This window comes from Carex rostrata, chromosome 1, assembly GCF_964058835.1.
Source record: "Carex rostrata chromosome 1, lpCarRost1.2, whole genome shotgun sequence".
In the NCBI taxonomy this organism is placed as follows: Eukaryota; Viridiplantae; Streptophyta; class Magnoliopsida; order Poales; family Cyperaceae; genus Carex; species Carex rostrata.
In genome coordinates, this window is record NC_135918.1 from 6,406,165 (window position 1) to 6,478,253 (window position 72,089).

The 72,089-nt window shown below is 35.4% G+C and overlaps 4 protein-coding genes across 9 annotated transcripts; 1 reads left to right on the forward strand and 3 right to left on the reverse strand.

Annotated features, from left to right (window-relative positions):
* The first annotated feature begins 19,439 nt into the window (after nt 1–19,439).
* On the forward strand, nt 19,440–24,131 carry LOC144554552 (signal peptide peptidase-like 2). The gene is made up of 14 exons (XM_078302871.1): nt 19,440–19,731; nt 20,211–20,369; nt 20,445–20,556; nt 20,643–20,759; nt 21,048–21,205; nt 21,475–21,657; nt 21,801–21,835; nt 22,032–22,188; nt 22,490–22,543; nt 22,639–22,731; nt 22,915–23,057; nt 23,300–23,370; nt 23,507–23,590; nt 23,862–24,131. Exons 1-14 carry the CDS (start codon nt 19,477–19,479, stop codon nt 23,957–23,959), a joined length of 1,719 nt encoding a protein of 572 aa, XP_078158997.1. The 5' UTR covers nt 19,440–19,476; the 3' UTR covers nt 23,960–24,131.
* Nucleotides 24,132–26,544: 2,413 nt separating this feature from the next.
* Nucleotides 26,545–28,904, reverse strand: LOC144554498 (large ribosomal subunit protein eL32z). 2 transcript variants are annotated; one of them, XM_078302815.1, is made up of 4 exons: nt 28,771–28,904; nt 28,579–28,683; nt 27,011–27,192; nt 26,545–26,814 (listed from the first exon to the last, which is right to left on the reverse strand). In XM_078302815.1, exons 2-4 carry the CDS (start codon nt 28,666–28,668, stop codon nt 26,685–26,687), a joined length of 402 nt encoding a protein of 133 aa, XP_078158941.1. In that variant the 5' UTR covers nt 28,669–28,683; nt 28,771–28,904; the 3' UTR covers nt 26,545–26,684. The 2 variants fall into 2 exon arrangements, with proteins under 2 accessions (XP_078158941.1, XP_078158945.1); XM_078302819.1 differs by having other exon boundaries at nt 28,579–28,679; nt 28,771–28,874.
* A 942-nt stretch (nt 28,905–29,846) lies between these two features.
* Nucleotides 29,847–38,432, reverse strand: LOC144554510 (uncharacterized). 4 transcript variants are annotated; one of them, XM_078302841.1, is made up of 17 exons: nt 38,151–38,428; nt 36,115–36,314; nt 35,809–35,908; nt 35,602–35,654; nt 34,972–35,163; nt 34,227–34,293; nt 34,017–34,125; nt 33,658–33,726; nt 33,418–33,549; nt 32,988–33,188; nt 32,812–32,867; nt 32,639–32,729; nt 32,448–32,538; nt 32,244–32,363; nt 31,712–32,107; nt 30,322–31,231; nt 29,847–30,282 (listed from the first exon to the last, which is right to left on the reverse strand). In XM_078302841.1, exons 1-17 carry the CDS (start codon nt 38,293–38,295, stop codon nt 30,125–30,127), a joined length of 3,090 nt encoding a protein of 1,029 aa, XP_078158967.1. In that variant the 5' UTR covers nt 38,296–38,428; the 3' UTR covers nt 29,847–30,124. The 4 variants fall into 4 exon arrangements, with proteins under 4 accessions (XP_078158967.1, XP_078158973.1, XP_078158961.1 ...); XM_078302847.1 differs by having other exon boundaries at nt 29,847–31,231; nt 38,151–38,432; XM_078302835.1 differs by having other exon boundaries at nt 29,847–31,231; nt 36,115–36,305.
* Nucleotides 38,433–49,410: 10,978 nt separating this feature from the next.
* Nucleotides 49,411–53,472, reverse strand: LOC144554535 (transcription factor bHLH78-like). Of its 2 annotated transcripts, XM_078302855.1 has the most exons (8): nt 52,724–53,472; nt 51,999–52,238; nt 51,650–51,715; nt 51,377–51,445; nt 51,213–51,284; nt 50,711–50,890; nt 50,109–50,202; nt 49,411–49,745 (listed from the first exon to the last, which is right to left on the reverse strand). In XM_078302855.1, exons 1-8 carry the CDS (start codon nt 53,336–53,338, stop codon nt 49,705–49,707), a joined length of 1,377 nt encoding a protein of 458 aa, XP_078158981.1. In that variant the 5' UTR covers nt 53,339–53,472; the 3' UTR covers nt 49,411–49,704. The 2 variants fall into 2 exon arrangements, with proteins under 2 accessions (XP_078158981.1, XP_078158986.1); XM_078302860.1 differs by lacking the exon at nt 51,650–51,715.
* Between the last annotated feature and the right edge of the window lie 18,617 nt (nt 53,473–72,089).

Consider the following 72,089-nt stretch of genomic DNA (forward strand, 5'->3'; position numbering starts at 1 on the left):
TCAGTTCTGACCTGGAGGACATCCATACAGGCCGTACAGAAGTTCATACGGTCTGTATGATTCAGCATACGGCCCGTATGCACTTCCATACAGGCCGTACGCAGACCAACCAGAGCAAACAGCAAGCTCCCTGGTATGCCGACATCGCGAATTACCTGGTCTCTGGAGATTTGCCTGGCACAATGTCCTACCAGCAGAAGAAGAAACTCAAGTCTGATGCCAAGTACTAATTTTGGGATGAGCCCTACCTCTTCAAGATTGGAATTGATGGCATATACCGACGCTGTGTTCCACACGAGGAAACAAGTTCTATTCTTGCACATTGCCACTCATCCGCTTATGGAGGACACTCTTCATACTCCAAGACTACTGCCAAGGTATTACAATCTGGTTTCTTTTGGCCCTCTCTTTTCAAAGATGCAAGATCTTTTGTTCTAGCTTGTGACAGGTGCCAAAGAACCGGAAACATGACTAGACGAAGTGAAATGCCTCTCAACTTTATCCTAGAGGTAGAGATTTTTGATGTTTGGGGCATTGATTTCATGGGTCCATTCCCTTCCTCTCGAGGGAATGAGTATATTTTGGTGGCAGTAGACTATGTGTCGAAGTGGGTAGAGGCAATGGCATGCCGCAAGGCTGACTCGAATTCTGTGAAAAGGCTTTTCAATGAGATCATTTTCCCTCGTTTCGGGGTACCTCGAGCTGTTATCAGTGACGGAGGCAAGCACTTCGTCAATCGACAATTCAACAGTCTCTTGAGCCGACATGGGGTGACTCATAAGGTATCCACTTCTTACCATCCTCAAACTAATGGCCAAGCCGAGATTTCTAACAGGGAAATCAAGTCGATTTTAGAGAAAACGGTGGCAAGGACAAGGAAGGATTGGGCTTTCAAGCTGCATGATGCACTTTGGGCCTACCGCACTGCATTCAAGACACCAATTGGCATGAGTCCTTACAAGCTGGTGTATGGAAAGTCGTGCCACCTCCCTGTTGAAATTGAGCACAAGGCATTCTGGGCCACAAGAGCAATCAACATGGACCTACTTGCAGCTGGAGAAAAACGTGTCCTCGACTTACATGAGTTGGAGGAAATGAGGCTGCATGCGTATGAGAATGCTAGGTTTTACAAGGAAAAGACGAAGCGATTGCATGACCAACGCATTTCGCCTCGCCAATTCAAAGAGGGAGATCTTGTACTTTTGTTTAATTCTAGATTGAGAATTTTTCCAGGTAAACTCAAGTCAAGGTGGTCCGGCCCATTTCAAGTGAAGAAAGTGTATCCTTTTGGAGCAGTCGATATCTGGAGCACGGAAAGTGGTACCTTCAAGGTGAATGGTCAGCGCCTCAAGCATTACGTTGCTGACCACCTGATGAATGAGCGGAGCGTTCAGTTTCTTTCTGACCCCGCTCCGATTGAAACTTAATTTGCAAGGTGGTCTAGCTAAGGACCTAAAACAAGCGCTTCTTGGGAGGCAACCCAAGCACTTTTTAATTTATTTTTATTTTGTTTAGTCATTTCTTTTATTTTAGCTTCAGTTTTTGCATGTTTAATTTCGTATTAGTTTAATTCTGATTCTTCGATTTTTAGTTATCTTTCAAACCAGATCAGATAGGAGAAAAATACAATTCTGGGCGTTCATACGGCCCGTACCAGTTTTCTTACAGGCCGTAGGGCACCCATTCGGCGCGGACACCCAAGAGTCGCGACTCTCTCTCTTCGCGTCCCTTCAACTCACCTGTCTACCTTTTTATACCCCCCCTCCTGACAGTACCCGACAAACCCTGACCCACCAAACCCCACCTTGTCGTCTTCCTCCTACGGGCCGCACGAGAAGCCGTACCCCTAAACCCTAGCCGCCGCCACCTTCTCCTCCGCTCGCTTCCGCCACTAGCCGCCCGTTCTCGCCACTGTAGAAAGGACCCGCGCTGTTCTCCACGCTGACCCGACCGCCGCCGTCTCTCTCTCGCCATTTTCTCCACCACACTCACCCGCCGGCCGCCTCCCCTCCTTCTTCTCCAAGGTAAGCACCCTTACCTTTCTCATTTTCTATTTTTACTCATTTTCTACCATTTTTCTTTGTTTTTTTCCACCTTCTCCTCCGATCTCTCGGCCACCACTGTCAATCCACCAGTCGAAGCCCAAACCCCAACAAAAACCACCAAGACCCTACGGCCTGTACACCAACCCTTACAACCCGTAGACAATCCCTGCCGAGAACCACAACCAACTCTGCCATAACCTTACAGGCCGTACCCACAACCTTACAGGCCGTACCAGAGGTACCTGACAGCCATGTCTAGTGAACACCGCAGAAAGAGCCGCCAAGACCGCACACCACAACCACCACCCCATCCAGTCCCTGAGCCATATGACTCTGGCTCTGACCAAACCCACTCTGGTGAATACACCGACCGATCCAACCGCTTTGCGGAACGGTATTTTGAGATGCCCACTCGTCGGATGTACGAAAACTTCATCAATCTCCAAAAGAAGAAGTTTGAGAACACAGCAATGGTCGACCTAGGCACACTCCACAGTTTTGGAGTGGAGGATGATTTCGTCCTCCTAACTGCTGGAGTTGGATTTGGCATGGATTTTTGGAACCTTTGCCTCCCAGCCAACGCAATGGACACCAAGGAATTTCTCTCTTCTCTCGAGCTTAAGAGGGACAATCAAGATGTCCCCTTCATCAAATTCCGGCTGTGCAATAGCACTCACCGAGTCTATTTTCCTACTCTTCGAGAGTGGTTCAGTTTCCGACGAGAGCCCACTTCTGACACCCTCAGTTTCCGTGAGGGATGGGATAGGGATACCTTCTGGGGCATGATCACTGGCTGCCCTAGATCGGCCAGTTCAGAATACCGAGCCCGCTTCATCCCTCACCCTGTTCTCCGTATCATCCAGCGCGCCCTCGCTTCTACCATCTTTGCGCGAGGAGAGACTCTGAACCGCGCCAACACTTGTGATCTCATGCTTATGGACACTATGCTCCGTCCAGACACCGAGTCTCCGGACCTAGCCCTTCTCATGGTCCAGCACTGGATCCAGCAGCGCGAAAACAAGAAGAGTGGTGGCAAGATCAAAATAGGGGCCTATGTTGAGCTCATTAAGCGAAAGCTTGGATTAGGAGCAATACCGGGTAGAGAGCCATGCACCGGTCCCACCATTATGGATGCTGACAGCTACCGCCAGGGCCTATTCATCTCTATCTCCCGTGGCCCAGCGGGTCACCAGGACCTATATGATTGGCGCTTTGAGAATGGTGCCTCACGCAGGTTACCATTTGGCCCCTCCATCTCACCACATGACCCATCCACCTGGTTGATCACAGCTCCTCCACCACCGCCCTCTGATGCACCCAGCTCTTCTACCCAGCCACCACCATCACAGTCTGCACCCCCACACCTGGCTGACCCTACTCTTAGGGATATCTACTCCATCATGAGGGACATCAGGGATACTCAGCTGGAGCAGGGCCGTCACATCACAGCTATCCAGCAGCAGACGGACATTCACGGCGAGCGCTTGGATGAGATCAGTGGCCACATGTTTGATTATGCTCAGCGCCTTGGTGACATTGAGGACCAGTTTCGTGACTGGCGCTTCGACCCCTCCTATGACTACTGATCAGGTTTGTTTTCACTACCCCAGCTTTTATCTTTTTATCTTAGTTTACTTGCTTGCATGTCTTGAAGCATTGAGGACAATGCTCAGACTAAGCTTGGGGGGGTGATTAGTTGATTTGTTTAGTTGCATGTAGTTTTGTTCTTTTTGTTTTTGTGTTTGCATGTTTCGAGGATTAATTTGTGTGAATTGCGTGAATTAGGGACCAAATTGAGAAATTTTGATTGAGAGATGGTTGAATTTGTGAAATTGGAAGTAACCACACATTTGGTTGAAAGAACTGTATATGATAGTTTGTTTTGGGACTTTGTAGAGCTGAGAATTGAATTGTACCAAGAAAGCATTTAAAACCGAACTATGCCTTGTAAAAATAGAGAAATGAGATTTGAATACAATAGAAAGGTTGGGATATCCATTGGTATGAGAGAATACCATTGGATATGTGTATTCATGATATGTGCAAACAAATTAATATATATATATATATATAAAAAAAAAAAGAGAAAAAGATGGAGAAAATAAGAGTACTGGCAATAAGTCCATTAAGGGCGCCTTTGAGCTCGTCTCCCAAAAAAATAAAAAATCTTTGCACATGTCAACACATGTAGTCCGCGACTTTCTGACCTAAGCTTGTTCCAAGCTTGGGGGGGGTATCAAAGAAAAACAAATCACTACAAATGAGGGCATAAACTTGGTAGAAAATGAACTATTGATGCGTTTGATTACTTGGTGCTTACAAATAGCAATACATTCTTGAATATGGGGTTTTGATTGATTGAATTGTGGGGTGAATCAAAATGGACCAAAAGAAACCAAATCACTATCCAAAATGACTCTAATAGGTTTCTAACGAACGCAAGACCATGCAAATTTTCCTCTTAGTAGATTAACTTGCATTTAGGTAAGTCCAACAACCAGAATCACACCTAAGTTAGAATTTTTGCTTGAGGACAAGCAAAGTTCAAGCTTGGGGGAATTTGATATCTCCATATTATGTCTAATTTATAGCCCTAATTTATACTTAAACCTGTGTTTTAAAGCCTATAAATGTGGACTTTTTACTTATATTTCGAAGAAATGTGGTACTGCTATGTTTTGTTTGGTATTTTGCAGGAAAAAGGGCGAAAAACTGGATCTGACAATTTTTCATACGGCCTGTATGACATACCCTACGGGCCGTACAGGATCTGCCCAACCACACAGAAGATTCCACAACAGAGGCACATAGTCTCCAAGACAAAACACAGCCCTACGGGCCGTATGGGGTCCCCTACGGGCCGTAGGGTGCTAAATCGGAAAAATCCAGCAGGATCTGAAATCAGCTGAAATCAAGGAGGCCGAAAAGGAAGCCTCTGCACACGCGATCCAGGGCATTAAATGAGATATTTCCTCACCAAAAAAAGGGGGATTCAGGACTGGAACTTGGACAAGCTTTCTTGGAGCAAAAGACAAGAGAGGAGAAGAGGAAGAGAAGTGAAAAACGCGAGTTTGCAACGGATCTTCAGATTTTCCACTGTTTTGTCATGAACTCTTTTACTTTCTGTTATTTGTGTTATCTTATGAACATGAGTAGCTAATTTACTTTGTTTCTAGGGTTAAGATGTAGTTTCTAGTTTGGTTTTGTTTGCATGCTACTTGGATTTTGTGTTGAATGCTTTGTTTTTACTTTGTTGAGTAGTATTTTGATTGCTTTATTTGTGCTTGCTTGAATTGATTAGTCATCCCGTTAGATGAATGCGCACATCTAAGTGTTAGGAGCCAAGTCTATGACATTTAATCCAACCGAATAAAGTATATGAAGTAGGGTGAAACCAAGGAGTACCCGAAAGGTGAAACTTTCCTTGAGGCGAAAGTCCTTGGATACTTTTAGTAAACCAACAAGTAACTTAGATAAATTAGGCCAAAATGCGAAAGTTGAGGTTTAACGCATCTAAGAGGGAAGTATTTGAGTCCGGTAATCGGGTACTAGGCCAAAATGCGAAAGTTGAGGTTAGGTATCTAGATCTGGTCGATAGAAACCCTAAACATTAGTATCAACACAGAAAACAGTAGCTGCAGCATTAACTCGGGGTCCCCTACGGGCCGTATGGATTCCCATACGGGCCGAATGCCTCGGGGCTGAACAGAAATGAAATCTGAACCCTGGAAACGCCTTTTTATCATTTGAAAACAACTTTAATTCTTTTTATTGTCTTTTAAACTTGTCATAAATCAGTAGAATTGTTAGGATTAAATCAAACCAATTTTTCTCACTTCTAGAATCTCAAGTAATTTTAAGACGAGTCCGGTCATTTTCTTCCGTCCCTGTGGATCGATACCTGAGCATACTCATCGATAGGATAGTGCACTTGCTATCTGATTTGACAGAGTGTAACAAAGGTTTAAAAGGTATAGCTTGCTATACTGAAACTTTGTAGCATATATTCTGTGCGAACAAGCATCATCTGTGTAATTGGATGGTCATGATGTGTTGCCAGATGCCACCCATGACTAACAGAAGTTAAAACAGTTTTAACTCTGTTTACCAACATAACACAGATCCTATTGGGTCACACCATATAGGAGCTACTCGGAGAATCTTACTGATTAATTATAAATTGATTATAATTAATATTAAGATGGTTATAATTAATTATACGTGTTATAATTAAATTATAAATGTTATGTAAAAATAACAAGCAAAAACATTGGTTAATTTATAAACGTGTATGACACGTTGTATAAAAGTTAACCGGTTAATTTATAAATGTGCAGGACACATTGTATAAATTATCGAAACAACAAATAACTGCAAGAAAAATATATATAATTATTCAGAATAATTATACGAATATTATTTGTGTTCGGGCCGAGGGCATTCGAGTCTTTTCAGATTCGTCCTTATCCGCATGACACGTCATCGATCCTATCCAGATGACACGTCATCGATACCGAAACAAATAACCGAAAGAAAAATATATATATAATTGTTCAGAATAATTATACGAATATTATTTGTGTTCGGGCCGAGGGCATTCGGGTCTTTTCAGATTCGTGCTTATCCGCATGACACGTCATTGATCCTATCCAGATGACATGTCATCAATCCTATCCACAAGGGCAAAATGGTCATTTCACACCTATGCCACCTTGCATGTGTAGAAGCATGGAGAAGAATGTGGAAGGGTGTGGAAGGGGTATTTTGGTCATTTCACATATAAAAGGATGAGGTGTCAATGGCATATCTTGTAAATAGGCCGAACTTGGAGGGCATTTTGGTCTTTTGCAACCGAATCTAAACACTATAAATAGGGGTGGAGGGGTAGAGAGAGAAAGATATATTCACATATATACATATGCACATTCACATGTATCTTTTCGTGCAGAAACGAATCGGTATTTTCTCTCTTTCTCGGTTTCTCTCCCAAATAGTGTTTCGGTTGAGAAAAGAAAGTTATACGTAGTTGACGTATAATCTTGCGGGTTGTTGTGGAGAATATTTACGGGATCGATGAATAGTGTTTTACCGAATTTAGCGGTATGTCAGTTTTGCATATTGATGAAACTGAGCAACCGAAAATTCGTGTTTACGGGTTTTCGTCTTTTCCCCGTGAATAGTGTTTTTGCAGAATTCCGCGGTTTACGGTATTTCTGGCAGAAGAAATAAACCGCTCTCCGGTTAGTCCTGGTGGATAACCGATAGAGGTATCACACGTGTGATACTCCGAGTCGATTCCTTCCCTGGTGAGGCTCTACTCGCTCGGTCTGCATTCCAACTGTGATTTGGAAACAAGGTATAAATATGTTATATTAATCTATTTAATTTGTAAGTAGATTAAAGTTTTAGAAATCAATCATGGAGTAGATCTGTAAAATGATTAAATTGGGTTTTGATGCCAAAGGAATACTGAAGGTGGACCGCCTTGGAAAGTTTCCTGACATACCCCGTTTAATCCTGAGCTTAAGTTGGCCGTAGAAATTTTTGTTCTACGGTCATTCCGCAACTTAAGCCTAAAAGGGGTTTTGGTTATAGCACACCGCGCAAACCCCAACAGTGGTATCAGAGCACAAGGCTCTCCCGCTGATTGATTTTCTAAAAGTTATAACTTATGCAAATTAGGTGCATATACCGCATATCAGTTTAATTCTTACATTTGCAGCTTAAGTCCAAAACCGATTAGAAATGAGATTTTCTTAGATCGGTTCTACCGACTAAGAAAGTTAAATTAGATTTAATCTTTCTTTATGCTTTCTTATGAAATGTAAACTTTTACATTTCTTGGATCGGTTTTCCGACCGAGAAAGATAAAATAGGATTTTATGCTTTCTTTATGTTTTCGTTTTCAAAACTTTCAACTGCATTTGAGTATATCTAAGAATGTGATGAAGCAATAAAGTACCCAAGTAAGAACTGCTAATCTCCACCCGTAAACGACAAGGTTAATGACAAGAAAAGTCTCGGCTTTTCGTCTAACCCTCGTTTACGTGTCCTGATAGCTGGCCCAAAGGGGACTTTGTCACGTTACCAAATTACTCTATGCTTTTGAAATGGCAGAATTTAGTGTAAGTTTTTCGCCTTTTCGAAAACCTTCGGATAAGTAAAGTTCATCGAAGAATGTGATGAAGCAATAAAGTACCTGAGTAAGAGCTGTCATTTCCACACAAGAAAGAGATGGTTCTGTCTAGGAAAGATTGAGTCTTAGCGGTCCTTGTGACCCCGATCTTTCTTGGGAGCCCCTTTCACGTGTCCTAATGGCTGGCCCAAAAGGAACTTTGTCACGTTACCAAATTGCTTTATGGACCGAAAAGAATATCTGATTTTAAAACATATAAATTGTTTATGTGCTTTAAATGGTATATAAGAACTGAGCATAGCTGCAAAATAAAGAATTAGGAACTGATAAATAATATACCTGACTTGCTCCCGTATATAAGTAAATTAGATTTACTGCTTTGATATGAATTGAATAAATTAGATTTATTGCTTTCAAAGGAACCGTGAAAGAACGTGATGTCAAAGAAAGATTTGTGAAGGAACTCACCGTTGTCTTTCTGGCAGACGACTTTCACGTGTCCAAAGTCAGTTACAAGAACTGACTGCTTAACAAAGCTAAGCATATCAAAGAGGTACTGATAAGAACATAAACTAATGGAGATCACATTTCGTATTCAAGACTTCCTTTCCACGACTGCTTAATGAAGCATATGAAAGAGGTCGTTATAAAGATACGAATAGAATCACATTTAGTCATTCTTACATATGTTGAGAAAAGAAAGTAATGGGGATCACATTCGATATTTTAGACTTCCTTTCCACGACTGCTTAATGAAGCATATGAAAGAGGTCGCTATAAAGATACGAATAGAATCACATTAATCGTTCTTTCTAACATAAGATAAGAAAAGAAATGGAGATCACATTCAGTATTCAAGACTTTCTTTCCATAATTGCTTAATGAAGCATATGAAAGAAGTCGCTATAAAGATACGAATAGAATCACATTAGTCGTTCTTTCTGACATACTCCTTTGGATATTGCTATCACTGTTAAGCATAAACACCAACCCATTAAATATTAAGTAGTATGCCCTTCCCACTCTATCCTCCTCAAACCATTGTTCATTGATTGATGATTAAACTACTCAGTAGACATCGCCTTTTACCTTTGGTGGTCGAGGGTTATGTCCGACATATCAAACCAAATAGAGTGAGGTTACTTACCGATGATTTCCAAAACAGTTTTGGGCTCGGGGCAAAGTCTTCGTTAAATACACGTGATGTTTTAACGAAACTAAGAATCACAAAGAGTTGTGATTAGCATGTTTGCTTACCTAAGATAACTGATAGCCATGATATGCATACACTGCCTTGGTTATTGGTGAAAATATGGATCTTGGTCCTACTGCAAACGGGAATAGAACAAATTTGCAGTGGGAGTTTTATTATTGGAATAAAACATTACATGAACAAAGCTAAAATCTTTACTTTAAACGTTGTAGAAATATGGCTAAATAAACGTCTTTCTCTTTACGCTCCCTACTCGAAAAGGTAGACATACGTGAGAAAAAGGGAATATATCCTAAATACACCGGTCCCTGCTGAAATAGTAGAGAGCAGCTCTGTCAGTACTCACACGCTTCGTATGACAAGCGATGATGAGAAACTGGAAAAGCTTAACTGTTCGTGGAGCCACGAGTTGGCCACAGAAGTTATCCTGAACTCATTTCCTCCCAGCTATTCGGAGTTCATTGTGAACTCCCATAAAGCAAGGGTTGGATAAAAGCTTGCAGGAGCTCGAAGGGATGTTGAGGATCACCAATGGCGACATCGAGAATAGGTCTCATGTCCTCATGATCCAAGAAGGTGGGAGGAAGATCAAGAAAGCAAAAGGGAAAAACGACCATTAAGTACAAAGGCAAAGGGAAGTTGGTTCCAGGAACGAACTCTCCCAAGATAAATGTTTCTGCTAACTCTGACTGCTATTTTAGCAATAGCAAAGGTCACTGGAAGAGAAACTGCCCGGAGTATCTTGGAGATATGAAGTTTGAGAATGTCTCAAAAGTCTCAGTCTCAAGTATTTATGTTATTGAAATTAATGTTGCGACCTCTCTTAATGATTGGGTACTGGATACCGGATCATGTGCTCATATTTGCACGAATATGCACGCACTAAAAGAAAGTTACGCAATAAGGAAGTACAACTCCGAGTTGGAAACGGAGCACAAGTTGCAGCCGTTACAGTCGGTAGAATATAATTGTACTTGCCTAGCGGGTTTATTCTGGAACTAGAAAATGTCTATTTTGTTCCTACCATTTCTAGAAATATCATATCAATCTCGTGTTTAGAGATGAATGGTTTCTCGTTTGTTATAAAGGACAATAGATGTTCTATTTATAAATATGAGACATATTATGGATCATCTTACTTGTTAAATGATCTTTATATGCTAGAAATGGAAAACCACGTGTTTAACATCAATAACAACAGACTCAAAACGTTTCATGAAAGTATTGACTTACATGAGACATAAGTCTGAATCCTTTGACAAGTTCAAGGAATTTAAGACTAAAGTAGAAAATCAACTGAACAAAAGTATTAAGGCATTACGGTAGGACCGTGGAGGCAAATACTTGAGTTATGGTTTTCAAAACGTACTTAAAGGAATGTGAGATAGTCTCGCAACTCACACCTCTAGGAACACCGCAATGTTACAGTGTTGCCAAGAAAATGAAACAAACCATGCTGGACATGATTCGTTCCATGATGAGTAACGCCACCCTTCCCAAAATCATTTTGGGGACACGCACTAGATACTGCCGCACTAACGATAAATATGGTTCCATCCAAGTCAGTTGAAAAGACTCCATACGAGTTATGGTTTGGGAAATCCCAAATATGTCTTATCTTAAAAATGGAGTTGCGAAGTATTTGTCAAACGTCTGACGTCTGACAAACTTGGTCCCAAATCTGACAAGTGCTTTTTCGTAGAGTATCCTAAGGAAACGAAAGGATATTACTTCTATTACCAGTCCGAGAACAAATTAGTTGTTGCTCGTCATGGTATACTTTTGGAGAACAAGTTTCTTGCAAAAGGAAGTAGTGGGAGTAATGTAATACTTGAAGAAATTCAAGATACATCACACAATACAATATCTGAACTAGATCAGATTAACCCACCTCTTGATTTTTTGGCTGATGAGCATCTGGAAGTACCAAGTCCACAAATAGTTGTGGATGAGGTTCTAGTCTCGAGCTCAAGTGCTTCAACGCAAGTTGAAGTAGAACTGGATCCGCAGACAGTTGTGGATCAAGTTCGACAGCCTGAAGAACAAGTGCTACGTAGGTCAATGAGAACAGTCCATGCACCCGAGAGGTACTTGGGACTGCACGAGGTCTCATTTTTGACACTGAAGATCCTCTGACCTATGCGGAAGCAATGGATAGGCCTAACTCTGATAAATGGCTGGAGGCCATAAGATCCGAAATACAGTCCATGTATGACAACACGGTTTGGAACCTAGTTGTACCACTTGATGGGGTGAAGCCCATAGCTAACAAGTGGGTTTTCAAAGGAAAACAGACATGGATGACAATATGACTATTTACAAAGCACGGCTAGTAGCGAAAAGGTTTCAACCAAATTCTGGGAATTGATGAAACTTTTTCACCCGTGGCTATGTTTAAGTCAATTCGGATACTCCTAGCAATTGCCGCATTTCATGATGATGAAATATGGCAAATGGATGTCAAAACCGCATTCTTAAATGGAAATTTAAGAAGAGGATGTGTACATGACACAGCCTACGGGTTTTGAAGATCCAGAGAATGCTGGGAAGGTATGCAAACTTCTTGAATCTATTTATGGATTGAAGCATGCATCACGGAGTTGGAATCTTCGATTTGGCGAAGAAGTCAAAAGCTTGACTTCGTCAGATGCGAAGAAGAATCTTATGTGTACAGAAAAACTAGTGGGAGTGTCATCGCCTTTCTTAAATCTTATATGTAGATAACATACTCTTAATAGGAAACGATATTCCTCTATTGCAATTAGCCAAGTCTTCATTAAAGAAAAGTTTTCTCGATGAAGGACTTGGGCGAGGATGTCTATATACTAGGCATAAAGATCTACTGAGGTAGATCAAAGAGACTTATAGGATTAAGTCAAAGCACGTACATTGACAAAGTGCTGAATCGGTTCAGCATGCAGGATTCTAAGAGAGAATTCCTGCCAATGAATCATGGTGCACTGCTTAGCAAGACTCAGTTTCCTTCGACAACTGATGAGCAAAGCACTATGAGTAGAGTACCATACGCTTCGGCTATTGGCTCTATCATATGCGCCATGTTGTGCACTCGCCCAGATGTCTCGTATGCTTTGAGTATAACGAGTAGATATCAGGCTAATCCAGGCATAAAGCACTGGAATGCTGTAAATAATATCCTTAAGTTCTTGAGGAGAACTAAGGATATGTTTCTCGTCTACAACGTTATCACCTAATACGAGAGATCGTAAACATCATAAGATGCTTATAATTAATTATAAAAGATATAATTAATATAAAGGTGATGTAAAGATAAGTAGAGTTGACACAGTCAGCAACACAGCTGATCCACTCACAAAATCTCTTCCTCAAGCCAAGCACGAGATGCTTAATGCTTCTATGGGTCTGGAACACATAGAAGATTGGCTGTGAGATTTTCTCAGGATCTACGAGATCTTAGAGAATAAAGAGTTTTGTATATAAGTAGGGTCTACGATGATTGACTCCTAGCTTAAGTGGGAGATTGTTAGTTTGTAATAATCTAGAAGTCAATAATACGATAATTTATCATAAAGCTTTGTTCATGAATTGAATGTTTATTTATATAGCATTTTGTTGCCTTGAGTATTATTGAATTTATGGATCATTTCGAGTTCATGACTGAAATTGTGAAACTCCATAATATAGATGATATATACTCTTAAAAGGTCACTGACCAAGGTAATTAGCAGGAACACTAATTACCGCGATAAGGTTAGTATGTGGATTAAAAGATGGTTAAGTTTTACAAACCACCTGACACGAGATGTCATTTTAATCACATAGATACATGTTTTAGAAACATGGTATTTGACAGACCCCGAATGAAACATTAAATAGAATTGTGTTCGTGTCATTTATGTTTTCATTCAGTGTCACGTTCTACAGTATGAGGTATTTATCGTTCCCACTGAGAAATATGTATGTGTGATTGTTATCCACCGCTGTCCGTAAAAAGCAGTCATAACGGTAGCTTTTCCATATGTATAGCTTAGCTGAGGAAGTGATAGTTTACCAAGAATACTATTTGTCCCTCGTATCTCTATACGAGCTATAGCATCACTGGGCCCCTTGATAGAGTAAGATTATCTGCTAGCGGTATAATTACAAGAGTAATTATATTTGATAATCTGCTCAAGATCAAGAAAAGATTAAGTTAGCAAGGATGACACACATCTACCTTGAAACTAATCTGATAGCTATGAGACAGAAGAACAGACACAAGTAAATTGTTTACTGGATCGTGATATTGTACAGTACAGCATCATCTGTGTAATTGGATGGTCATGATGTGTTGCCAGATGCCACCCATGACTAACAAAAGTTAAAACAGTTTTAACTCTGTTTACCAACATAACACAGATCCTATTGGGTCACACCATATAGGAGCTACTCGGAGAATCTTACTGATTAATTATAAATTGATTATAATTAATATTAAGATGGTTATAATTAATTATACGTGTTATAATTAAATTATAAATGTTATGTAAAAATAACAAGCAAAAACATTGGTTAATTTATAAACGTGTATGACACGTTGTATAAAAGTTAACCGGTTAATTTATAAATGTGCAGGACACATTGTATAAATTATCGAAACAACAAATAACTGCAAGAAAAATATATATAATTATTCAGAATAATTATACGAATATTATTTGTGTTCGGGCCGAGGGCATTCGAGTCTTTTCAGATTCGTCCTTATCCGCATGACACGTCATCGATCCTATCCAGATGACACGTCATCGATACCGAAACAAATAACCGAAAGAAAAATATATATATAATTGTTCAGAATAATTATACGAATATTATTTGTGTTCGGGCCGAGGGCATTCGGGTCTTTTCAGATTCGTGCTTATCCGCATGACACGTCATTGATCCTATCCAGATGACATGTCATCAATCCTATCCACAAGGGCAAAATGGTCATTTCACACCTATGCCACCTTGCATGTGTAGAAGCATGGAGAAGAATGTGGAAGGGTGTGGAAGGGGTATTTTGGTCATTTCACATATAAAAGGATGAGGTGTCAATGGCATATCTTGTAAATAGGCCGAACTTGGAGGGCATTTTGGTCTTTTGCAACCGAATCTAAACACTATAAATAGGGGTGGAGGGGTAGAGAGAGAGAGATATATTCACATATATACATATGCACATTCACATGTATCTTTTCGTGCAGAAACGAATCGGTATTTTCTCTCTTTCTCGGTTTCTCTCCCAAATAGTGTTTCGGTTGAGAAAAGAAAGTTATACGTAGTTGACGTATAATCTTGCGGGTTGTTGTGGAGAATATTTACGGGATCGATGAATAGTGTTTTACCGAATTTAGCGGTATGTCAGTTTTGCATATTGATGAAACTGAGCAACCGAAAATTCGTGTTTACGGGTTTTCGTCTTTTCCCCGTGAATAGTGTTTTTGCAGAATTCCGCGGTTTACGGTATTTCTGGCAGAAGAAATAAACCGCTCTCCGGTTAGTCCTGGTGGATAACCGATAGAGGTATCACACGTGTGATACTCCGAGTCGATTCCTTCCCTGGTGAGGCTCTACTCGCTCGGTCTGCATTCCAACTGTGATTTGGAAACAAGGTATAAATATGTTATATTAATCTATTTAATTTGTAAGTAGATTAAAGTTTTAGAAATCAATCATGGAGTAGATCTGTAAAATGATTAAATTGGGTTTTGATGCCAAAGGAATACTGAAGGTGGACCGCCTTGGAAAGTTTCCTGACATACCCCGTTTAATCCTGAGCTTAAGTTGGCCGTAAAAATTTTTGTTCTACGGTCATTCCGCAACTTAAGCCTAAAAGGGGTTTTGGTTATACCACCCCGAAACCCCAACAACTCGGCCCTGCTCAGCTCTCACCAATGCATGCATATGCACGTAAAATAATAATATATTGTCTCCTACGAGAAGAAGACAACTAATAACCTAATATTATATAGGACGTGGCTACGGTGCTACGGGTAGCTAAGAGGCCTCCGTGCTACGGCTCGGATTTCGAGTTTTCAAAATCCTAACGGTCGATCCGAACCGTTCATCTTGTTCTCCATATTAATATGTGCTTGGAGACCAAATTTTACATTTTTCTGAATTTTTTTACTATTTATTAAGCCACTTTGAAAACCCCTGATCCAACGGTGGCTTAACCCAACAGTAAAACCAGAAACTACCGTTGGATCAGCGGTTTTCAAAGTGGCTTAATAAATAGTAAAAAAATTCAGAAAAATGTAAAATTTGGTCTCCAAGCACATATTAATATGGAGAACAAGATGAACGGTTCGGATCGACCGTTAGGGATTTTGAAAACTCGAAATCCGAGCCGTAGCACGGAGGCCTCTTAGCTACCCGTAGCATATTAGCCAAAACCTATATATATATATATATATATATATACACTATTATTAATTACTCTACTCTTAAAATACAGTAAATTCGAGTTTTTCAGGGTTTATGCAATTCTACCTACAGTGCAGAAAAGGATAAACATGTTCTACAGTTTTAATGCAACTACTTAAAAATAAAGTGCGGATGTCAGGTCAGATGGATCGACTGGTAAGAGTACGCCCACGAAAGAATATAATTCAGATATCCCACACCTGAGGGGGCTGGAGTCTCTGTCGCTAAAAATCAGCGTGCTCCGCGTATGCTCCGATCTGCGGGTCAGTCGAATCGGCCCACGGGTCGGACTCGTACAGAGTCGACTGATCGAGAGAGGCAATTAATCACAGGGGGGAGCTTAGTGGATACGGTCGGTCCTCGGATTTGAATTCTCGTCCTTCGGCCGTCCCCAAATCAAGCACCAGAATAATTCAGCTAGCCCCCAAATCACAATAAGCACCCAGATTCAACACAGCACTAGAATACTCTCTCAGGAAACCCAAAATTCAATTTAGGGTTTCGGATTCTCAACGATTCAGAGGAGAGAGCAAGGAGAGAGGGATAATCAAGCAAAGGTCTCAACACATGAGCATTAACAAGGCAAAAAAATTAGCTCAAGAGAGAGGGAGAGAGGTGTACTTATACCAAGAAGGGAGACACGCAACAGGGACTGAGAGGGGTACGGCCAAGCCCCTGTCAGAGGGTAGGCACGCACCAGGCACCAAGGTCGCACCGAGCAGGTGAAACCGCGCACAAGTCAAGCACAGGGATGGGATCTCTGACAACCGATGGGACGGCACAAGAGAGGCGCGGGGGAAAAACTCAAACCGCGAAATCCTTCTCCAGGAAGGAAGAAAAAGAGAGAGCACTAGAGAGGTGGGTCCCGATGGTCAGTGAAACAAGAGAGGGAGGAGGTCGAGTGTGGGGTGCGCCACACAGAGACAGAAAGAGGAAGGGCTTTGCCCCTTTGTTTTGCGCGGAAGGGAGAAGAAGGGAAACGGGGAGAGGAGGCAAAGGAAGGGGGCCCACGGGTCAATGTAGAAGAGGGGAGGAAGGGTCGTGGACCCGAAATTTCACTCAAATAGAGTTTATTCTCTATTCCACATCCAGTCAAGGATCAAGGGTTGAGGATGCTTCAGGATTGGTGCAAGATGTAATCTAATGGTTCAGAAAATTTCAGAATTTCAATATGGATTCACTTGATTCAAAATCAAAGGTTGAGATGACTTCAAACTCCGTGCTATGAGGAGATCCAAGGGTTAAAATAAATCAAGCAATAAAATGGGTCCTAATAAATATAATTGATTTCAAATGAAAAATTAGTTTTGAAAATATTTGTTATAATATCCATTTACCCCTATAAGTATCCAATTTGACTAAATCAGTTATTATGAACGAGAATTGTAGATTTTTATAATTTCGTTTGCGTGAACATCTATATCCTTGTACATCTAATTAATCTTGTTCGATTTATCTATTTTCACGTACCCTGTTAGTTTATTTTCAAAGTTTCTAATATTATATATATATACATCTCGAAATTTCTAGTTTATGTTTTAATTAGACAACAACTATTTTCTAAATGACCGTTTGTTTAATTAGGAATAAAACTTTTATTTGAGTGGAACTTTTAGATTAGTATCATTAATCCCGTTTTAAATTTATGGGATATAACACTATTGATGTCATTCCTCTTCGTGTATGGTTTCCAGGCGATGATGTGCTCATCCCTCCCCAGCAGGAGAAAGATGAGGCTGATAACTGTCAAGCATAGTGCCCCAACACAGGACTATCTCTAGTCGACTTTTGTTATCCAATACCTCTGATTTGTTGATGATATCAGAGTGCCATATCTAACTATAGTTTAATTCCTTTTGTGATGCCAGTAGCAGTATTCAAATGATGTTGGTTGAACTGTTACGAGTAGGATATTATATGCTTATGGTGATGCCTGAATTGTTTAGAATAAGGCTTTAGTTGCTTAGTGTTGCTTTTGGCAGAGGTCAGTTTTATGTTTTTGGTGGTGGAGTGTGATCTCCTGAACTGATAACGGATGTAATTGTTCTCTGTTTCAGTAAATAAAACTGGGCCTAGGCCTTTTTACCAAAAAAAAATATATAAATAACAAATTTGGTTCTTGATGACAATTTAAATAAAAATTAAAATTTTATCATTTTTCACATGTGCATGTACAAAATTATGCATATCATATTGAAAGGTTTTATTTTCGTATTTAAGTTTAAAATTTTTAATTTTTTGATATGAGAGATCAGGTGTTTGAAATCCGCTGTGAATGCTTTATTTTTAAATGCTTTAAAATATTTTGAATGCCTTATTTTTTTTCCTATAGTTGTGTGTAGAGTGGAAAAACGTGCCGTGTCGTGTTGTGTCATGACTTTGGTTTCGTGCCGTGTTGTGTCGTGATCAAATTAATTTTTCATATGACGTGTCATGCCGTAATTAAAATATCTAGGGGTGGTCATGCCATGTCATGTCTAATGGTCCTAATTATTCAAGATTCACCATATAATTTAAGTTAATTTATTCAAGATTCACCATTTAATCAATATCTAATGATCCTAATTACACGTGACTCGCGTGACTACGTGTCGTGTCATGTCGTGATTAGATTTTTCACGTGCCGTGCTGTGTCATGCCAAAGTTTCAAAAGATGGTAAAGGCACGCGAATGATCATGACACGTAATTGACACACGTGTTATGCCGTAACTGTACCATTACGTGATGACGGCTCCACCGTGCCATTTATCCGACTCTAGTTGTGTGCATATTTTTAGTGCTTTGTTTTTTTTTTCTGTAATGACGACGTACGGGCTTCAAAATAAAATAAAATAAAAACAAAAAGTCCAGAAGAAAATTGCGCGCGGGTTAACTTCAGACTACCTAACAATCTAAACTTGCTACGACAACGCTCAAAGTCTACTCCCTTCTATTAGAAGAAATCTGATTGGCTGCCTCTGATTGCTCCTTTTCCTTTGTGATGTCTTTCAAGATCCTCGTCTTGATTCTTTCTGAACGCCAAAGACTGAATTTAATACAAGCTCAGAAGTTACCGTCGCAGGGACAGTTTATTTGAGCTTTGAGATTCGTGCAAAAAGTATTTGAACGGTTGAGATTTTTCAGAAAGTCACGCAAAATATGAGATATTCAGAGGATGCGAATTCGTAAAGTACAGCAGTAGTCAAGATACGATTCTCTGTACCGATACATCTCTTTTACTTCGTATGGCAAGTTATGCACACTGTTAGCTAAATTCTGTGAGCGACTTGTTACGTACTAGGCCGAAAATTCTACTTTCTACCGCTGAGTCGTCGTTGGACTCTTAGAAAGAAAATGGAATAGTAAGTATAACCGACGCAACACCACGAACCGCCCGCATAGGCGCATCCTCTCTGGTTCTCTTCCCTACAGTATCTCAAATTTTGAGTTTGGATCCGGATCGTTCGATACGAATCGGGTCCCACTCATGTCCGAGGTAGGATGCACGTGGCTCTTCCAAAGCAGATCTAACGGTCCTAATCGAAACTCAAATTTTGAGGTACCGTAGGTGATCAGAGTTTCATTTGCTCCGTGCAGTGATATGGATTATCTGGTCTCTCCTGAAATATCCACTATATTTGAACCCGTGCAATTAATTAGATTTTAGTTCTGTACGATGGAAAATTGTAGGGAAAGCGTGCCTTTCTTACGGCAAGGTATATCTGAGAAATCAATTTGGAAAAGAGAAGCGACCTTCCCTCTCCCTCCTCCACTAGTAGACCAAACAATGGGGTCTCGTTTCGTCTCCCTCGCAGCCTTTCTCTTCCTCCTAGTCGTCTCGAACAATTTCCCTTCAGCGGCGGCGAATGACGTCGAGAGCGACGACGGCGACTCGCCCAAATTGCCGGGCTGTAGCAACAAATTCCAGCTGGTTAGTTCAATTGCGATCTCTGTGATCTAAATTTTCGCTTAATTGTTCAGAATCAGGTTTGGTACGAACCAGAAGGATTAGTTGAGGAATAGGATGCGCCATTAGCTTAGTTGATTGGATCATTAAAACATTTCTGGCTAATCGTGTGTATCATAGATGTGATTTGGGTATTTTTTAAGTACCGAACAATTTCATGAAAACTTTGATCCAACTCGAGGCAACTATTGTTAAGTCAAAGGGCCATATTTTTTCTACCAAATTCCTTAAACTATTGTCCCAGGTTATCCTCTTGACTCGGAAATAACATTTTGGGACTGCAACAGTGAATTAGGCAATTGGGCAGAGCTGGAATTGGATAATTAGTTTCAAGATGGCATGTAGAAGCAAGGTGTCAAATATTGAAATAAATGAAATCATCCTCACGTTCTTATGTTGCTAGGAGTTTATTGATTTTATTAGATTTTACATTTTTTTCTCAGGTTAAAGTGCAAAATTGGGTGAATGGAACAGAAAGGACAACGTATGTAGGATTAAGTGCAAGATTTGGCCTTGTTTTGCCTAAAGAAGCTTCTGATACCCAAAAACGTTTTGCTGTTCTTGCAGACCCCTCTAATTGCTGCTCCAATTCTTCATCTGAGGTACCATTTCGTGAATTCTTGTTCTTTTTTTTTTTAAGAATTTAATTGGCTCATATCAGTGTTCGATCAATGCAGCTGAAGAATTCAATTGTGTTAGCCAAGAGGGGGGATTGTGCCTTCACTACTAAAGCTAAGATTGCAGAGTCAGGAGGCGCTGCAGGTTTAATTGTTATAAATGATGATGAAGGTATAGCTAGCTGTATGCCATTAATGGCTTGTTATTCACATCAAACCAATTGAGAACCTGACCAATTAACTATTTTATTTGTCCAGAGCTGTACAAGATGGTTTGTTCAAATGATACATCAATAAATGTAACTATTCCTGTTGTCATGATTCCAAAGTCAGCTGGTGAAAAATTGACAGAATCCTTGGCAACTGGTGCGAAAGGTAAATTTTCATCCATGTTTTGTATGTTTTAGTTCCTTTTAGCCTCTTTTGGAAAGATTATTCCTATTTCCTTTGAAGATTAACTGAGCTGCCTGTATTTGCCGCTATTGCTTGTTAAAATGGTGTGGAGTACAGAGCAAAAAGCTCTTTAGTAGGTGCTCAACTTGCGTCGGGAATATTGTCGAGTCAAAAAAGTTTTACAAAGAAAAAATGTCATGTGGTTAAATGTTTATTATGATGAACATTTTAACACCTTCTTCATCTAATAATCGCCATTCTTGTTTGTAGTGGAGATTTTATTATATTCTCCATACAGACCAATTGTTGACTTCTCGGCTGTATTTCTGTGGATGATGGCTGTGGGGACCATTGTGTGTGCTTCACTGTGGGGTGAATGGGTTGCCTGTGAGCAAGTGGATGAGCAGTATAATCAGCTAACCCGCAAGGTTATTTTCCTCTTCTCCATTTATTACTCTTTGCTTGTACTCTCATGTACTGCTCGTTATTGGCGTTTGTTTATATACAAGATATGCTATGAAACCCACTTGATCAGTTGTCGTTTATTACCTTTATTTCCTTTTCTCAATGGAAATCTGGCTATGTGAATGTGGTGGGGGAGGAGCTGAGTTTGCTCAGCATGCAGCAGGCCTGATGAGAGTAAATCCTGCAGCTTTTAACTCACACACTTGATTTTATTGTTTTTGGCTTTGAACAGGATGGAGTTAATGCTGGGTCAGACGCAACTCAAGATCCTGAGAAGGAAATACTTGAGATTAATGTGAAGGGGGCCATTACATTTCTTATAGCTGCCTCAGCTTTTCTGTTACTTCTTTTCTATTTTATGTCATCTTGGTTTGTTTGGCTGTTGATCGTGTTATTCTGCATCGGAGGAGCTGAAGTAATCTTCTGTTCTTGTTTATTTCTTTCTCCCATAGAAACAAATCTTTTTGGATGCAGCAATTGATGTTTTCTCCCTTCCAGAATTTCTTCCTTTTTGTATTTTCTTTTTGTAATTAAGACGTATGCAATCTACTTTTTCAGGGTATGCATGTCTGCCTGGTGACAGTCCTTTCCAGGTACAATAACTCTTAGCTTAACAATATGAGAAAATAAAAAGTTGCATAATTACTCAATTAATATTTGAATTTTAAGTGTTAAGACAATCTGATTCCTAGGCGAATTAAATAGATTTTTATCCACTTGTATGCACATAGCAGGAAAATATTGTTCTAAACTTTTTTTATTGTTGCCTTGTTGGCTTTGTTTAAATAGAGCATGTAAAGAATGTCGACAGAGGACAGTAAATCTCCCCTGTTTCGGTGAGGTCTTGCTGCTGTCTGCTATTGTTTTCCCTTTTTGTGGGGCCTTTGCCATTCTTTGGGCTGTGTTTCAACATGCCTCATTTGCTTGGATTGGTCAAGATATTCTTGTCAGTCTCCCTCTCTCTCTCAGTCTCTTCTTTTGTTACTATTTTATTCATCATCTTACTTGGGTTCCTTGTGCTTAATTGAGCCTTGAAAGAGTTGCTAAAGACCCAACTGTTCATATTGGTTTATCTGTATATTATAATGTAATCAGTCATTTCTAGCATTGTATTTGTATATACCATATGAACTTTCAGCATGGACAAATTAGATGACAATAGATGATAGGGTATCTATTTTGATGCATTGATATATTCTGGTTATTTTTTACCCTTTGCTTTTTGCTTTTTTCTCATTTAATTTCAGGGTATATGCTTGATGATAACTGTTCTTCAAATGGCTCGATTACCGAACATCAGGGTACCTGATTGATTTTTTATCAGCTAAAAAAAAAATTTCTGCAACTTGCCCGATTTCTTTTTGATAAAATGAAGATACAAATATATTATGTTCAGGTTGCATCAGCTCTTCTAAGTTGTGCATTCATCTATGATATTTTCTGGGTTTTCATCTCACCTCTCATATTCCATGAAAGTGTTATGATTGCTGTAAGTTTCTTGTCTTACTTTTTGGTGTTCTATTTTAGGCGATAAATTCATAGATCAAGTTTGTTTGCAAGTTATATATATTCAGAAAAGATGTTTTTAAATATTATTGAAAGAACAATTTATCCTGGGTCGTGTCTGCTCTAGCTTTATTATTAAACCCAATCTTTTGGGTTTGCTGTGTAGGTTGCAAGAGGTGACAGCGCAGGGGGAGAAGCAATTCCAATGCTACTGAAGATACCACGTTTTTTTGATCCATGGGGTGGTTATGACATGATTGGTTTTGGTGACATCATCTTTCCTGGATTGCTTGTTGCTTTCAGCTACAGGTTAACATTTGACACTTCTTAAATATATTTTGTTATTTGCGATATTATTACAAATACAAGATTCATGTATGTCATTACTGAAGATTTCACTCCAAATTTTTACTCTCCACTCTAAGCAAGCCATCTTATCATGACCTTGCCAAAAAGAAAAGAAAGCAGGATATGAATATTATAGAAAAAGAAGTCTTGTAAATGATGTATTCAAGTTTTTATTAATAGTTTATATGCTTTTTCTAATGCAGATACGATAGAACAAACAAGAAAAGCACCCGCAATGGTTATTTCCTTTGGGTTACAATTGGCTATGCATTTGGTAAGCTGTGAATTGTTCTTTATTTGTATTTCTCGGCTCTGAGAAATATTTGCCAAACTAGGTTCTTGCCTTCTTGGCATTCTTACCAATATATATTGCAAGTTCTAATTCATCTTTTGTGGTTCTGCTTTTGTAGGTCTTCTCCTCACTTATGTTTCTTTGTATCTGATGGACGGCCAGGGTCAACCTGCCTTGCTCTACCTTGTCCCGTGCACCTTAGGTATTGAACCTATCTGCGACTTATAGGACCCTTTTGCATATATCCCTCCCTAAAACTTGTTATTTCTTCAAATTTACCTGCAATTTCATCCTCGCATGTTGTCCTTAACAGACCATTACAAGTATACATTGTAGGATTAAATATGCAAATTGTGCGAGTACTATATAGGGAGTGCCGGAGTGCACATGGACTAAAACTATAAGTGTATCATCTTTTTTCATTTTCAATTACCAAGTTCCGTCAAGCTAATTATTTTCCCTTTTTGATGTAGGTCTTGTTGTCATTTTGGGATGGCTGAGAGGGGAATTGTATGACCTGTGGAACTACGGGAGAAGTCAACGTGAAATTGCTGCAGATGGTGAAGTATAATTGGAAAATGGAAACATTTCAGCTGGCAAAAAAGAAAGCAGTAGCTAGGTAGCAAACTTCCAAACTATATTACTTCTCTTGATATTGTTCATTTGTATGAAAAAATTCTATTATGGTCTTTGATCCTCTTTAGCTTTATAATTAATCGTATCACATGTGAGCTTTATATGAACTTCCGTTGAGAAGCACATACTGGAAAAGTAATTTTGCTAACAAATTAAGGCGAACGCTAGAATTACTGCTTCAGAGAGAAGTGTTTCAGCCCAATTCAACTTGGCGATGATTTGTTTTTTCAAGTCGAACAGTATTTGTTTTATTCTTGCAATTGAAGATCGCATGTTGCTCATTGCTTCTATTCGTGGAAGTGAACCGGTTACATAAATATATCCTAGCTCTTTTAAGAAGCACGTAATGCCTAGTATTTTATCAACAAAATTGACCTTTTGTGTTCAACATAGTCGGAGAAAAAAATAACCAATGGACATGAAAATGAGATTTTTTTTTTTTAAATAGTATTACTTTAAATTATTTAAACGGAATAAACCTTGTTTGGATGGATTTTAGAAAACTAGCCTCCACCGATCCCTAGGATCGGTGGAGTAAAAAAAACCCAACCTACACCGGTCCTAGGGACCGGTGGAGCCAGTTTTGCACCAGCAGATAGCCTCGCCACAGAAGATCCCTCATCTATACCTCCACCGATCCCTAGAACCGGTGGAGCCTTGATTTCGAATTCTGCTGGATCCACATCTGCTGCAGGCTCCTCCTTTTCTTCGATCTGAACCATTCAATTTTATTTCACGCTTAGATTGATTATTTTATTATAACCATCCCTAGGACCTGTACAATTTATTAAAAAAAACTCTACCCAATGCTTGATCGTTGACCAACTCTCTTCGTCTCTCTTTTCGTCACGGCAAGAATTTCTTCTCCCCCAAAATAACAAAGCCAGAAAAAAAAAAAACCGGAGCTCCGCTTTTAATTACAAAGCCTTTCCTTGAGAGGATAAAACAAATAGCATGCTCTACGAGAATAGAATACAAACAATTAGATTAATTCAAAGTTACTAGAACTAATAAAACCAATAGCATGCTCCGTTGTTAATACTTGATAGTCAGATATTGTTTAATTCTTAGCAAAGTTACTAGTAAAAATCTCAATACACAATTAAGTTCTAAATAGAAAGGAAGTTGTTTGAATACAAATAATTAGAACTAAAATTAAGTAGAAATCGAACCTACACATCAGTACCAGAGGAATTTAGATAAAATCAAAAAAGAAAAGGAGAGACGACAGTCGAAGTAATATCTCGGAAGAAATTTTTGGTGCACGCGGTTGCAGGCACACCATTATTAGAACCTCGGGACAGCACTGAGCAACTCAGCAGCGTGACGTCGCTCGCCATTAAAGAAAGGAGGAGGGAAAGCAAGAGAGAAAAAAAACTACACCGATCCTGTGGATCGGTGGAGGTTTTGGTGTGGCCTTTGGTGCAGCATATCTATGGCGAGGTAAATGTTAACTCCACCGGTCCCTAGGACCGGTGTAGGTTAGATTTTTTTGGCTCCACCGATTCCTAGGATCGGTGGAGGCTAGTTTTCAAAAATTCACTCAAACAAGACTTGTTCCGTTGAAATAATTTAAAGCAATACTATTTAAAAAAAAATCCTGAAAATGATACTGGGTTCCGAGCATTATTTCAAAATATTTCTTTAATAGGGTCCAAAATGTTTATATATATTTCCAAACGCCGTCTGGCATAACTAAAATCATTTGTCTCGCCAATGCCAAACTTTCCCTTCGTTTAAGACCAGCCATGATCTCCCTTCTGCAAAGAAGAAATTGATCTCGTCAATGACAGCACGCTCACAAGAAATGTACTAGTTCATGTCTTTGAACAAGTGAACTTTTTACTCTAGATGGCGAACCACTGAAGAATGTACCAACGTTAACCCGAGATAGCAATTCTATGCCTAAGGACGGATCCAACTGAAGGTCTGGATATTGATCAATTGCATGTTCAATAATTTTGAACTATTTTTTCACATACAGTAAACAACAATAATTTTGTTTGTGAGCAATCACTTTTATTTCACAGAACACCCATCCAACTCCGTTTAAGTTGAATAAAAATTATTCGCGCAGTTCACAGAAGCATTTTTACAGTCGTTTTCAAGGATTCCGGAGCACTTATCTATAACAAAACCCTGACTCCACAACCGAGCCAGAATAAAGAGGTTCTCTTCTTCTTCTTCTTTTTTCTTCTAAAATAGAGAGTCATTTTAGCGCACAGCTTCGACTCCTAATTCAACTGACACGGTAGGCATTTTGAGCAGTGCTGGCTTAACATCCTCCTAGAATACACGAGCTTCATGATGAATCGTGAACAATTGAAGTCTAAAATCGTACACCACAAGTTACCAAAAATAAAAAGCTAAACCATACAAAGGCCTCAAACACACCATTCAAATCAAGCAATCATGAACGAAAATAGCTGGGATTAATTATCCCAGTTCACAAACCAAAATAAGAGTGCAAAATAGAAAAATAAAACTGGCTAAATTGCACTGGAATAACTGGACAAAATATGAGCAAAACATAAACCAAACCTATCTGATTGTCAAAGAACAACCTGGTAACAAAAATGCATCACATAATTAGTCAAATTCAAAATACCCCTTCTTACTCTCACAAAAAAAAAAAGCAAAAGATTCTCAAAATTGAAAAATCACTCATCCTCCTGGCTGCGCAACCTGGCAAGCTTGTTGGTGACAACAATGTCAAGTTGTCCTGCACGCTCAACTATCTCCTTGCGCTTCTTTGTTGAAACATCATGCGCAATTTCAGCACAGTAAGTCCTGTCCAATCCCAAATATTCAATTTAGTAAACTATTGGGAGCTTCCAGAAAATGACACCATTTCTTTCAATAAAATTACAAGAACAAACTTCTGAAGTAGGAAGCAAAGGGCATTTAGATCCTCTGTTCTGAAATAGTCCAAAACAGTCCAGAAGAATACACAAATCCTATAATATAACTAAAAAAGAAAATGCACCTGTTATGCATCATGAGCAACTCGAGCTCAGAGGTATTGTGCACTACGAACTTCTTGAATCCATTGGGGAGGTAGTGGCGAGTTTTCTTGTCAGACCCATATCCAATGTTGGGCATGAGAGTGACTCCCTTAAACTTGCGTCTAACACGCGAGTCAATACCCTTGGGCCTACGCCAGCTTGGCTGTTCATAAGATAAGAAGCCAATGCAAATAGCCAATTAGCAGTCAAATATATGCATCTTTACAAAAAAAATGATAAGTGAACTGAATAAGATTACTCGAGAAAAAATGAAATAAAAAAAAAAAATGTTGCATTTGTTGGATCTGATTGTACTTGCCAAGTCTGCACTACTACTACCAGTGTAATAAAATGCGGTCTATGCGGTTGCGAACCGCATAGAAAAGTAATATGCGGCCGCATAATTTTGACCGCATATCATCTAACCGGCCGCATAAAATACGCATACAGCATAAAACTAGCATATGCAGGGCGCATATTAAAATTTTATTTATTAAAAAAATTCAAATTCTTTTGAATTCAAATAATATTATTAATTGAAGTGAATTAGATATCGGATAATAACCCAAAATCCAATCCAAATTCGGACCCGGATGGAGTCCAATTTAGTATTGTAGTGTGTAGTTCACAGCTTGTTTTATAGAGTGGGGAGCAATGCTTTTCTCTTGTTCAAGGATTGTGGGACTAAAGCATGAGTTCTTTTACGGACATACGCGGCATGGGAGTTCTCATTGCTCTGTTGCTTACAATATTATTTAATTATTGTAAAACGAACTAAAGCCACGGCCCAAAAATATGCGATGAGTTCTATTGCTCTGTTGGTAACGATTCAAGCACCAAGGGGATTGGGCTTGTTCTTTTCCGGACTAAAGCCACGGCCACAGAAATCTCTGAACAGACACGCTTTTTCCATTGTTCTGTTGGGCTTGAGCCATAAGATGTATTATTTATCATCAAAGATTCAAATAATGATGGGCCTAATACTTATATAATTACCAAAGATTCAAAAAAATGTTGGACCAGATACTTATATAAGAAACGTTGGGTCCAATACTTATTTAATTACATCATGATAAAACCGCATATATAAATCCGCATAAAAATCCGCACATGCAGCCGTATACCGTATATGTGGTATGCGGTGGCCTTCCGCATACCACATAGAAACCGCATTTTATAACACTGACTACTACACATTTCAATCTGACTCGACAAACAAACCAAGTCATTTTTATTCAGACAAAAGCAGCTCTAAAATAACAGAACCGATTACATCTAGTACTGTTACACAGCTGACACTGATTTCTTGTGACAGGATCAACACAATGCAAACCATGTACTGGAAATACATTACTACAAATTTCACGTGAATTTAAGAATCAGTATATCAGTGTCAAGTATCTGGTCCAAACCTATTATCCAAATCCTTAAAAGACATTAATATAGCAAAAATTTAGCTTACAAATGGTGAAATATGATATCAAAATCCTCCCAGAACAACCAAAAGACGAACTAAAGGTTGATTGCAACAATCATAGCATAGAATTACCTTAACGCAGATCTTTCTATCGCTTTGGGGCCTCTTAAAATGCTTAACCCTCTTCTTCACGATCTTCTTCGTCAGCAATGGCACCGCCATCTTTTCCCTCTCTACCTAAAAATAAATCACAACAGTTTATTCTCAACTAGTCCCCAATTTTACAATCAACCAGTGCAACAGGAGAGAGAGAGAGAGACGTACCGCCGCAGTGGTCGACAAGCACTAGCGCGAAGTTGTGGCCTTTTGGGGGTTAGGGTTTCTGTACCCGTACCTTACCTTATAGGAAACTCAATTTCAGAAAACTTACTACACCGTCTCACTTACATGTGGGCCTGGATGATCATTAGTTATGTATTCCTGTCACTGTGGTAATAGACCCGGTCGATTTCAGATTTCATCAGGACGAATATTTATGGTTTGGGCCGAAAAAGAAGATCCGTGCTGCCCAATTTTGTTGGGTCCAAATTTAAACCTAAATTAAAATCAAACTTGAATCAAGTAGGAAAGGTACTTGACGTGTGATAGACTGAGAATAGAAATTTTGATGTAATATTTTTTTTATGGAGTTTACGTGCATTTTATCGTATTATCTTTTTTTTTTATGTTTTATAAAATATTTATTATGTCCAAAATTAAAGAAATGTTATATTTTGAAAAAATATATTAGATTTTTTTTATTCAATAGATATGTTTTTATTTAAGGACAAATAGCATCTAAGGCAGCAGACAAATGAGCAATTGTGTATTAAACATTGCTGTAATTATTATAAGATGGGAAATCAACAATTGTGCCTATGACTCCTATGGAATAAGTTTGCCTCCGTTCAGTTAAGGAGTGTTTCTACAAGATTGGGCCTTCTATCATTTACATCTTCATAATTTTTTATGCAAGATTTGGGCCTTCCAATATTTATCTGTTTTATCAATTTACTTTCGTTCCTTTGCCTTAAATTATTCTTTCAATCCATTACGTGCGGTTGGTCTGATGCATTTTTGTATTCTTTTTATCTTACTTGGTGATGAAATAAAGCAAATGTTAGACTAGGGTCCCATTGCTGGTACTAATCTTGTTTCTATATCTGAGAGGTTCTGTCAACTGTGAATGAGTTGCGCAGTAGCTTTGTTTTGTTGATTAGTCTAAGAAGTATGGATTATTTAGGAGTCATTTAAGGTCAGTAGTTAAAACTGTTGTATATAAATTTTCAGTAGGGCTATCATGGCTTTTCTTAAAATTAAAATGGGTGCAGCTAATTTTGTCAGCACAACAATAAACGAAGGAAAGAAATGTACGTACAGCTATACATATCAGCGTATTGTTCTTTCAAAATAAGAAAACAGAGAGTACCAAATTCTAACTACCATCTGATGAAATCTAGAATAAAACAGTAATAGGCCACGATAAAACCATACTACACGATATACCAAACAATAACCCATATGACCACTATTGCCAAATTCCAACAAAAAGGATGCAGGGAACTACAGAGCATTTACATTGCATGTTACTGAGAACTAACCAACCATCGGGTCCTAGAAGTTCAAGCGACTGTGTAATTTATGTACTATTATGTGAAGTAGAACCTCTCAGAGAGCTCCTGGTTACCCTTCTAGGACCTTCTGGAATCACAGCTACTCTGCGGCGCTTCTTGCGCGGCATTTCATGCCCCTGATCCTTATCTACAGACCCCTCGTCATTATCAGACATTACTATATCTCCAGAGGAGACCCCAGCACTCTCAGAAATTACTGTACCTAGAGACCCTTCTTTTTCGCCATTAAGATCTTTTGTTGTCTCATGAATTTGCATATCAAGTTGCTCTGTCTCGGTACCATCAGCCTCCTTATCACGTAATCGCTTTGCAGGTAATATTGGGCTCTCTGGTACATACCCACAGGGGTCAGTCTCTAACAATGCACACTTTTCTACTTTCTCACAGTTCATATTGGTTACTACCTCCAGGGCAGGAGAAATGCTAGGAGTCTCTGGCACATATTCGCAATTCTCATTCTGCAACTGATTTGGCTCTTTGAGCTCAACAGATGACAAGATAGGTGTAGAAGAAATGCTCTGCAACTGATTTGGCTCTTTGAGCTCAACGGATGACAAGATAGGTGTAGAAGAAATGCTAGGAGTCTCTGGCACATACTCGCAATTCTCATTCTGCAACTGATTTGGCTCTCTGAGCTCAACGGATGACAAGATAGGTGTACTCGGTGTGTCCCTAATTTGTTCTGCAATTGGCCTTTCGGAGTTTTCACCGTCATCCTTGTCAGTTATCTCAAAGAGATATACGACTGGGGTATCTGGGACATACTCAGTAGAAGGATTGGGCAGGGGTGAAGAAGGCTCAGTGATCTCATCCTTTTTGCTTGAATCTTCTAGAAAGCCATTGGTATCAAGCATAGAATTTGTCGTTGCCAAATTGCAGACTACTGGAGACTTAGCGCTGATGAGATCCACGGCCATCGTTATCACACGGTCCTGTTCTTCATTAGGTATGGTTGATGGTTTTTCACAGGGTTCACGGCCATCATTATCATCAGGCTCCTGTTCCTCATCAGGTATGGTTGAAGGTTTTTTACAGGGTTCACAGCCATCATTATCATCAGGCTCCTGTTCTTCATTAGGTATGGTTGAAGGTTCTTCTTCTTCTTCTTCAATCTGTGTCCAAATAACTCTTTTCATTTTACTCTTTCAGTATACTGAGGAATTTAATGATACAGTATTAGGCAATTATATATAGCTAGTACAGTATATGGCACTGTCTACCACATAACCCGGTCATGCTTATTTTTATGCTAAAGCTTGAATCAAGGCTCAATTATTTCTTACAAATTATAAGCAAGCAACGCCAAAAGAAAGTACAGAAAGACAACAAACATAAACCACAACAAAACCCAAAAATGTTACTCTTTCATTTTAGTAAAGATGAGACCAAACAACTCTTTTCATGTTACTCTTTCAGTATACTGAGGAATTCTACCAGGACAACACGGGACACCTGAGTTTTCTCCGAAATGCTTTTCGCGTTATCCATGGTAAAACTATTGTTCTGTTTCAACTTTCAACCTATTGGTAAGACAAACGATTCACGGTTCAGCAAAAGATAGTGAGATAAAACAAAAATGTCAATTATTTTACCACTAAGATGCAAGTTTCTGATTCAACTATCTGAGTTGAAGTATCCTCTCGGCACAGTGAGAACCCTCCAGAAACGTTCTTCTGCACATTTTCTCCTTCTCCCACCTTATCACAATGATCATCTCCATTTGGAGTTACAATCACTGGACAGACTGAACTATCAACTGGACAAACTGGACTGACAACCATCTCAGTGGGGCAACAAGGCTCAGAAAGAAGCTCTACACCGGTTTCCTTTTCAAGCACAATATCACTGCTTTGAGAATGTCCATTGATGCCGGCAGTGGCAACTATTCTATCTTTCTGACATACCTCATGCAGAAGGTTGTATATCAGCATCCTTATAATAGACCTCTTGAAAGAGGCTTCAGATGGTGGGAACCATTCTGGAGTTAACTGCAACAACAACAACAACCAAGCCTTTAGTCCCAAACAATCAAGAAAAAAAAATACATCAACTCAAAAGTGCAACAATCAAGAAATAACCACTTATAAAAAGTTAGAACCACATAAATGAAACAAAGAGACTCACAAAGCTCGAATACTTTGTAATCATGAATGGGTTGAGTTCAGTAGGAGCATCATCCAGAAAACGCTCCACATAATGCAGTAAGAATAGCCCACAATCAAAGGAATTCTCCTGTTGAGGCAACTGGGAAAAAAGACAAAAAAAATAGGACCATTAGGCATCTTGAGAACATTACAGGAGTTGTGTTATTAAAGAAGAGAGACAAACCTCAAGAGATACAAATCGCAGGTTCAAGAACTTGGATGAATTATCTTCAGTCAATTCAGGGTGTCTTTCCTTCCACTCCTCCCACAAATAACTGCCGTGTCAATTAACGAAAAAAAAAAAAAACACTTGAGAAAAGTACCAACCAAGTAGATATCCATATATTGAATTTATTACAAAGAGATGAACTACACCTTTGTATTATGTTCTTTAAACCACCATGACTCCCTTTCAGAGAATCCATGTGGAGTATACAGGGTACCTTTGGAGATTCCATTACATCAGCTGAAACCCCAAATACACATTACACGTGAAGATTAACAGAAGTTAGTTAAGTGCTACGATAAGAATTTTGGTAAGTACTTACCCCTTAGCTCTACAATTTCACCAGGATGGCAGATAACCAGTAAGCTCCAGTGCAAACTACAATTCATAAAGAGTAAAAGACAGTTATTCAAAAAATCCTATTGAATATTGACAACAATTTTACAAAGGGAGAGAAAGATAGAGAGAGATAGAGGGAGGGAGAGGGATTTATCATACTTGAAATTAACAGGGATAAATATGAAATCTTTGTCAAAGATGTTAAACTTGCGGGTCCACTTTCTGACACGCAAAAAAGCAGCCCTCCCTTCAGTCATCTTGCCAGGATCTTTGTCAAGATCTGCCAACTTGCGAAAGAAAAAGCTATTGAAGAAGTGCAGCCTTCGCTTCCTGTTATCTGGGATTCTGTTGCTCAAGTATCTGTCACAACCAAGTTACAATGTTATTATTGGGGTCAAAAAATAACTACCGTCCATATAGAAATGTAGCAACAATGTCTTAATGGCCACAAATACATTTTTTTTTCAGCTTAGGGCTTCATAAGATACAGGGTCAGTAAATATCAGTTTGGTATCATTAGGTCGTGTAACAGTATGCACCAGCAGTTCTCAGTGACAACTGATGACAAAAGATTATAGGACTGACTCACTTGATATAAAAGTCTATTATAGTGTCATTGATAAATGTCTCTGGAAGTAAGAGATCCACATCTCTTTTACTTATAGAGACAGCATCAGGATCTCCTTTAGGGTATATGACATCTTCAAAGTTCTGTGCAATCCTGTCATCAAGAAAATAAACATTTAATAATAGATGTGTTGTTATTATGAAAGAAATGAACCCAAGAAGATAGCAAACAGTATTGTTCCTCGCAATCATATAAACTCACTCGGAAAAGTAGTATTTGGGAAAAAACAATGTAGAATCCATGTCTTTGACATCATCACCAGTATCGATCCTGCAAATAGGAGAGAAAACTAAGGGCTTTAAGAGATATTATGCCTTTCTGAAATAAAGCCCACTAAACATATGAGGAAGAGAAACTTGATATACATAAATAACTATGAATAACAACAGTCAATTGGCCGAAGAACTAACCACACTAATTAGTTCAGTATCTGGTGCACAGTACATGTGGTGTGTTACACCATGGAATGGACCATATTGCAACAGAATTTCTATGTATGAGAAAACTTATATCATACAAAAAATGAGATAAAGTACAACAAAGGGAACTCCAGAACTTACAGAGGAACAGAATTCCAGATTTCTTCATATCTTGACGCAAGATTCCTGATTTTATGCTCTTTTTCTTGCCAGTGTATATCAGAAACAAAAAAAGAAACCTTAACATAATCTGAAATGACAAATAAAAAAAATGATTAACTGCCTTGCCAGGTTTCAAGAAAGTATAAAGTGAAGCTCAGAAAGACAGAAATAGAGAAAACATGAACTGACGTTCTTTTTCAGAGTAACCGTTATGATCAGCTTGAAGGAGAATTTTCATTGAGACGTCCTCCTCAGCCTGTAAAACAAAAGGAAATCTACTTGTAACACAAAGAAGTCGTAACTCAGGAGCAAAATAAACATACAAACTAGCAAGTAATTAGAAGGCATGTACGTTATATAAATCATTACCATATCATACAACCAAGTTATGATCATCTTCTTCAATATGGGTGGCAAAAGATCAGGTTGGGTCAACAATATTTTACTAACATTTTAGTACAGGCCAGACATGAACATTGAGGTTTGTATTGTACTGAATTCTTGCACTATATTTCACACAACACTAAGCAGCACAGAGGGAATGATCTTTGGCTTTGCTGTGGGAGATGTGAATTCAAATCTCCCTTTTGGTAATTAAGGCATTTCCTAGTTTACCTATTGTTTAAAGTTTGTGTCATCTAGCCCATAGCAGTTGATCCTCCGGAATAACAAGTTTATGGGTGTCATGACGAATTAACCTATAACTTACCAAAACCAACCTGTAGCAGGGCAGGAAAGGTTAAAACCAAACCGGCAACTAATCTTTTGGGTAAATCTAACACAGAAAGAATAGGATCAGGTTGGGTTCCAGATGTAGCCCAAAGAAGCTTTACCTAAACCATGTTTAACATTGTTTTGGTGTTTCATTGAACTTGTGCGAGTACTTATTGGCAATTTCATACTGGCAGCTGGTATATGTTGGTATGAAACTTACAATTCCAGTCCACTCGCAATTAATGTAAATGATATCAGATATCTCCCATTCCATTGATATCTCTTCATCATAGCCCGAATCTGTAGTCTCCAGCTTGATGCCTACTGGTGAGAAGGTCAGAAAAGGTTCCACATATATATCCGTGCCACATGTGATATAATCAGGGCGAAAGATAACCTCCCCTTCTTCATTCTGTAATTACAAAAGGAGAATACTTAAGCAGCTAGATGGACCAAACCTAGCAATTGCTGTTATTTCAATCTAACTTCTTTCAAAATTTCTTAAAATTGAATGTGTTCTGGTAATGAAGAATTAAAGCATTCCAAATTTCTTGTCTCAAATATATGCAAAGAATATCCAAAAACAGTATATAAATCATTGTCACTTCATTGACCTACAAAAACCAAATTAAACCTGAAATGCTATCAATATTTTGTTTATTTTTTCATCTGCCTGATGTACTTCAAAATCAACTCAGTAGCCACTATTAATTCACTAGGTTCAGATCTAGATATATGTAAAAAAACAACTAGAAGAAAGTATGAGCAAGTGACATAGAATACCAGTTGTAGTTAACTTAAAACAAGAAAAGGTATGCTTAAGAGCAAATAAAAATTTAATTGTTCTTACCATTTCTTCATGTGTACTGTGAAAATCCTCAGATACCATACCCTCCATATACTCTGGATATACCAAAAACAAAAAACATTTAGTTTAGAATGTGTAATTACCAAGAATAGATGAAGTAGGAATCACCAAAATCAATTCAGTTTCATTCATTCAGCCTCGAAAACAAACAAGAAAAGAATAAATCAACCAACACATAAATGAACTTGCCATCCTTTTCTGGAACATCAGAACAAGGACTTGTTGAAGGTTCAGATTGGGAATTCCAGTTGTCTTCTTCCCCATCAGAGTCTGTACTTACTCCCATTCCCTATCAAAATACATCAAATTTACTGTGATTAGTAAAAATTTACGTAGGGTTTCAAACTTTCTATGGTTTATACTTGTATGAGAAAATGATAAAACCAGAAAATCTACTTGGTTCAGTATAAGCTGGGTATACTGTTAATTTATTGACATCCGCGACTGAAAGACTAACTCAAGTATATAAGCAATTTGCACAAGTTTACTACTTACTACTGAGGTAAGATGGCCGTGTTCATTATAACATGCTGAAATTCCTAAGATGCCATTTAACTGAGTTCTCTGCACTGAATATGCCATGTTTTCCTCTGTCAACCCAGATGCATAAGATTGTGCCACGTCATCAGCCTCGTGGATGTCAATGCACATGACACTATCCATGGTGGTTTGCTTCATATTTGAGTCTGAGGTGACTACAAGATATTAAAGGTGAAGAAAAGTCAGATATCAGAAGCTAAATTAGTTGGTTTATACAAATGGATATATCATGTTGTATTGCTTGTTTTTTTAATGTATTGAGGGGCCCACTAGCTATATCCCACCAGAAGTAACACAATTTGACAATTTTCAACCAAAAACCTAATGAAGTGTTATCTGGTAAGTAAAATAATGGAACTCGTGCATCCACGTAGTCCAATTGATGAGTTGACAAGTAAATATTCATGTGCCCAACTAGGGCTGTACAAAATTGCTCAAACTCGTAACTTGCTCGCTAAGTGCTCGCTCATTTACAACTCGAGTCAGTTCCAACTCGAGTTGGCTGACTCGTTTAATAAATGAGCTGAGTTTGAGCATACCCCAACTCGCTCATTAACAACTCAAGTTACACAAAATTCGTGACAATAAACCCCATGCCCTTCTAAATAACTCCTAAGCTGTTGTTTGGATTTTTTATTTTGTTAGTAGTCTTGTTAATTATGTTTGAATTGTTTGTATTTAGATAAACTCTTACTAAATCATTTGAATTGTTTTTGTTTAGATAATCTCTTACTAGTATGTAACTATAGCTAAGAAAATTGACTGGTCAAACGAGTTATAAACGAGTTGTGAGCTAACTAGAGTTGGTAATGAGCTGAACTCGAGTTAACTTTACAACTCGTTATTGATATCCCAACTCGAGTTGTGAGCTAACTCGAGTTGGTAATGAGCTGAACTCGAGTTAACTTTACAACTCGTTATTGATATCCCAACTCGAGTTGTGAGCTAACTCGAGTTGGCAATGAGCTGAACTCGAGTTAACTTTACAACTCGTTATTGATATCCCAACTCGAATTGACTCGCTCATTTACTAAATGAGCTGAGCACAAGTTGTGGGCACCCAACTATGTATTATGTGTCAATCCACCAGTAAATACAGGCCAGCTGATGTGCCAACAACATGGGTATTTTTACAAGCTGTTCAAAAAAGCTTCTCACAGAAAGATTTGTAACAGAAATAAAGAAGAAAGGGCTAGGATAAATTTCTCTATCAGTTAAGATACACCACCTGAACTCAGGACCAACCAGAATGGTGTCTATCAATATGAAACCAAGATTGGGTTAACTCCAGGCTTAGTTCAGGAAACATGGCAAAATAAGGTCTATTGGAGGCAAAAACAGGTCACCTTGGCATATCGGCATAATGAATGACAGTAAGCCTAATAAAACCAAACGTCGGCGTTAGCTAAACATGAGGGGACAGAGATATGACATCCTATCTGTTAATACAGTACATTGGTGGAGATCACGACCATTGAACTAAATTATGGATATATTTTTAACTAAACTGACAAAAATACAATATACAAAAGCTGAGTGCATCTTCATTGTGACAAAAAAAAACATAGTTCTAGCTGACTTGAACCAAGTACAGGCATAAACTGCTGACTAAACCAATTAGATCTAAAAATTACCCACGTAAATAACACAACACATGCAATTGCAGAAACCTCTCAATCATCATATGTCCAATTAAAAATAATATGTAGTCTTTAACTGAAATCCAAAATTCAATGAAATTTGGCTTCATCCTGACTCAACTGAATTTATACTAATGCACTGTTAAACTTAGGGTTTTTGAGGTGGATTGTACATACGGTAGCCACATCATATCTTAATTGCATTAAAACCTAATCTAACACCTCTCAACCTAACAAACCAAAACCTTTCACGTAACTTCCAAGTCGATCCAGTCCGAGTCAACTCTAACCAAGCATATGATAACAGAGTATGTTCGAGAAATCACCAAAAATTTTGAACGACAGACTTACAATGTTGAAGAAAGGTATATTTGTCAAGGGGATGGTCATTATTCGATTGAAATTTCGCCAATAACTGTTCCGAACTCGTCTCCGTTGCTTCTTCTTCTTCGTTAAACTCGAACACAGCCGCAACTTTCTCCGACGAATCTCCCATCTCGACACCACTAAAAACCCTAATCAGTTGGGGCGGAAGTCTCAACAACACGAAAGCACCGAGAAATGGGGAGATGAGATTAGCAGAGGCGATTTGTTTTGGGGATCTTCCCCGACGAGGGTAGAAATGAGAAGTGTAGAGCTGGTCTTTTCGAGTCTGTTGGGCTATAAATTACTGACTTGTGGGTCCCGCTTGAACTGGAGGGTTTTGAAAGAACCGGTCTATGAAACTTCTACTTTCGTTTGGTAGCCCCGTTTTGGAAATGTTTAACTAGTTGGAGCCCCATTTAAGGCCCAAGTAAGGCCCAATAACGACACACAACCGTAAATAATACGATGGGCCTAATAACTCAATATAGGATCTCCCACGAGCCCGATTACTTGCTTAAAAACGCGGCGTGGGCAAGGCCGCAGAAGATGAACGACGCGACAATTATTTTAAGAGTAGGGTTACAACATGGTCTCCAATAATATCTCTATTTCCATTTACAAAATTCAAACAGTTGATCTGAACAGCTCAACATGATATACATATTAAAATGTGCTTAGAGACCAAATTTTATATTTTTTTAGAATTTTTTTAAATAAGTACAAGATTACTATTTTAGGATGGTCCAGATGCAGTGATTTTGTACCTATCTAAAAAAAGTAAAAAAATTTCAAAAAAATATAAAATTTGGTCTCTAAGCACATTTTAATATGTATATCATGTTGAGCGGTTTGGATCGACTGTTTGAACTTTGTAAACGAAGATAGAGACGTGGGATATGATTGAGACACAAAACCAATGGTGCATTTTAACCCTACTCTTATTTTAATTGCCTCCCTCTAATTTTTTGTATTATACGGTTATTTTCATTTTCTTTCTTCTTGTTATTTTTTTCAAAATGTTCACATTTTTAAAACCATCCTTTTGCAAAATTTTAAAAAAAGTATATGAAAGTGCAAAGTACATATCATGCGTATGTTTATTGTCGTACGATGTTTCGGCATATATGAAATTGCGTCTCACAATATTACACGCACGAAATACGACACATTATATATGAATGACATGTCTATGTGCAAGTTCTTTTTCGTGTAGTGCAAAAGTCATAAGAGCATCACGATGTATTTTGATGGTATGTGTTGATTTTCAATATCAAATTGTTCATACAATTATTTATTTTTTAGATGCAATTTTGAATTTCGGTAAAAATTAATACTCAACTTTTATTGTATTAAAATACTGTATGAGTATCAAAATGTTGTTTGGATTACTGATATTATAACAACTTAACAAGTAACAAGAATATTACCCGGTTGTGTATTACTGTCTTAGATTTCAATTCCATTACCGATTTGGTCTATATGTACACCTGACTCGAATATTATATTAGAATGTATTAAGATCGAAAAGAACGCTAACAACGAAAGCACTCTGCTGGACCGATACTGACACTGAGCTTTAAAGATACTTTTGTAGTGAGCAAGTACAGATGCAGAAAGGATCGTATAATATTAGGCCTACCGTTGTAACAGTCCCTGTACCGTTGCAACGGTCAGCACCACTTAATTCTTCTTTCTCAGCTCTCTATAAATAGAAGCTGTACCAATATTTGGATTTAATCTTTAGCCGCTCCCAACTTCAATACTTCATATTTTCAGATCTAGAGAAAGTCGTTATTGCTTGTGCACTTAAACTTCAATACTCACAATCAATCTCAAACTTATTCAATCAATACAACAACTCTTAGAGTAATCATGCGTGATCAAATCAACTACTACTTTGAGCCTTGTTGCTCACCTAGCAATCCTTGAACCCTTTGTTGTTCGGATTGTTTTATTTGAACCTTTAGTACTCGGGCTCGGGCCGTGTGACTTCCCAGAAGATTGTAAGGGCTCACCGATTCCACCTTCTATTCTAATCCATTGGGTAAAGAAATGCACGTCGTCTCAAAGGTCGCGGGCCCTGGAGACGTAGACATTAGTGCCGAACTCCGTAAATAACTCTCGTGTCAAGTGCCTCTAAATGTGAGTGTTTACTTGCCTGTATTTTTGCACGGTCAACTCTATGTAGCATTGTCAAGAGAAAAATATTGACAGCAAACAACACATGTACTTGTAAAACCTTGTGGAAATAGTAATGCATATGAATGAGTTTTTACTAAGAATGTTGTATACCGAGAAGTTCTAAGAGCACAATAAGATAAGGTAAATATTAAGCATAAATTGTTAACTTCAAATATTTAACTAAATTTCTCAATAACTTTTTTTTTTAATCTAACCGCCGAGCAGATGTGCTAACACTTCTTGTTCTTGCATTAATTCTTTTTAATTATTGTTCATCAATATTTGTATTATTTCTTTTTTTTTTTGTTAGTGCTACTGTTGTTGCTTGTAAGCATGTGGTGCTATTTGCTTTATTTTCCTCAAAACAATTAATTTGAATTATCATTTGAACATGCATGTTTCCATTTCAGTTTGTCCTTTTTTTTAGTTTGATATTTTTTACTATTAATTTTTAATGATCTCTTCAGTAGCTGTATTATTTTTCATGGCACTATATGAGCAAAATCTTTTTTTTCTAATTTCTCTAACAGTGTGCGTCTTAACCAAAATAGACACTGTTACCGAATTTCTTTTGGGAATTTTGGAAAGTGAAGCTCGGTTGTCGAAAAATGAAAGCACGTTATCGGAAAAAAAAATAAAGAAGATGATTGAAAAGCCGGATAATTTTCTATCCTGAAGAGAGAGAAAAATTAACCTTTTCTGGAAAAATGCGGAAAAATTAATATTTCTGAAAAAAGATAAAAATCAAAGTAAAAAAAAGGTAAAATTTAAATTGATGTGAAGCTGTGAAGGACGTCATATTTTTTTTTTCTTTTCTTGAAATTGAGATTTGATTTCAAGGTTTGCTTCTTATTAATTTATTGACTATTTACAAATCGTTAAATTCATAAATTCTTTTGGATTTTTTATTTTTTGTATAAAAAATTAATTTTTGACAAAAAAAAAATTGTGTATGAAATTATAGAAGAAACTATTTTATGTTTTGTGTACAATTTGTATGAAAGTATAATTTGTGTATAAGTTGCTCAGATGAAATTATTACGAATATGATTTTTTTTAAAAATCACAGGTCAAAATTTTAATAAAGAAAATATTAATATGTTATGTTTTACTTTATAGACATATCATTTCTATTTATATTAATGATTTATTGCATAAAAATGAATTTAAATAGTGAAAAATCTTATAATCTTGTGTTATAGAGATTCTTTTAAAAAAAATATGATGTGTACTCAGTTAGCCCCCTATACTTAAAATTGAATTTCGCTTTGTATTTGTCTTTCAATAAGTGAATAGGGATAGTAAATGGAATGAGAAAATACACAACGATACATAATGAAAGAAAAACATAAGAGAACAGAATATAACATAATGAAAAATATAAACCAATAATAGAAACAACGAAAACATAAAATTAAATTAAACAACGAAATAGAATGAAAAAAAAACATAAAATAAAACCAATAATAGAAATAAAGAAAATATAAAATGAACAAAGAAAACTACAAAAGACAGTGCACTGAAAACGAAACTAAACAAATTAATCCACTGACCTTTGAAAAATATAAATTGAAGAAATTAAAAAACGAAACTGTTGTTGTTGAGATAACTCCACCGTCTGCAAATCTATTTTTAAAAAAAGGCAAAAAAAGGCAAAAAAAAAGGCAAAAAAAATTAAAAAAAGGCAAAAAAAATATTATTCCGGGATGACGCAGGGGCAGTGTTAATTCAGCTTTGGGATTAATGGTGAAAGTATTTGAACGGTTCTGATTTTCCAAAAAAAAAAAAAACGCAAAAAGTTGACATATCTCATATTTGAGACTTGAGAGGATGCAAATTCTTTACATCTTTGTTTGTTATTCGTTCAAAGCTGATCTGGCGTCAAAAAAGAAGTGATTGGGTCAAAGCTGAGTTGGCATGGTATATTGGCCTTTCGAAAATACATGTGCCCTTTCGTAAATAGAAACAGACGTAAGCGGGTTCTAATTTGAGTTCCCAAATATTTTTTTTGCAGATGCTAATTATGAGCCTTCCATCGTAGTTGTCAGTTCTCACATAAAAAAAACGAGGGTCCAACATATTTCTCAATTTCGCCTTTTCTTATGCTCTATTCGATTCAAAATTAGGGGCGATCCTCTTTCTTCTTGCAATGTCGGAAACGGAGCTCTAGGCAAGCCGGTTTTCCTCTTTTCTTCTTGCAATGTCTGACAGTTCTCAAAGTGTCTGGCGGTGTAGTATCGATCTCCTCTTAAGTGGGTGAAAAATGACTTCAACAAATGATAAATTGTCTAGACTCCTGTGGTTTAACGAATTATTTTAGTTAGCATTTAGAAAAATTAAAAATCAAATAAAAAATAACCGAAAGTTAACAGATACAGAGATCTAGTATATGAGTCCTACAGTAGTACACAATACTAAATTATTAAATGAATGGTAATGATTTTTTATCCATAGAAATAAGATTGTGTGATAATTTTTTATCCATAGAAATTATTAAATTCAAACATACAAAAATATAAAGAGTGTCTTGTTTCCAACAAATATAGAAAGTTCTGAGCCATTGAGTCCGATTCAAAATATATGAATCTGACTCAATGGTCCATATTCAAATAGAGGAGGGTTCAAATGCCTCCATTTTTTGTGCCTCCATCATGCCTCCATTTTTAAAAACTTAAATAACTCAAAGTTTAAAACTTAAACGTCAAAATAAAACCGTTAGATGTGATCTATGTTATTTTCTCTCTGTGCCCATAAAAATTTATCACATTTCGATTTTGCTTTTATATGAATCAATAAGTTGAAAAATCAACGTCTAAAAATTATCCGCATTTGTATACATTTTTATAAGCTCAAGATGACAATCAAAACAAAGTTGAAATGCCATAATTTTTTACATGTGCATAGATAAAATGATATAGTTCATATCTAACGGTTTTATTTTGAATTTTAAGATTTAAATTTTGAGTTATTTAAGTTTTTAAAAATGGAGGCATGATGGAGGCACAAAAAATGGAGGCATTTGAACCCTCCTCATTCAAATATTACGTTTTTCTAAGATCATATGTGGACCAGAACTTGATTATTCTCTAATCGGACGATCCAGATCCAAAAAAAAAAAAAAAATCTGAATCATTGAGTCTGATCCATAATATTTGAATCGGACTCATAATATTTGAATCAGCCACCAATAACGTAATTATTCCTTTTTTCTGATCTTCTTCTGAGATTTTTGTTTCGGATCGTCTGTGACAAAAAGTGTGCACTGTAATATATAACGGATAAGATAAATCTATGAAGCATAGTGACAAGATCGCATATTATACTCGAATAATTTGTCTTTTTTGTGACTCCGAACTAAACGTCTAATTATTCGGTTGACCGAACTTTGACCAAATTAAACTCGAATAATTCACGAATTTTATGAACTTTTCCTAAATTTTTCCTAGAATATATATGTTTTTGGTTTTTCTTTTTTTCTTCTCTCTTGCAGAATTGAGATCTCTAATACGAATAATTCTAAATCATTCTCGAATTATACCCGAATATTTCTGAACTATAAATTTTTTACCTCACCAAACCGAATCTAAATAATTCATTTGTCACTGTGCTATGAAGCCACAAAGGTGCAAGGTAGTAATGAGTAGAACTAGGGTGCTCTTAAGCTCACCAAAGTTTTGGTGAGCTTAACTCTAAAACTCATCAAATCGATTTCAAATGACAAATCCGAACCGTTGAAACCCGCCTACCTTACGTGTGATGCATCTACATGTGAAATTTTTAAATATTCAAATTAATTTAGTATAAAGTCAAGCGGTCAAAATTAGAAGGTTAATAAATTAATTTTAGTGCATTCATTTTTGAACGTTTTTTGATCGCTTGACTTTATACTAAATTAATTCGAATGTTTAAAAATTTCACATGTAGATGCATTACACGTAAGGTAGGCGGGTTTCAATGGTTTGAATTCGTCATTTGAAATTAATTTGATAAATTTTAGAGTTAAGCTCACCAAAACTTTGGTGAGCTTAAGAGCACCCTAGTTCTACTCGGGTAGTAATTGATATGGTGAACGCAATTCCTTCCTTTCTACGCTCTGAACGCACAGATATCAGAGCACTTCAATCTTTAGATGGGACCTCTGCTCAAGCCCAAGGGCCTTCGACTCAAAAAAAAAAAAAAAACCTCTGCTCAAGAGTCCGTATCCTCTGAGATATCTCATATTTTGCGTGACCGACGTGTCCGGTGACTATTCGGGAATACCGTAGGGGCCAGTATTATTTGAGCTTTGAGATTCGTGCAGGAAGTATTAGAACGGTCAAGATTTTCCAAAAAGTCACGCAAAATATGAGATATCTCAGAGGATGTGAATTCTCTGCTCTAGGGGCAGTGGGTTCCACCTTGTTATAGGAACGGCCCCGCGACAGTTTCTGCTGACCAATTACAGGGAGACAACAAGCAACAGATTTATGTGCTCATCTTGGTGTGGCCTTATGATAAAGCCGACATTCTTAAAAATACCCAAAAAGAAAAACAAATTATTAATAATAACCAGATTTTTGGAAAAATTTTAAAAATGCCCAAACCGCCTCAAAATTCGGCAGTCCGGAATTTTTATTCCAAACCGCCTATTTTCCGGGCGGTCCGAGATTTTTTTTTTGCTTTTTTTGCTTTTTTGCAAATCAAATTTGTATATCTGGTTAACATAGCAAAACACCTTCAAAAATCGTGAAAATTGACCGACATGTAGTCTTGACATCGTAGAACAGGACTGTGAAGTTTCATACAAAATCTCCTAATAGATTGTGAGATATCAGCTCTCAAAAATTACCCGAACTGTTGAATATTTCATTCTGAGCCCAACTTTGCACATCTGCCTAACATAGAAAAACACCTTCAAAAATTGTGAAAATTGACCAACATGCAGTATTGACATTATAGAATAGGACTGTAAAGTTTCATACAAAATCTCCGAATAGATCGTGAGATATCGGCTCTCAAAAATTGCCCGAACTGCTGAATATTTCATTCTGAGCCCAAGTTTGCACATCTGCTTAACATAGAAAAACACTTTCAAAAATCGTGAAAATTGACCGACATGCAGTCTTGACATCGTAGAACAGCACTATGAAGTTTCATAGAAAATCTCCGAATAGATCGTGAGATATCAGCTCTCAAAAATTGCCCGAACTGCTGAATATTTCATTCTGATCCCAAATTTGCACATTTGCGTAACATAGAAAAACACCTTCAAAAATTGTGAAAATTGACCGACATGCAGTATTGACATTGTAGAAAAACATGATCTATTCGGAGATTTTCTATGAAACTTCATAGTCCTGTTCTACGATGTCAAGACTGCATGTCGGTCAATTTTCACGATTTTTGAAGGTGTTTTTCTATGTTAAGCAGATGTGCAAAGTTGGGCTCAGAATGAAATATTCAGCAGTTCGGGCAATTTTTGAGAGCCGATATCTCATGATCTATTCGGAGATTTTGTATGAAACTTCACAGTCCTGTTCTACAATGTCAATACTGTATGTCGGTCAATTTTCACATTTTTTGAAGGTGTTTTTCCATGTTAAGAAGATGTGCAAAGTTGGGCTCAGAATTAAATATTCAGCAGTTTGGGCAATTTTTGAGAGCTGATATCTCACGATCTATTTGAAGATTTTCTATGAAACTTCACAGTCCTGTTCTACGATGTCAAGACTGCATGTCGGTCAATTTTCACGATTTTTGAAGGTGTTTTGCTATGTTAACCAGATATACAAATTTGATTAGCAAAAAAAGCAAAAATCTGAGAAAAAAAAAATAAAATAAAATCTCGGACTGCCCGGAAAATAGGCGGTTTGGAATAAAAATTCCGGACCGCCGAATTTTGAGGTGGTTTGGGCATTTTTAATTTTTTTTTCCAAAAATATGGTTATTATTAATAATTTGTTTTTCTTTTTGAATATTTTTAAAAATGTCGGTGATAAAGCTCTAACATTGTTCATAATAGTGTACGTCACAGTAGCAGTCACATGGATAAGGCCGCAGCAGCTAAACGAGAATTATATTAATTGCCTAGTCTATGTAATTTCTTTAATTACGATAACTCACTGTGACAAACGAATAGTACATGTTCGGTTCAGTGGAATTAAAAATTCGTGATTTGAGTATGATTTGATACAAAAAAAAGCAAAAAAAAAATAACTCCAAAAATATATTAAAAAAATTCTAAAAAATAAAAAATTCACTTTTTTTTTTGTGCTTTTCTCGCGAATAATCCGTGACTCGTGTTTTATTCATGCTGGATAGTGCAAAAGTACATTGGAAATGTGGCCTGCCATATCATGCGTATGTTTATTGTAGTACGATGTTTTAGCATATATGAAATTGCGTCCCACAATAGTACATGCACGAAATATGACACATTATGAACGACATATCTAATTGCAAGTTCTTTTTCATGTAGTGCAAAAGTCATAAGAGCACCGCCATATGTTTTGGTGACGTGTTGATTTTCAATTCACGTGAATAAACTTCTTTTTATATCAAATTGTTCTGTCCTTCAAAAAAATTTAAAAATGTCCTTCAAAAACAAATTGTTCATACAATTTTTTTATTTTTGAGATGCAATTTTGAATTTCGGTAAAAATTAATATTCGACTTTTATTGTATGAAAATATTGTCTGAGTATCAAAATCTTGTTTGGATTACTGATATTATAACAAGTAACAAGAATATAACTATCATATGCGATACCGCGGGAGATAGAATACTCCTAATGAAGTGAAAATTAATTTGAAATCTATTTTAAATATAAGAATTTGCTTTAAAATTTGTGTTGAATTAAAATAGATAGCTCAAATTTCATTCTACATGGTCATGTATTATGAATGCGTATCCTCTGCATTAACTCAAAAGGAAATATTTTAAGTTAAAGAATCTCAATCATCTGATTTTAAACGGAGCCAATCTGTCTCCTGTCAATAACATAGATGATCCTTAAATATTAGTGCGGATTTAATCCTCACGAATCTTAAAATAGATCGGATAGTCGAGATGCATTAACTTAAAAGATTCTCTTAAATCTTTTGAGTTAATGCGGAGGATACGAATTCATGTATTATTGCCCTAGATTTGAATTCCATTACCGATTCGGTCTATATGTACACCTAACTCGAACATTATATTATATTATATTAGAATGTATAACTATAACTAAATTTTCAATGGAACGGTTAAATATATTGAGAAGAACGCCAACAACAAAAGCACTCAGCTGAATTGATACTGACACTGAGCTTTAAAGATACTTTTGTAGCGAGCAAGTAAAGATGTAGAAAGGAGCAAGTAAAGATGTAGAAAGGATCGTATAATATTAGGCCAAGATTAAGAAAAGGTGTTTTAAACTTACGCTGTTTGTAGTTGGAGTTCGTGCTGGATAGAATGTATCCAACCTGTCACCCAAGAACTTTTTTATTTTGTTTGGGCTACCTTTTCCTTTAATCAACCTAAGGAACACTTATAGCTCAAAATAAATTAAGATATAGTGGGTCTTTAGTGAAAGTTTTAACATAGAGAGTTGCTAACGATCGTCCTATACAAGATTCATCATATTATTTTATTTAAAAGTTCGTGCATATATACATAGTTTACTGTTAGAGGCGGAGTTACACATGAAAATTTTATATAATTGATCTCTATTCATATTTTATCTCTATAGTTTGAAAGTCTAGTTTTGCCAATGTTCACTGCTAAAATATATAGAATTAATTTATACATCTTCGACTAAAAAAAAAATGAACCGGCGAAATCATTATTCTTTAATGTAGTTATTCTTTCCGAGAATCACTGATTGAAATTATTTTGTAGATGGTCAATTTTTAGTTTCCTACCAAAAAAATGAAATGGAAGTTTTTTTTTGTGTGCAAATTCTCGTCATTAAAAGTGTAGCTATATCAAATAAGAAAAATAAGACAGGTTTAAAACTAAATTAGAAGATTCTTATGAATAATTTAAAATCAAAACTGTTGGATTTATCCTTTTTTTTATAAAAAGAGGGGGGAGATATATTTATAGCTACATAAATTTCTCCGCATCATATTTTGGATGTTTCTCGATTTTTTTTATCAAACATTGCCTTGTTAATATCCAAGGGTCCAACACTTTTAAAAAAAACTGTCAAACGAATTGTCAGATTGACTGATTGATTTGTTATTCTCCTCAAATGAACTGATCTGTCCTGTGCCGCCTCTTATGGCATCCAGCTCAACAGTACCTCCGGTCTCCAGAACAAAATCATTCTCTCCAGTTTTTTTCTGACGGATGTCTCCATTTTTGCATGTTGGGCCGCATGCCAGGTCGATGGATTTGTAATCTCTTATATCAAAATTTGAGATATATGGCGTAAGCATGAACTGGGAGGTCAACAATGAGAGTCCAAAGTAAGAAAAGATTGCTAATTAATTACATATGGTACTTATAAAATGAGCAATTCAATTGTTGAAGTAGTGTGTCAGAGAGAGTGGGGCAACGTGGAAAAAGGATTTCTCCAGTGCTATTAACAATGGAGGGAAGTACATGTTGAATAGTTGGCTGTTTGGTTCCTTTGGGCATATTTTCCAAAGGTTAGTTGGCTACTTGGCTGAAGGGTTGGTATATATACTGTACTTGATAGAATAAAGAGGTGAAGATACTATTAATATTTTTATTGATATCCAGCTCATAGATCCCAAAAATTAAGTTGTGATACATATGCACAATTTTCTTTTCCAAAGCCAGCTGGTTGCCCAAAGATGCCATGGTCTTTCTTTTTTCCTGAAAAATGTTTCTTTGATTAAGAATGATGCATAATATTTGTCATATAATAATTCTGTTTGTAGATTGATATTTTTTTTATATTGGTTTTAAGTGTTATTATATACCAGAGTTCCTATCCACAAATTTGCACAATACTTGGTTACAGAAAAATAAGTATATAACAACTAGTTAACTATAGACCCATGACAAAATAATTTCTCATCAGCATCATGTCATACAGAAAGCTAAAATAAAATGGAAAATTTACAAATTATAATGTTGAAAAATAAAATACTCTGCTTAAAATTGATGATCAAGAATAATTGTCAGCAATAATACAAAAATTAACATAATTTTCTCTGCTCTTTCTCTTGCAAACCTCACAATATTACAGAATTACATGAGGTATTGCAGGAAATCTTTTGCACACAATACTGTGCTCTGATCTTAACAAGTTCATGTTAGTTTCAATTTTTGAACTCCATCTTTTTTTCTTCTTTTTTTTCAGAATGGTTGTGTTTGGTTTCTTTATGTACAGAGGCTACTTGCACCTGCTTTCATGAAATTGCTTCTAAAGTTCAATCTTCATATCCGATGATGATGGTCCAGAACCTAAAAGCAACAACAGTGAAATTTATCAATTGACATCTCTTTTTATTTCCAAAAAGCAATTTTTCTTTTAACTTTAAAGGACTATGGACTTCATATTTCCTATTTGGTCTCTACACTACCTCTCTTTTGCGTTTTGCCTGGCACACATATCAAGTAAATTTATAATTAATGCTACCAAAGGTAAATGCATAAAAAGGGAATTGCTATGTGACTATGTAACATTGCTACTAACTTCTAAGCTTGTCCATTTTCATGCAAAAAGCAGGGCGAGATTCCAAAAATTTACCTACTTCAAGCATTCTGGGTACAAAACAAAATACAAAAGTTTCAAGGGTATATAAGAAAAGGTCTCAAAATTTGTACCTTGGAAGCTTTGAGAGGATAAAGCACCCTCTTGGTTCTGAACAAAACCCATCTGAACTACACTCTGAAGATCATCCTCCCAAAACCCCCCAATCTGTAGAGAAATAAAATAATTTGTTAAAGCATTATAGATCTCTTAAAAATTGACTAAGCACAGACCAAGTTAGTTTATTAGCCTGCATGTACTGGTATTGGATGAGTTAAATTTGACACACAAAAAGTTGTTTCAAGAATTGCAAGAGTATTTTTTTTCTATAAACATTCTATTGTGAGGAAAATAGTTTTTTCTTAATGTAAACTTTGAATCATCATAACTTTACTTTAGTGTGGCTGCAAAAAATCTTGCAGATATTATAAAGAATATAATTACTAATATACTATTAAGCACTATCAGTTTTTCAAAAAAAGAAATATGAACTTATGAACTGTAAATAAGAATATTTGAGGGAAATCAAAATCAAAAGGTATTTGGCAAAACAAGCACAAGAAACAAGATAGTCTTAATGTCTCAGGTTAAAAAAAATCCTTAAATAATAACTTTGGTGTAAAGCCAACTTCGTTATTGTTACTGGCACAACCAACCAAACGAAATTGCTATTTACCTGAGCACTGGTATTCCCAAATCCATCAAAAGGCAGATTACTAGCCGGTTGCATACCAATATTAGAGATGCTATTGGCTGTTAGTAAACTGTTAAGTGGGCCCGCTTGAGGCTGATTCGGGTATGGAAAAGCTGAAGGGTAGACTTCTTGTTGCATCGACCTGTCGCAAGCTTGATGCATCTGAGAAAACACACAAAACCCAAATTATAAGGAAAATAAACAAAAAACAATGACTTACAAAATTAAAATGAATTGAGATTTTAAGATGAGTTCCAGTGAAAGTGAAAATTCTATATTTGTCTCTCTAAAAGATCATATTATCATCAATGCGGCAAAGGCATTTCTTTGATGGTTGTGCTCCTCATTAAGGATGTTCATAAAGTATTTAAATTTTTCAAGAGAAATTAATTGTGAAAATTTTGGGATCTTCAAAACAAGTAGGACTGGGATAGAAAATGTGAATTATAGGCTTAAACGAAGAGATATGGAGCAAGAAGCTTACATCTTTTCGAAGAAGGTTATCCATGTTACAATCCTCTGGTGCATCAACTGTTGCAAGCTTCATGGACAAGAACTTAAATAAAAAAAATTAAATAATGTCAGCAATTTGGGTAAGGAAAACATTTACAATTCCAAACTTGTGATTCTTTAAAATTATCCAGGTACCTCAACTTGTCGCTGCAACGATTGTACGTAGTTGATTATCTCGTCAAGCATAACAGCTTTTCCTGTTACCTACCATTCAATTTAGCAAAAGAAGGGAAAATGTGAGATCAAATTACAATTCAGACCCACTTCTTTTATATCAAAGGCCACCACTTCCCTCATTTTACAAACTTATGTCATCCCTTCTTATCTTTTTATTCGAGCTATTTCTGTAATATCAAACAGGGAGGGGCTTTTCTAGAACTAACACATAAATAGAACAAACATGCTTACTTTATTACAGCCAGGTACAAGGTCCTGCAAGAGCTTCATCCTTTCACTAATTTTTTCTCTTCTCACCTAACAACAGCATACCAACCATTAATAAATTAATCGAAAAAAGAGAAAAAATTAACATAGATTCAATTTGGAAAGTTTAAAACCTCAATTAAATCAAAACACAATGTGGAAAAGAAAACCCATCAGAAATAAAGAAAGTATATATAATTATTCACAATTGACATGCTAGCGAGCAAGGATAATGCATACCAGTATATCTTGAAAATTTATAAAGTGCATATCAGAAAGAAATAAACAACAATACAACAAAATTAAAATTGAGAATTTAAAAGAAGAAAAATACCCTTTCAGCAAGGCTGTGACTATCAGTGGCTTGACCTCTCCTGGCGCGCACATGGATATAGTCTTTAAGCGGCTCAGCCGGTTTTGAATCAGTGTTATTACTATCATTTTCATTTTTATTTTCTCTATCGTCATTATTATTTTCTGAGCTGTTACTATTATTCTCTTCTACACCTCCCTTTTTCCCCCCTAATTTACAGTCAGGTTTGCACCGTTTTGCACTTGGGTCCTCCTCTGACATCTAAAAATTTTGGGGAGAAGAACAAAATAATTCTATTAGATTTCATATGTATACATAAATAGAAGTGATGACAATGGAACATTTTCTGAATCTCCCTATAAAATTCAGAAATTCCAATGGCAGACCCAGTTAACAGAGGAGTCATTTTTACTTTTCAAAATTTCACTATACTGGAAAAAAGCAATTAAAAAGTTGGAGAAGAGTAAAAGGCTTCTCCATGATTATGAACCAACTTTAATTAGGATTTTTCTTTTTTGAAATGATTTAGTTAGAAACTTTGGTACTTTCCCTTCAAAGTAGTTATATGTACGAGACACCTTGAAAAATAAAACAGAGACATCTTGAAATAATTCTTCCATACTTATTTGACTTGTTATGATATTATTTTTCAACCAATTTTATCCCAAGCAAAAAAAAGAGCGCGCATTAAACCAAAACAGAGAGTAAGAGCAGAAACACTTGAGAGAAATGAAATTGAAAAGTACCTTAGAATTAGCGGTGCCAGAGGAGGCTAGAGAAGCCTCCTTCCCTTTCCCTTTAACCCCAGCCTTTCTCTTCCTCCCATTATTAGCACCACCGCCACTCTCTTGCATTGTTAATTCCCCTTCTAACTGGGCCCCGCCAGTCATCCCTGCATCCATGAGAGACTGGCTGCTTGACACACGCGATAGCTGTCCAGACACAGCCATGTGGGGCCCACTGCCAAAGCAGGACATCCTCGCGGCGCGCTCCGTAAAGCCCTGATCAGGCGGGAAGGGCATTGAGTTCGGGTTCATGCTCGGTAAGGAATGAAGCGAGCTCTTGGGAGGAGAACTCAGAGGAGTGCTGTAACAAGAGGTGTTTGTGCTGTGGTCCCCACCAGCAGCCAAGCTCTTGTTGTTGTTGTTGTTGTTGCAAATGGTGCCAAGGCGACCAATGAGTTCACGGATTACAAGGCTGTTGGTGTGGCCAGGAGGCGGAGGAGCTGTGGAGGGAGAGGAGACCATGGAGCTGATAGCAGAATCGAAGTGGTCCAGTACAGGTTGGTGATCGTAGTTGAGAGAGAGGTAGGAGATAGAGTTGAGGTCCGTGTCCATTTGGGAAAAAAGGTCTCTTTCCATTGGAAGAAGCGGTGGTTGGAAGGATAAACTATGTATAGAATTAAGAGAGAGAGAGAGATGTAGGGAATGGTGGTATAATGGTATATGAATGAACGAATGAATGAATTAGAGAGGTTCGTTCCTCGAAGAAAAAGTGGAATGTGAGAGGAAAGACGGGGAAGAAGTGGAGTTGTTGACCTTTTCGGTTTATATATAAAGAAAAATTTTGAAGAAGCGAGGGAGAAGAGAGAGAGGTGACGGGCCGTGAACGGAAAATAAATTAAATTACAGGAGGCAGACTCCCCTTTGCAGCGGGAGCGGGGAAATAAAGGGCCTTTCTTTTTTTTCTTTTTTTTCTTTTCTTTTTATTTAAATTTTCTTTCATTTTTTTTTGGGTTTATATATAAAGTGGAAATGTGGAAGGTAACGGCGTATATTTCCTCAAAAAGAAAAAATGGTAACAGCATATCTCTGTTTATATCCGGAATGTCTGATCAGAAATTCACACGAATGTTAGAGGATTCTGGACATTCTATCTTAGACTAAATTGGTCCGGATTATGATCTTGTCTGAATCTAAATAGAACTATTATGTAATTTTAGAGATTCAACATGAGTGAGGTAATGATATAATTCATATTATACATTGTTCACACTTCAACTCGTATTACTATTTTTAAAGTTCAAACAACATATTACACAGTTGTTCATAATTCATGTGTCTATTTTTAAAGTTTAAACTGTCGATCTAAACAGTTTAATATTGTCTTCGTATAAAAATGTACTTGTAGACTAAATTTGACATGTTTTAGGAATATTTTTACTATTTTTATATAGGTAGAAAATTACTTAAATTGAAAATTCTGAACCATCGATTCAAAAATAATGATTTTCTACCAATTTAAAAAATTCAAAAGAACTATATAATTTGTTCTCCAAGTACAATTTTATAAGAAGATTATGTTTAACAATTCAACTGTTTTAACTTTATAAATAAAGATATAAAATCATAGTAGAGATTGATCCGGAATATGCATATTACCATAACCTCACTCTCATATCATTGCTATAATCTCATACTAACACTGTAAAAAAATTCTTAGTTGTTGCAAATCTGAGTTGCATGAAACTTAAAATTCCATGTACTGATAACAATTCAATTAAAAAAAAATGTACTGATAACAATGACAGGCAAATTAAGCTTTGGTAATATATAGGTGACAAAGGCTGCTTATTTAGATGACAAATTTCTTTCTACTAATACATAAATGGCATGTCTTTATGAACACCATGTCACCATTGCTTGAATAGGGAAAAGGTTTGGCAGGCACTGAGGCAAACGTAGAGGGAAAAGACACTGGATGTCGTGTCGGGATATAGCATTTGATAATGTATGCTCGATTTTCGAGTTTTGACCAAGGCGATTAAAAACTACACATATTTTCCGTAATAATTAACTACAATTTACAAGACAAGGAAGCTTGCTATTGCTTTTTCAGGTTGATTAGATGGAACTCATATCACCTGAGGTAACAGAAATAATTTTGAGTTTAGATCCGGATTATTATACCGTGTTACATTTAAAAGTAGTTTTTGAGTAAATATTTTAACAGAGTAGTTTTGACTTCATGCAGTACACAGGCTATAGAATTAAAATAGAAATACATATGATTTTTGCGCTGCATGAAGTCAAAATTGCTCTGTTAAAATATTTACCCGTGGGTTTTCGTTTTCACTTTCGCCTCTCATTCCCTTCAACAAGGAATTAAAAGCTTCACTAATCAAACACTTCAACAGAATGCAATTAAAATACTAAAATAAAATCCATGCAAAGATATTGTACGGGGGTTTCCTGCTATTAATTTTTGCAGTCTGCTGCAAATGGTTGTATTATATACACCCTTTTGAAATTATTCTTCATTTGATTAACAGTCAAACTTAAACTATTGGAAATAATTTGCAAAATAATAAAAAAATAAACAAGTGGGCACTTACAGTGCATAAGGTGGAGGTAAATGGTGTTGAAAAAGATGAAAAGCAAAGTCTCACCAATTAATTTATAATTCAAATTGTTTTATTCGGTGTGTGGAAGATTGAGGTGTATTGTCACCGAACAATGTATTATTAAATCTCTTTTGCCTATTTAATGGCGACTAATCAATTGTTAGTGCGGCTGGATTGTTGTTGACAGTCACATGCAAGTTGAGAGGCAAACAAAAGTTCATTTGGTAGATGTGGGCCCCACAAAACCCCCCTCTATCTACATACAATGTGGTTCTTTTGTAGCGTTACAAGAATAAAATTGTAGTGTGGTCGTTCTGTATCAAGTCCCGAAATTTTTATTTATACCCTTTTAAGAGAAAAATATCCTAAATTACGGGGAATTTGAAAAATACGAGAGTCTTCAAGCCAATTTGCTGCCCCCTCAAGAACCAAAATATATTTAATATTACAGTCGTTATTTGGGTTTTTGGTGAGCTGCCAAGCCAATCTGTGCCTTCCCAAGAATGGAGCCACATATTGGTTTGAAGGCCTTGATATTTTTCGAAATCTCCACAAAGCATGATTTTTTTTATTTTTTTTTTAATATGGTATAAATAAAAATTTCGGTATGAAGGAATGAATTCACATAATCACATTATGATATATTTCCAATTTTGAGTTAATTTGTGAAAATTCCGGACCGTTCAGATCTTTATTGCATGAATTTTAAAGCAACAATTAACATTGTCCCGATTCTAAATAGACACCAAATTAGTGGTGCAAACGGATCGGATAGTGATAAAACCATATCTGTATCCGTTTTTATTTTCCAGATATGAATACGGATCGGATATTAATCGGATACAGATATCCATTTTTTATAATAGTTAATGACATAATTTTTTTCATAATACATATTAAATTATATAATATATATCTACTATTCGGATACGGATAATTACAGTTCAAAACCATATCCGTATCCGCACGGATATTCGAATATCGAATATCCATATTAAATTTTTGGATACAGAGTCGGATATGGTCGGATAATATCCAAACCGTTTGCACCCCTACACCAAACTGAATATGACCACGGCTTTAACTAAATTGAAATTTTCAGTTATTTCAGAAGATACTGTGAAAATTAAAAAAAAAAAAAATTCAATGTTTTGGGTTGGTTATGTAATCCTGTCAATTAGTTGTACAGGCTTAGTCCACAGAAGATGCTTACAGTTTTTCCAACCCCTCTAGCTGTCTTTAGGTTAGAGTAATTTAATAGTCTATGCCTCCTTTTAATTTTATATTGCTTAAGTTAAACTTCATGCATTAGTTTACTAAGATCAAGGTGACATATGGTGAGAATAGTTTCTCGCCCGTACACCTTTTCGTTGGCACTTCTAATCAATATCATTGTTAATTTTTGAACTTTTTATGTGGCATTTATTACTGCGAACAGGGTGTTATTTCTTCGTTTCCGTTGTTGTTTTTCTTATAGAGTATGTTGGAACTATTTTTTTCTTTGAATCTAGATTATTTGATCTAAAATAAAAACATCCAAGTTTTTTTGTTCATATCATGAAGATTTATTTTTCGGTGATGTCAAGAAAATTAGTGGGGTATGTTTTTATAAATCAGACAGTTCACATTGAAAAAATAGAGACTTAGGACTTGTTCGACTGCCAGATGGGAACGGAAATGAGCATGGGTTCGGATCCAATTTGAATGGCTGAAACACTATGCGCATGAGAAAAAAAATTCACTCTGAGTGATTTTTTTTCCCATGAACACAATGGTAGCCGAACATACCCTTATACAATTTGTAATTGTTATTTTTTTACAATCTCAATCACTAAATTATTAAATGGATTCACAATTTCACATGTTTTATAAATGTATACAAGACATTATTTTAGTGCATATTTTAATTGTTTTGGATAAATATAAGAGTAAAGTATGACTTATTTTTTATGCAGTTGTGAAAATATGGCTGTATTAATTTTATAGCAACTTGACTTTTTTATTCGATATAAATTATTTATATTATATTATTTTTATGTCGTTATTATGTCCACTTTTCGAATTTTTGTGACTTTTCACCATTTTATTGATGACTTTAAATTTATTTTTCGTTTTTATGCACACTTGCATTATCTTTTAAATTGTTTATTTCTATATCTGAAATGAATTCTAAGTACTTCGAAAAAAAGGAAGTGTAATATTATTAAATAAAGCGCACGACAATTTTAATTCGTTATTATTAGCTAGCTGTCATGTCATTTTCTTTTCAAAGTTCCAAGTATAGTTTTTTTTTTTCATGTTCTTTTGTAATTCTTCATTGTGCTCCTTAATTTATTTTTTGTTTCCTTCGTTTTCTCTCTTTCGGATAAACCAAAAAACTATGTTTTGTGTGAAATTTCAAAAATATAAGAGCTGCCAATTCAATATGCGGCACCATTTATGGGGGGTAGATTGAATTGGAGGCTCTCCAAAAATAAAAAAATACACTGTAATATACTGATATTTAGGTTTAGGGCCCTCAAGAATGGAGCTGCATATTAAATTGAAGGTTCTTGTATTTTCGAATTCACCAATTTCAGAGATATTTTTTTTGGGTAAGTCTACGGTGCTATGGGTTGCATAGAGGGCTACGGTACTAGCTACGACTTAATATTCGAGTTTTCAAAATCCTAACGGTCGATCCGAATCGTTCATCTTGTTCTCCATATTAATATGTGTTTGGAAACCAAATTTTATATTTTTTGGAAATTTTTTACTAAAAAAATATCTGAATGGTGCATAATTTTTTAGATCAACTAATTTTCTACCTATCTAAAAAAATAGTAAAAAATTTTCAAAAAATGTAAAATTTGGTCTCCAAACACATATTAATATGGAGAACAAGATGAACGATTCGGATCGACCGTTAGGATTTTGAAAACTCGAATATTGAGCCGTAGCACTGTAGCTCTGTATGCAACCCATAGCACCGTAGCCTTATCTTTTTTTTTTAAGGTGGTATTAACAAAAATTTCGGGCTTTAGAGTTACCAAAGAATTGGGGATAATGATTTGCAACAGGTATTGCTACATTTGCGAAGGCCATACAAGATCAGTAGGCTAGGTATTAGTTTACCGTCTCGAGCAAAGTAGCAATGATTGGGGTCAAAGAAAAGGAAGGCCGGTTGTTGGTAAATGTAATGGTAAATTGGACGCATTATGGACTGATAAAATAACATTAAAGTAATATTATCGAACTCCAAACCCGTTAATCAAAAGAAAAAGTCTGTAGGTACGCTACAGGCTACACCGCTACAGGCTACAGCCTACAGCGCACCTTAAACCAGTTTTACAACTCTAGCAGACAAGTTATGAAATAATTGTTTTTTTTTTTTAACAAGGCATACGTAGAAAATCACCTGAACAGCTGCGCCTAAAGGTATCAAAATTTGAAGTATTCTCGGAGATTATGCTTGTGGTAAGTCTACGGTGCTATGGGTTGCATAAAGAGCTCCAGTGCTGCGGCTTTATATTTAAGTTTTCAAAATTCTAACGGCCGATCTAAACCGTTCATATTGTTCTTCATATTAATATGTGTTTGAAGGCCAAATTTTATATTTTTTGAAAATTTTTTACTATTTTTTTAAATAGGTAGAAAATTAGTTGATCTAAAAAATTCTGCACCATTCAGATATTTGATTTTCTACCTATCTAAAAAAATAGTAAAAAATTTCCAAAAAATGTAAAATTTGGTCTCGAAACACATATTAATATGGAGAACAAGATGAACGGTTTGAATCGACCGTTAAGATTTTGAAAACTCGAATATTGAGCCGTAGCACCGTAGCCTTACCCCTAGATTCTAGACCATTCGAAAACAAAAATCTATCTATTTAAAAAAAAATATATACTGATATACTTTTTATTATAAAGATCACGATGAGTAGCTCGGATTGACTGACCAACCTACACTTTTCAACGTACCAAAGTCTATCGAATTGGTTTTAAGCAATGAATATAAACCGTTGAAATCCATCTACTTTACAAGTGATACATGTACATGTAAAATTTTAAAAGTTTCAAATTCATTTAGTACAAAGTCAAGCGGTCAAAAAAAATAATGAAAAATAAATACATAAAACAACTTCTAAAACAATTTATAAAATGTTCATTTTTTTTTATCGCTTGACCTCGTATTAAATGAATTCGAAACATCTAAATTTTTTCATATACATGCATCTCTCAAAAAGTATACGGATTTCAACAATTTGGATTCATTATTTGAAGTCAATTCGATAGATTTTTAAAATTGTGCTCATCAAACTCTCTAGATGAGTACATCACACCCTAAATTTGCATTATATATATATATATATATAGTTAGACTGGGGTGCTATGGATAGCATAGTGGCCTCTATGCTACGGCTCAATATTTGAGTTTTCAAAATCCAAACGGTCGATCCGAACCGTTCATCTTATTCTCCATATTAATATCTGCATGGAGACCAAATTTTATAATTTTCTGAATTTTTTTACTATTTATTAAGCCACTTTGAAAATCGCTAATCCAACGGTTTTACTGTTTTGTGCAGCCACCGTTGGATCAACAATTTTGTAAAATACTTAATAAATAGTAAAAAAATTCAGAAAAATGTAAAATTTGGTCTCCAAGCAGATATTAATATGGAGAATAAGATGAACGGTTCGGATCGACCGTTTGGATTTTGAAAACTCGAATATTGAGCCGTAGCATAGAGGCCACTATGCTATCCATAGCACCCCAGCCTAACTCTATATATATATATATATATATATATCTTTAAAACTTCAGTCAATTCTTTTATCAAGAGTGCTTTTGAGTTATTCGATCATTAGTCAATTTATAAATTCCGTAAACAGTCATTTGGCATTGGTTGCGAGAACTTAATATTTATTACTTCTAAAATATGAAATTTTCATTCTATCTTTTCCTAAAAGAAGCTTTGAAATGAGCATAAAAACATATGAAGTAGATATATTAATTCCGTATGTACGTATTTGTTTTAATTTTTGTAATTAAGTAGCATGAACTTGTCACTTTAAATTTGTTAGGAGCTTAAAGCACGTCTGAGGTACAATTATTCTATATGATGAAGACATCATTGTGCAATGTCGATCTCAGTCCAACACAACAACAACTATACTTGTTGTATTCTAATTGAAGTTGAATCCAAAATCGTCTTGTAATATGACATGACACCGTTGTCGATATTAGGGGTGCAAACAGATCGGGTACGGATCGAACAGTGATAAAATTATATCTGTCTCTATTTTTATTTTTTGGATACGTATAGAATATTAGATGGATATGAATACAGACTGGATATTAAATGGATACGGATACAGATACTTGCTTTTTATAATAGTGAATAACGTAACTTTTTTCATAATATATATCTATTATTCGGATACAAATAATTAAAATTTAAAACCATATTCGTATCCGTATGGATATTCATATATCTGTATCTAATTTTCGAATATGAATTCAGATACGGATAATATATGACTTGTTTGCACCCCTAATTGACATCTTTACTACATAATCATACATCCTACATAATGATCATGAATGCAATAATTCATGATAACTAAAAGGACATTCAAGTGATAACGACATTCTAAATTTAATGTGAAAATATTGCTATATTATTGTGAAAAATAAATTTAATGCGTAAAAACATTCTCATCTTTTGACTCTTATTTTCGACCAATATTGTTGTTCTCTTTGTTGAAAACGTGTAATTAGCAAAAAAATATTTTGAAGTTTCAAATTTTATTTGCCAATTTATTAATTACACACAAGAAATTGGCAGAATACATTTAAATTGATAAAAAGAATAGTTTAAGCGCAATAAAATTCTCTCACTTTGGTGTAGTATATGTCATTGGTTTGTTACATTTAAATGTCAGACCTGGCGAAAAAAAATTACAATTAAATTAGCTGCAAAAAGAAAACAAAATGACAAGGAAGGGAGATTTAAGTCCACTATCAGTAAAATATAAGTTCACATCTTAATTATTAATGTAAATTTTTTATGTACCGGGGATATATATGAAAGAATACTCCAAAACTATCAGCCTCTTGTTCCTTTTTTTTATTAATAGGAAATATAAAAAGAAAATATCGATAATAGATTACGTTTAGGTGAAATTTTGAAAAATAAGAAGAACGCATTCAGATATTGTAGTAGGACGTTATAAATTATAACGTCCAGTTAATTTAATCGCTAATTATCTAGAAAAACAGTGTAGTTGGACGTTGTGAACCATAATGTCCAAATACATTTTTTTTAACTTCAGTTCTAACTGCAGCTGTTGTGAGATTTTTTTTTACGAAAAAAATAATGTAGCTGGACGTTATAAACCATAACGTTCAGTTATAGTGTTTTTATTTTTATTTTTATAATCATTAGTAATTAAATTTTTTGAACGTTATGGTTTATAACGTCCAACTATAGTCTCTAGAAGTTATAAACCATAACATCCTTCCTATATTTCAAAATTTCATAAAATATTATTCTATTATTATTATTATTATTATTTTGTTTTTTCTATTAATAAAAAAATCGGCTCCTTGTACATTTCTGTCAGGTTCAGCCAATTAGCTCCTCTCCAGTGTGAGGACTAATATGCGCCAGATATTTCTCCGAAATTTTTATTAATAGAAAAATAATTAAATAAATATCGATAATGAGAAGGAAATTGTGTTTTTTCGAGATCTAGAAAAAACGTAATAGTTTATAATGTCCTCTGGATGTTATAAATTATCACGACCAGCTTAGCAAAAATCTAATTACTCTCTTAACTAAATGGAGAAAAAAAACTCTGGACTTCATAGTCCATTACGGCTAGAGGACTTCATAGTCTATCACGGCCAGAGAGAACAGACTGCTTCGGCCTTCATAGAACAACAAGCAATTCGGTTTTGTGCCCTCTGGCCGTGATAGACTATGAAGTCCTCTGGCTGTGATAGTCTATGAAGGCCAGGATTTTTTTTTCTTTTCCGCGGTTTAGTTAGTCTGTAATTAGATTTCGCTAAGCAGGACGTGATAGTTTATAACGTCCAGAGAAAGTTATAAACAATCATGTTCTTTTTAGATATAAAAAAAACGCAATTTCCTTCTCCATTATTGATATTTATTTAATTATTTTCTTATTAATAAAAATCCCCGGATATTTCTGGATGCCTCATATTGGATTTGACGTTTAGGATTAAAAAATACAACAATCCATTTATTTGTAGGGGTATTTGGTCAAGCTTAATTTGGACCGTCTGATCAGATATTAACGGTTGTGCTTGCAGGGGACTGTTCAGTCGTCCAACAAAAACCGTATTCTAAGTTTTGATTCAGACCGTCCGATCTACTTTAACACGAATATTAAAAGTGCTCATGCATTTTGCCTCGGGCCAGATTAAACTGGATTATTATTGGAGGGTCCTGGTTTAAACTCAAAATTTGAGTTACTTCAGAGGATACGAACTCACAAAAACCATACGACTTAAAATATGCTCGGACGAATTGTATGAAACAATGAAACAGGTGGCAAGCCATTCTCTAAAAAAAAATAATAATAATAAACGAAAATAATTGAAATAAATAACTCTGCTTAAGCAAAAGCTAAATTATGATCAGATAAGTTAATATATTTCTGCACGGAGAGCCCGGTCCAGTTTCCTTGGTAAGAGGCCTACTTTGATGGTTCTCAATTTTGTAGTATACGGCTATACGCTCAGTAATTATTTCTCCGGATTAATTAAGACTGTACTCATGGGATTAATTAAGACTGCTCCACAAGGCCAAGTGATAAATCCGGACTTTTCTTTTAACTAGGCACGAATCTCAAAGCAGACCCATGCAGTTTTTATAGACACTGGATTGAGTTTAATCCGGTTAGGATTAATCTGGACCGTTCGTTTTTTAAAATTGCATCTCAAGGGCCAAGGGTTGACTTAAGGAATGAAAGAAAAGGAAAGAGAGATCTATCCTGAGTCCTGACCGTATCCGGTCACTTACTGTAGAGTCAGAAAATTAGGAGGACAGATTTTTTGAAATATTTAAGTTTTGAATTTAGATTTGGACAATTTCATTATAATTCGAATCAATTCGGTCCAAAATAATGCATTGGTAACTTTAATATTTGTGCCAAAGAATATCAATGGTCAGGATCTAAACTTGTAAAATTGGAAGACGAGCAGATAAAAGGGAAAAATAGCGGAAATAAAATTAGTGTATATAATTTCAGTGAATTTTCTCACTGGTTCTCATTTCTAATCAGAATATAGAGGAGGTGACTTATATTTACGTTACTCTCTTCGTTTCTCTTTCCTTTATATGCTCTCCTTTTGTAACACAATCTTAAGTGAACTTATTCAATACTTTTTATATATCTAATTCAAAAATTATTTAGAAAATATGCACACTTGATCGCTAGAAAAAATCTTTATATATTTATATAGTATTAATAGCAGGTGTAATCACTTTTATTACTGATTGTACACAACACAATATGAACTTTCATGCAACCTTAATTCCAAGACATTCTATTACATATACTTATTATATAAAATATATAAATATATGTATCATCAACTATGATCACTTTTCAAAAGTTAATTAAACAATATTTGAAATGAATAATTTTTTCATAACTGATTATATAACTGATTGTTTTACTTGTATGTATATAAATATTTTTTTTATGCATCTACAGAACTTGGAATAAATGCTTGAAAAGCTAAGATATCTTGAATTCGTAAAGAAAATATGACAACATATTTTAAAATAGTAAAATGTATTTTTATTAATAGTAACTAGTGTTCGAAGTTTCAATTTGTTTCCATGTGTTGTGTATATATATTACATGCCAGGAGGCCCAGGACAAAATTTGTAATTAATCTGATCTAATCATCTGGCGCAACGAATAAAAAATGTGTATATAAAACTTGAAATAAAAGACAGCATTTCACATGGCACCAAAAGTTTATTCTCAACTTCTGTTATAATCGTCTAAGTTATTCTGATTAGAAACCACAAAACAATAATTATACTTTTAAGGGAAACCCAAAAAAAAAATAAAAACATCTGTGTGATTTTTTAAGCTTCAACGTATATATATATGCAATTCAAGCGTTAACAAATTTCAATCAATCAATATGAACATACTACAAATTATGAAGCTTGTTTGGTAAATTGAAGAACAGTATTAAAATAGTAAATTTGGAAGTGTACGGTAGAAATAATACTATTTGGAATAGTGTTGACTGTGTATGATGGTAGCTAGGAGCCCTAGGAGGGGCAACGAGTTGGCTCGTCTGAGTCACGAGCAAACTTAATTTAGAGGTCCGAGTTAAAATCTCAGTTTAAAATTGTCACGAGTTGGACCGAGCTAAAATCTCAGTTTAAAATTGTCATGAGTTAGCTAGTTGGCTCGTTGGGTCTGATTGAACTTTGTTTTAAGAAGAAAATAAAATTTATAAACTTTTTGAACTGAGCTGAACCGAGCTGAGCATTATAAAATGTAAACAAATTCATATAAATTCACAAATTAATGTTAACCGAACTAGCTTGCAAACTAGCGAATGAGTTAGGCTCTAGTTTAAACTTTGTTCATTATGAATCGAGCTTAGTGACGAACTAGTTTGTAAACAACTCCATTCAATAACAAGTGATTAACAGATGAGTCAGATACAAATCACAATCGAAACATGAGCTATGATTTTTTTTTTTTTTCACCTCTTTAATTCATTCAACATAAATCACCTCAGATTCCTGATATTTTCAGTTGGGAAAGTTCAAAATTAAAACAAAAAAAGGTTGTTCGGTTGGTTCAAATTGAGCACAGTGATTGGAAGCATGTCAGGTTGCACGTGGAGCCTCTCTCTATTGACTATTCGTAAGCTCACACGTGTGCACCAGGATGCAACTGTAAAACCTTTATTGCATTTCTCTTTCTTTCTTTTTCGTTTTCCTTCTTTTTATTGTTCCTCTTTCAATAATTTTTTCATGAATATGGACAAATTATCTGAGGGCTCGGAGAACGAGAGATTTTTGAACTCAGAGCTTTTCCATCGATCTAGCTAGCTATCTAATAATTTAATGCAGGACCACATATATATTCGATTTTGTATATAAATGTTACATGTCAACCCCTCTGCTGTGGCAGATATATTATGAGAAAGATCATTTCATGATATGTCATGTCAGATGGTAATATTAATGCGATTTAGCTTGGACCGTTGAATGTTTATCTATGGAGAGATATATTACTAAATTTTTTACAGATGTCAGAGAGATAAATGTAAAATTATAGAATAAAAGAGAATGGTTCAATTTTTTTTTTTTTTTTTTTGCTTGTAAGGTGTTTCTTAATTTTTTTTTATTCAATATTTCTATCATTCAAAATATCATTTTTTTTTCTTTGGAAGTGGAATGCAAATGACTTCTCTAATCTCTACCAAGAACACTTCAATATTTTGAGTTATTGGTCATAATTTATTACATAGATAAAAGCAGACTTTCGAACTATGAGGGTTATATTTTTTGTGGAGAATGAATATTCATTTCACAATAATATGACATTTTACTCTAAATTATATAAAAACTCATACATAAATACATTTTATCTAAGACCGCCAAAGAGTTCCTTCGACTTTTTTAATTATGATTTCATTCTCAAGTACAAGATACACTAAACTTCCTCGAACCATCCCATCAGATTCGGGAGGAAGACTTTAGAGAACACAGCACCACATAATGAAACTCTCTAAGGGTCTGTTCGGCCTCCAATTGGGAATGGGCATGGACACAGGAATAGAACTGAAAAGTACTGTTTTCGTGGGAAAAAAAAATTCAGTTGAACTGAATTGTTATTTTTTCCCACGAGAACAGTAATGCGGCCGAACAGGGCCTAAATTAGTCTTGCTACCCAGGAAAATCAAGTCTCAAGACGTTCTCACGTTCAAATCATGTAAAATAAATAAATGAATAAATAAAATAAAATAAAGTTGATAGACAGGTTATTCGTATTATAGATACAATCATATATCAATTTTCATTTAATTTAAATGTAATTTGGTAATTTATAAATATATATATGGACATTAACTGTAAATTTTAGTTCATTAATAAATAGTGAAACATACATTAAATTCAATTACCTTTTCACATGTATGTTGTGCATAATGTACATTACTTAGCTTATCTAAATCTTGTATCATAGATCTTGGACTAATTCAGTTAAATAATCTCAGCTATTCAAAATTGTGTCTTGATAGGTGCACATAGCAAATGAAAACATTTGGACTCTCCTTAATTAAAAATGTTACTGCCTACTCAGAATTTATTATTATATACAGAAGTACTTTTTCTCCCTTGATTAAGCAAATTGCCAACCTAAGATAAAGCTAAATTAAGCTAACTGTTACAAAGATTATATTCGTTTAATGCATGATGATAACGTAGTGTACTACTAAACACGTTCAAAGCTATATAATTAAAACGCTGTATTTGCTGTACTGTGAACAGGATTTGTCTAAGGAAAAACAAAGTAACAAACTAATTAATAATAAATTTGGCCACACAAGAGCACTTAATTATTATCCCTTATTGTTTATTTCAGAGATATTCTTCTGGTCTGGTTGATCTAGGTAGCTCCACGTATACAGCAAAAAGTTCTTTTATTAATTTATTACATGGAACTCACGAAGTTTAGATATATTTTTAAGAGAATATAATATATATGAAATGATTATGTTTACCATATTATTATTGCCGCACTTTTATTAATATCCAAAATAAATATTAAATTTCAAAATTTACACTCAATGTATGTATAGGAATTTTGAAGTCTGTCCAAACCGGAGATTAAATTTCCGGTTTTATACAAACTTTCTACAAAAACAAATTTCCGATTCTAAGAACCGAAGAATTAATCTCCAGTTCTAATTTTTTTTAATTAAACAGAGAATTATTTCAATCCAAAAAACAAAATAATGGTGCGACAAAACTTGCTGCGTGTCAAACGAGTTTGAATCCAAACTTGCTACGTGTCAAACGAGTTTTGTTTGAATCTTTTTATTTTTTTTTCAAACCTGCTACAGCCTATAGGTCAAACGAATTTGAATCCACTTTACTACCATTCATTAAAAAAAAGAAGCTTAGAAGTGGAGATTAATTCTTCGATTATTAGAATCTGAAATTTAATTGTTGGTTTCTATTTCTCAAAAAAAAAAAAATTGGTTTCAAACTGTCTAGAATCAGATTTTTTTTTTTTTTTTTTTTTTGCGAAAAGTTTGTATAAAACCGAGAATTTAATCTTCAGTTTGAACATATTTCGAAATCCAGCGCACCAAGGTGTAGATTTGTAAATTATTTAATAATTTTGGATATTAATAAAAATTTCGGTTACTATTGAGTCTTAACATTCTCAATTTCTGGAGACACTTACCAGCGGCCATCCATATATACATCTAATTAACTAAATAAAATATGATACAAACATATATAACACCGACCGCTAATGCGGTCAAGATCTAACAACCCTTTAATTTTGTAAATTATATAGAAATAGATCACCTTCTTTGTCATGCTCTGACAGAACATATGTTGTGCAACCCCACTCCTTCACATCCCAAATTTTCCAGTAATATTTTCTTTAGAACTTAGTAGAGTCTTTGCCTAATGCCTTATATGATAAGTTTGACATACTAATATATCAGGGGCGGAGCTAGAAATTTGAGTTTGGGAGGCTAGAAAATCAAGTGCAGCGTAATTTTATTTTATAAGAGAGACTAAAAGTATTAATGCACACAAAATTACAAAATTTCAATTTACAGGGATGACTTAGCACCCTTTTCAATACACTACCTTCTGCAGTTCCGCCCTTGCTTATTATAATAATAACAAATATCAGTTTTTGGTTCATTAGAGAACTAATAAATTAATGGCAAAAAAAGCCTACATAGAAATGGACACACCGTACACATTAAGTACCGAGCTAGAAAATTTAGATTGAAGGAGTTTAAAACGTAAAATGCATAATGTGTGATAGATTGATAGTTAATATTTAAACTCAAATCTCCATGATCAGATGGTGAAATTCTAATTAATCACTAGGTTATACAAGTACACATTCAACCTTTTTATGAGAGGACAATTCAATTCAATTCAATTTTAATATACATAAATTAAAATTTAAAAATCATAAGAGACATCACAACTCTTGACTTGGCAATAGATTTGTCCTTGTATATAATATTAAAAGCTATTTTTTCAAAAAGAAAAGCAACATCAAAAGCTACACTAATCATTCACATTCGGCAGTTTAATGGCATTTTGGCGGTGCTTTTCCTCTAATTCCTTTGGGAACAGGACAAGGCGACCATAAAATTAATTAATAAAACTTTATTGATGACTGACATAAATTAAATAAACCCTTTTGAGAGGCTAAAAGATGCTTCTTTGTAGGTGCATGAATGTGCATTGCAAGAACCAGTAACTTTTTTTCTTTCTTCTAATCTTCTATTGGTTGGACATAACATGGATTTTAATCATTGATTTTATGTATTGGGCCCCATATGCTTGTTTTACTTGCGTTCTTTAATTGTATCATTTGTTGTCGAGAAGAGCTCAAGTGTTGCCAAGTGTAAACGCAATAAGATCAGTTATGGACCGAAATTTTTATTTATACCATATTTAGAAAAACAAAACATATTTTGATGGAATTTCGAAAAATACCATAGCATCCAAGCCAATTCGCGGCCTCAGTTTTTTTTGGAGTGCAGATTGGCTTAGCAGCCACTCAAAAACCCAAAAATACACTGTAATATTAAAATATATTTAGATTTAGAGGGGCCTTCAAACCAATCTGCATCCCTCCAGATCACAAATTGGCTTGGAGACACTGATATTTTTTGAAATTTCCATAATTTAAAGTATTTTGTTTTTTTTTTCTTTGAATATGGTATAAATAAAAAATTTGGAGTTATGGGTAAAGATATTTATATAACAGTTTTAATTTATGCGGCATACATTTCACATTTTTTATTAATTTGACTTTATTATTTGTATGTTGCATGAAATTAAAATAATATTGTCAATATCTTTACAATTATTAGGTTTAATTTTTAATTTAATTAAGTTAACGTTAAAAATTTAAATAATAATTATCCCTTTATGGTGACGAGGAATGAAAATAATTATGGCAAATAGTAGTAGCTATTGTCGAAACTATATTAAATAGCAATAATTAATTTTAAGATCGTGTAAGTATTATAAAATTAAAAATAAATAAATGAAAGAGAAACATATTCAAGAAAATTGATTATCTTAGTTGATTTCCCCCATTCACAAAATTAGAAACTCGTATATTGTAAAAATATAATTTGAAAAGGAGATTGAAGTTCATTCCACTACAAAAAATATTATTTAGAAGAGTTTTGATAATTAATTTGCTATTAAATTTAAATTAAAAGTTACAACTAATTACCGATTAAGAGAATTGAAACTATTAAAGTTTGAAAATGTGCTTGATTTGAAGAATCAGTCTTTGGTCTAGTAACAAATGACAACATGTGGGAGGTCGTGTGTTTGAAATATCATATTAAATTCAAGCTTTAGACAATCAATTTCATTCCTTAAATTGCTATCCAAAATATAAATATTTAAAATTAACCGAGCCTTAAAAATTTAAACAAAATGATCAAATCATTATATATCATAGCAATAACAGTGATGCACTATAACAATTATAGCCGTGTTGTGTAATCTTTAGACATAACTTGGTGTGTTTGAGGCAGGGGCAGAGCTAGACTTTCAGACAATGAGAGTCAAACGTAAATGAAGATCAAGTATATAAAATATTTCTACTACGAATGAGGGTCAATTTCACACTATCCATAATATTTTAGTTTAAACTATATTAAAAATAGAGTATAAATATAAAAAAAAAATTAAAAATTGAAAATTGACTCCATTCATTCATTGAATGTGGATTCGCCCCCTGTTTGAGGTTTGAAAATGTTATAGTTATGCTATAGCAAGTAAAGACACTATGAAGGCTATTAGGCTAAAAACAAGGGAGCAATTAAAATATAAATCAAACTTTCCTAAGGATTGAACTTAGCTGTTATCACTCAAGCAAGGTCAAATATAAAAAAAATAATAGGGTGACTGGTCTAAGTCAAGGGATGGTTAATCATGATTTAAAATTTTAATCTTGCATATTGAAATTTAATTGATTTTTTTAAAATTTCTCTATAGTTTAGTTGTCTTCGCAAAATGATAAATGTATGCTTGTAACTTGATCATTAGACTTGATTTTAAATCTTACACATTATGTATTTTACATTTTCAGTTCTCAATAAAAAAATTTATAGTTATGTCCAAAACATAAAAATATTTCACCAGAAATAAAGACATTGTCAAGAAACAAAAATCATGACTGTGGCTACCTTTCACTGCCCTACTAATATTTTCTTGCAAAAAATAAAAATAAAATCATTGTTCCCAAACCATACTTTGTTGATTAGCTTTGAATTGTTAATCCGATTAATGTAACCCAATTTGCTTCAAATTCATATCCGGTTTCGATTGTCAGCACACCGGAATAGAAGGAATGATGGGCTTATTTATTCAGCTCTGTTTTCGATGTTATCGTTTGTTGAATGTGTTACAATTTGCAGTGTATTTTAAGAGATTTCTTAATAACCGATTTGATTGCGAGGTGAAATTTTTTATATGTTGGTGAAGTGTGTCTTTCTGGCATTGGTTCTGAGATCTGAAACTACAGCGCGTTTCACTGAAAACCACGAAAAGCAACAGGCAGGCATTTTATTTATTGTTGTTAACATAAACTATTCAATGGCTACGGAATTAATCAATTATCAATCAACCATGCACAGTTTTAATCATTGGGGAAGTGAGTTGTCTCAATGTCAGTCTCCATAATTTTGAATAAGAAATGTGATGTAAAATAGTACAGTAAACTCACCAAATAACATGATTTATTGGTTTTTTTTTTTTATTGGAAACCATAGAGTTTAAACTAAAATAGTACAGTAATCTCACCAAATAACATGATTTATTGGTTTAAAGTTTAAACTAGGAGGCATGTTACGCTGGAAATTTTTTAGAAACTATACATAATTTTATTTTTTTATCAAACTAACTTAATTGTTTTGCTTTTTACAAAAATCATCAGAACCAAGATGTCATTTCGGTCCGAACTATTTTTTTTTCTCATAATGAATTGTCATTTCAGTCCAAAATATATATATATATATTTTTGTACAGAAATGTCATTTCGGTCCAAGGTGTTTCCATAAGTTTATCCAACAACTACATCTTTTTTGATCGAAATTTGTGAAAACAACTCGGACCGAAATAGAATCTCAGTCCAGGAAAAAAAAAACATTTCGGACCGAAATGACATCTCAGTTCTTATAATTTTTATAAAAACCAAAGCAATCAAGTTGGTTTGATAATTTTATTTATTTATTTATGGTTTCTAAAAAAAATCGTTATGCTGAGGATATTTTAGTTATCAAGTTTTAAATTTTACAGGTTTTTTAAAAATGATTGGTTATATATGTCCTAGAAGACCTCTATATGGTTACATTTTGTGACTAGTTTTAAATATATATTGAACTTTTTTTTTTTTAAGCTTTAAGGATACATCACTAAAGAAATCTATTTAACTTCAGATACTACACCTGAAATATATATCACTAAAACGATAAAGATATTGACA

Bases quoted from the DNA above. Each gene is read 5' to 3' on its own strand.
- LOC144554498 (XM_078302815.1), bottom strand. From the start codon at position 28,668: ATGGCGGTGCCATTGCTGACGAAGAAGATCGTGAAGAAGAGGGTTAAG. The intron at 27,193-28,578 runs GTAATTCTATGC...TCTTATGAACAG, and splicing joins ATAGAAAGATCTGCGTTAAG to CCAAGCTGGCGTAGGCCCAA. The intron at 26,815-27,010 runs GTGCATTTTCTT...GGGATTGGACAG, and splicing joins TTGCTCATGATGCATAACAG to GACTTACTGTGCTGAAATTG.
- LOC144554552 (XM_078302871.1), top strand. From the start codon at position 19,477: ATGGAAAATTGTAGGGAAAGCGTGCCTTTCTTACGGCAAGGTATATCT. The intron at 20,370-20,444 runs GTACCATTTCGT...CGATCAATGCAG, and splicing joins GCTCCAATTCTTCATCTGAG to CTGAAGAATTCAATTGTGTT. The intron at 20,760-21,047 runs GTAAATTTTCAT...TCTTGTTTGTAG, and splicing joins CTTGGCAACTGGTGCGAAAG to TGGAGATTTTATTATATTCT.
- LOC144554535 (XM_078302855.1), bottom strand. From the start codon at position 53,338: ATGGAAAGAGACCTTTTTTCCCAAATGGACACGGACCTCAACTCTATC. The intron at 50,203-50,710 runs GTAAATAGCAAT...ATTTCTCTACAG, and splicing joins TTGGGAATACCAGTGCTCAG to ATTGGGGGGTTTTGGGAGGA. The intron at 49,746-50,108 runs GTACAAATTTTG...TGTTGCTTTTAG, and splicing joins ATCCTCTCAAAGCTTCCAAG to GTTCTGGACCATCATCATCG.
- LOC144554510 (XM_078302847.1), bottom strand. From the start codon at position 38,295: ATGGGAGATTCGTCGGAGAAAGTTGCGGCTGTGTTCGAGTTTAACGAA. The intron at 35,909-36,114 runs GTAAGTAGTAAA...GTATTTTGATAG, and splicing joins ACGGCCATCTTACCTCAGTA to GGAATGGGAGTAAGTACAGA. The intron at 34,294-34,971 runs GTAAGTTTCATA...TTTGTTTTACAG, and splicing joins ATTGCGAGTGGACTGGAATT to GCTGAGGAGGACGTCTCAAT.